This window comes from Excalfactoria chinensis, chromosome 4 (genome assembly GCF_039878825.1).
Source record: "Excalfactoria chinensis isolate bCotChi1 chromosome 4, bCotChi1.hap2, whole genome shotgun sequence".
Classification (NCBI taxonomy): domain Eukaryota; kingdom Metazoa; phylum Chordata; class Aves; order Galliformes; family Phasianidae; genus Excalfactoria; species Excalfactoria chinensis.
The window spans coordinates 81301711-81372665 of NC_092828.1; the positions used below are offsets into that span (position 1 = coordinate 81301711).

Below are 70955 nucleotides of genomic sequence, written 5' to 3' on the forward strand. Positions count from 1 at the left end.
GAAACCCACCATGAAGAAAAGGAGCAGGAGGGGGCATGCAGCCATCACCCAGCCCAGCAAGCTGTTCGCATCTGCTGTCAAGTACACAAAAACTCTCAACAGAAGACCCTTATGTCTGCAAGCAGCCACAAGGGATGGGAGCATCCTCCTGTGTCTTATGCAGAGGGTTTGCCCCACCACTGGCAGTGCTTCAGGTGCACCCAGCATTGGTGTGACAAAGGGACTGTCCCCAGCACAGTGTCTGTCCCCGCAGCCCCTCTCACTGAGTGCTGCATCCACCCATCCCTGCCCAGCTGACCCCAAGACTGATGACACCACAGAAGCTCAAACCAACAGTACCACCTCCACCTCTCAGCTGGTCTGATGCCCCATTCCCTTGCAGGCAGATAATTACCATCTCTCGGATGTGGTACTTTTAATGAGGCCAGGTGCTTGTTTCCCATCTAAGCAATTTGCTCAGCAGATCCTCCAGCGAAAGTGAAGTCCCAGCAAAGGGCCTCAGAGAGTGAATGTGGCTGTGATGGATGTATGGGACATCAGAGCAGGATTACCTCCTCAAGGGAGGAAGTGGAACAACAGATAAGGAAAGACTGGAGAGCACTGGGATGGGGGAAGGAAGAGACAAAGGGAAGAATGGGGAAAATGCAGGCCAGGAAAGAGAGCATCTAATGGATGCTGTTCCGTGGCTTCCCTGTGACCAAGCCCTGTAGCGCCAAAGCTAACACAGATCCAAATAACACACTGCAAATACAGGCTTCAGGACTGCAGGGATACCAGCAGCGAGCTCCAAACAGAGCAAGAACACAAACACAGGAACTCAAAGGAAAACAAAAACATCCTGCTTGGCACTGGGAGCCATGAGGAGGGGGTGAGGGAAGTGGAGAGCTGAATGCAGCACCAAGACCCAGCCTGATGCTTCACTCCTTGCAGCCATGTGCTGCAGCAGCTTCCAAGGAGGGAAGCAGCATTTTGGCCAAGCAAGCAGCCCCACACACAGCTCCCAATTCTTCCCTGCTCTGGACCTGCAGTGCTTGACAGTTCAGGAACACCACTCTGATACCCAGCCTGGATTGTGTGCACAGCTAATTGACAGCCATTTGATCTAGTGCTGATATCATGTAATGTAAATTGTTTATCTCCTTCCTTGGCAATCGCTCCTCTAAACTTGTTTATTAGGAGTCATTATATCCCCCCCTCTCAACCTCTTTTTGGCCAGGCTGAGCAAATTGTTCCCTATTCTTTTCTCAGGGCAAGGCAAATAAGGTCCACACACTTCCCTGCCCTCCTGTCTGGGTACCAACACCCACAGCTAACATCACCACAGCCCCAGCTGCAGGAACATGGCAGCCCCAGCACCATCCTCACCCTGGAGCAGCTCCTGCTGGGAGCACCCAGCCAGCTTTGCATAAGCAGGGCTTGGGAACAGCAGTTGTGCTCACAAGTGCCCACCTCCAGCAGCACAGCCTGACCAGGGCCGGGTCAGCAGCCACTCTGAGCATCACTCTGCCCTACTTCTTCTCTTCACACTTCCCCGATTTGCAACTGGGCAGCTAAGCCAAATGCAAATGTAACCAAAGAGGCCAGTTCTGCTCCCCCAGCTCCATGGAACAGGCATTTTCTCCATGACCATGCAGCAGCACTGGGGTCTGTGCTAGCAGAGCAGGCAGCAGTAGCTGGGGACACCCAAGCAGAGAATAGAACGCCATTAGAAAAGAACAAATGATCTAAACGTTAAGGGAGGAAAAACGTAATTTATTAAATGTAAATCTATTTTTGTTACATCTGTTCAGATCCTTTAAGGAGCTTTAGGACAGATGTTTCTATAGCCCATTTAATCTTGATGTTATTGTAATGAGCTGAGCCGCGGGGTCTCCGCTGCTTCTCTCCCTGGGCACACTGCTGCTCTGTGCTAAAGCCCCACCCCGGCCCTGGGAGCCATAGCACACCCAACACCATGGTTTTGGCCCCCTCACTGTTCTCTGGGTTCAGCCTCCAGCCACTCCCCCACTTTTCCCCCTCCGCCAAAATGGCCACATCCCCCCTCTGCGTTCCATCTCCATCCCCTGTTCGCTGGCAGAGTTATTACTCCAGCATTAGAGGCTTTGTTTTTAATTTCCTAAATTACAGCATAATTTAGGCTAATTATTGCTTTGTCCCTCTGATCTTATTAAACCTTTAATCCCCCGGTGATTCCCCACCCAGAACACAGAGCTTTTCTCACATCCATTCCTGCACAGGGCCAGCTCTCACCCCTCGCCCCAGGCAGCCTCACCTCCCCAGCATTACAGATGCCCTCACACCCTCTCTCTCACCGCACCCCCTCCTCCTCAGTGCTGCAGGAAGCAGGGTGGGACTCCATACAAACACACAGGAACCACAAGAAGGGCTCCCAGGGCACCCCACTGTCCCACCACACACACCACCTACATCAGCTTTCGGAAGCAGCACCCATAGGACAGTGCAAGAGAGACTGGGAATGCTCACACCCTGCACTGTTTTCCTTGCTTATGGATCCTCCAGCTGCCATTGGGTTACAGGGAAGGCGTAGCTCACTACACACCCCCAGCTCTGCCACCCACACCCAGCAGCACCCCACTATGATGAGCAACTCCCAGCATCCTGTACAGGAAGGAGCCTGGAGGTGAGGATGTTGGCTGTTTTTAACCCCCCTTCTTGTACCCCTCAGCACCTGGCAGCAGAAGCAGAGCTCAGCCAAGCACAGGTAAGGGCACTGTGCTCATCCAGACCAGGTGTTGGGCACTGAATGCTCCAGTTCATTTGCATGGGCAAAACAGGTGATAGCAGTGTACTCTTTGCAGCAACAAAGCTGAAGGGTTTTCTGACCACAGGCTGCAAAAATCTTCTTAATGAAGGCCCACAGCTCTCTGGGGCTTTAGGAAGAGCTCTGGCCCCTGGTCCCCCTCCTCCACTTGAAGTATTGTTTCTGCCTTCAGTCGCCTGCCAAGAATCTCTTCAGCTCTTGCAGCTGGATTTGATACAGGGTGGGGAGTGAAGTTTAATCACTGTAATAAAGAGAGTGGCAGAGGAGCTGTTCTGGGGGAGTCTTTCAAGGAGTGGGGTTTAAAGCATCCCCGAGAGTAGAGAGAGCGCCCAGATGTACTGCACAAAGTGGGAACAGAGGGAAGAAAGAGAAAATAAAAGAAGGAATAAAAAACAGAAGTGACAAACAAAACCTCTCCTGGGCCCTTTCTGTCTCTAATTTATCCCAGGCCCTGGATTAGATGTAGGTCATTAAAGTGGCTACAGGGAAGGGGTATGGGCAGCACTGCTAATGCCAATGAGGCAGCAGTAAATCACAGCCCTGCGCTGGGCAATGTGGAGGGGACACTGTGAGAGCCAGGGCTGTGCTGAGCTCTATGGAGAGCCGTGTCCCGCAGGCACCCATGGAAAAGGACAGCCAGGCCTGGAGCAATGGAGGTGGTTCGAGGGCTCTGGGACCTCTGCACACTCCGCCAGCCCTGCGGCTGCTTCCAATTTCCAGCTCCGGACCAGGGCACACCTGCAATTACCAGGCACAGCACTGCTGAGTATGGGGACACCAGAGCTCTTGGCCCCGCACAAAGGAGCCCTTACATCAGCTCAGCAGCCGACGTGCTCTGGAGAGGGGAACAATTATATTTTTATTCTCTCATTTCGGCACTTATTAACATTCCTTCACACGGCAGCCAAGGGCCGGGCCAGAACAGCTGGGAGCCGTGGTGAGGACAGGCATAGAGGCAGATGGCCCCAAGGCACACTGAGTCCCAGCATCTGCTGCACCACCGTCCTCTCCGAGCAAGCGCCAGCAGCCCCTGGGCAGAGCCAGGGGGGAGCTGGGGACCGGCCACGGCGCACTGCTATAAATAATAATAGCAAACCTGTTTGCCATGGGCTGACAAGGAAGTGGAAGTTAGAAACCATCAGCTGCAGACTGTGGAGCCCAGACACATCTTGCAGAGCAGTGAGGAGTAGAGAAGAGGCTGAAATGCCCAGTAATAGTAACTACACCAAACACGGAACGGCATAGGGCTAGGAGCTGTTGCTATCTGCCATGGGCTCCCCCAGGTCCCACCCTGCTTGCTGCCCTAGTCTCCTGTTGAGCATGGAGATTTGCTGGGAAAGGGCCAGGATGGGCAGCTCAGCTGCCTTTGGGGCTCAGCTGGGGTCCAGAATGCTGGTGGGAGGCCCAACAGCCCCACGGCACACTGGGGCTGCATCGTGAGCTGTGTGCCCAGAAGAATCCACTCAGCAATCAGCACAAGGGATGGGGAGCAGGAAAGAGGGGCTCAGTCCTATGGTAAAGGTGGGGCAGCCATGTGCTGGAGCACCCAGCCCTGGCAGCACACACCCATGGGGCATGGGCAGGAGAGAGCAGAGCAGCCTGCTCCAAGGCAGGTGGCCCCAGGAGCTCCTTGCCATGATCTGTGGGCTGCCAGCCAAGGGGATGCTGAGAGCTGTGGGTCCTTCTGCCCCATGCAGGAGGAAGACAACGTCACAGCAGCTGTGAGCATTTGGAGGCTGGGGCAGAGGAAAATAAGCAGGGGATCCATGCACACCACTCCCAGAGCCATTCTGCTGCACCCAAAGTAGGGCACCCAGTGCATCCCATTGCCATTCCAATCCTTCAGCAGCTGAGGATGTCCCACAGGCAGTGGCACAGAGATGTACTGCTGTCCCCAGTTACCATCTAGTGCCCACAGTGTAGCCACCCTTGAGAAGACACATGAGAGACACTCAGCTGCCCAGCAGCACCTTGTCCCCTGCCCTGATATTCCTTTTGATTGTCACTCAGCTCCTCCCTGCAGCACAAGGGGAGACTGCCTGGGTACAGCGGGCACAGACAGAGCTGGGACTGCTCTCCTGATCCTGGAATGGATCAGGAGCACCCTGACCATTGGTGCCCTGGCATCCCAGCCAAAGGGGCTGCTCCCTGCCCCCCACACCCACTCCTGGGCCCCTCATTACCCTCCTAGACACTGCCTGGGGTCGGGGGCCCAGCTGACGGCACTGACAATAGTGAGGAAGCTCTGACTGGTGCCGGCGCCGCAAATTCTGGGCAGCCCGGCTCACCACCCACGGCACAAAAGCAATTAAAAGTTGCACACTGAGGCCACTGTGAAGAATGAGGGCACGTCGCCATGTCGCCACTGCGGTGTTCACGCCTGTCACACCCGCAGAGCCGGTCCTGGAGTGCACAGCCAGGCTGGGGGACGCTGCTGGGGAGAGCCCCAGAGCTGCTGCAATGGGAAGTGGGGCGCGGCCACCAGCAAGGACCCTCCCGGAGCAGCCCTCCCCCCCCCCCCCCCATCCCGCGTTGCTGCCGCGTTCTTAGGGTAAACAGAACACCTCTGGCTGCTGCATCCAACCCCTCCCAGGGGTCACTGGGGCCGTGTCCCATGTCTGTGTTGCTTGCAGAGCTCTGGGACATGCCCCTATGGCCACGGAGCACAGGCAGAGCTGCCACCTCCACCTCTCACTCACCCAGGAGCACCCTCACGGAAAACCCCGCAGATACAGCCCAGCACTGTTTTGCCTTCACCCCACATGGCCACATGGGCCCAGGCGTGACCCATCCACGCGGGGGGGGGCGGGGGAGGGTGGTCCCTCTCCCCGCATCCCCCTGCCCGCCGCAACCCATTGTATAACATGGCCGGGCCGTCAGGACGCATCTCATCATCCCGCACGGCCGCAGGGAAGCGGCGGCAGCAGCTGCCAATGCGCATTAGGGAGTGCTGCCTGCGTTCACCGAGGTGGGGGCACACAGCATGGGGAGCTGCAGGGAAATGGGGAGGGTCAGAGCTCCAAAACACAGCAAACTGCCCCAGTAGGAGCAGCCTGGGGGAAGCAACAGCCCAAAGAGCCCCTCTGGCGAGAACCACGGCAGGAAGGTGGGAGAAAAGCTGATGGCTGTGATAACCGTGAAAATAACTGATTTTCCATCCAAGAACCAAATAATAATAATAATAATAATAATATAGAAAAGGAATCAATCTGAGTAGGCCCGGAGCAAAGGAGGAACGTTGCAGAAGGGAACGTCTTTGTCTCCAGAAGGATAAACAAACAAACACGCGCTCCGTGCAGCCAAGGAAAAGTTTATTTAGGGAAGAGAGTTATCTTTAAGAAAACGTTCCGTGCAACTTAACCTGATCTCCGCGCTTTGTCTCCAAAGGCAAAGCCAAAATATTGTATTTAAAACATGTCAAAGCCAGACATTTCTGGAGTTTTGAAAATCTGCTCTCTTGGCCACGGATCCAGAATGTATGAATAGTTCAGCCTGGTCCAAAGCTGCATATTTGTGCCGAACAAAACGTCCATCAGAAATGTTCCCCCAGCTCTTTGGGGAACCGGAAACGCACCCCGTGCAGCCACTCAACCATCTCCCATCCCTCGGGGTGCCGCAGGGCATCCTGCTGGTCACACTGCCTGCAATACATAGACCTCCATCTCCCATCACTCTGCAGCTTTTGCACCCTCTGTGCTGATGCGATGTCCCCACTCTCCCCCCCCTCCACCCCCCTACCTCCCCCCGTGCATGCAGCTACGGTGCAGAGTGGCACAGCCGGCGGCCTCCTCCCTGCCCGCGCCGGGGGAGCGGCGTGCATGGCTGCACTCCCTGAAAGGCCCTTTCTCTCCCATTCACACCGACCACGCTGGGATTTGCTGTGCACACAGCCAGCGTTGCACGCATGCCCCTAGGTTGCTGGGGCACGGCCGGAGCACCCCAGCGAGGCAGAGCTGGACTCGGTTCCACGGAGCATGGGGCTCTGCTCCCGGGGAGCCATCCCATTGCACTGAGGTGCAGGAGGGTCCTCAGCCCTCAGCCGCATCGTGGCTTCCGTGGTGCCTCCGCACAGCTCAGCAGCTCTGCCAAGGGCTCCCTTTTACTAAGAGCTAATTACCCCTCTATTAGTTTGGGGAAGGATAGCGCCGATGTTTGTAAAATCAGCATTCATTAACCCTTTCACCCCGGGCTGGGATTAATTTCCTGCTGACCCCGCTGGGCGATGCGCGCCCGACGGGAGCGCGGCCGCAGCGTAGACAGAGGGGCTTTGTTCGGCGCTGCTGCCTTGTTGACGCAGGATCACCTTACGCCGAGCGCTCCAGCCCCGCGGCCGCTTCCAAGAGCAGCACAGCCCAGCAGGCAGCGGGGGCTGCTGGGGGCCGGGCAGGGCGACGGGCGGCGGTGGGAGGCACCCAGTTCTGCGCGCGGCCATATCCGACCAGGACAGGCGCGCTGTTCCATTTACAGCGTGGCTCTGCTGTCCCTCCGTCGAGAGTTCCTCCTCAGGCCTGCTCGTTAAGCACATAATTAATGGCCGACACTTGACTGCGTGGAGCAGCAGGAAGCTGAAGTTCGCCACGCGGCACTCTTCCAGGCTGCCTTTGCACTTAGAGCCAAAGCAGGGATGGATGGAGCTAACCTGCACGCCACGCTGGGTGCTGCTGCCTGGAGCAAACTGAGCTGGCACCGGCCGAGGTCACATCACTCACATCGGGGCACGCAGGGAATGGCTCCGCTGTCCTACGGAGACGCGTGTGCCCCAGTTGTCCCCGCTCCCATCTCACCACAGGCTGCGGCCGTGAGGCACCTGCCCACAGCGCGGGGCGGGAGGGCCTCCCGGCTCCTTCCTCTCATTAATGCAAAGGAAAATAAACCCCGCAGCCAGCTGCCTTTGTGCCGCTGGCTGCGGCCGACGTGCCGCTTGCCTGTTCTTCTGCAGACTTTTCCTGCGTCCCTCCCACCGTCCCGCAGTGAGGCCAATTCCCCGTACACTGTCCCAGCCCCATCCCTCTGCCATCCTCTCGGTGCCGCTCTCTCCAGCATCCCCCAGCACGGGGCTTTGCTCTGCCCCGGGCCCGGCTCCCGTTGGCTGTGGCACAGTAGAGAGCAGAGCCGTCCCGAGCCGCTTCCTCTGCAGCCGCCGTCTCTCTTTTCCTTCTGGCTCAGCTGCGTTACAATGACCCCAGAGCCACAGCCAGAGCCAATTTCCAGCCAGAACCTGGCGCTGGGATCGCTCGGGGGGGATTACACCAGGCTGCAGGAATTGGGAGGGGGAAAGCCTGGCTGAAACCAAAGCCCCAGCCCTTCCCAAACCAAACAGACCAAGGTGACCCTGGGGACAGCGGCAGTGGCTCACAGCATCCTCAGAGGGCTTGGACAAGCGTTGGGTGCACAGTCCCTGCCACAACCCCCAGGGCACGTCCATCCCGCAGCTCACAGTGCCCTGGGGACAGGTCCTGGTGCACAACAAGTGACTGCACCACACAGAACACGCTGGCAGGACCCCCCTGCTCACAGCGCTGACATCTCCCATTTACCTCTCGTCCTCAGTCAGGACTAGAAAAAGGAAAAGCTCTCAGTTTCCTTCAGGCTCTGCTCCAGCAGCCAGGAGACCCCCTCAAAGTGTTTTGTTTCAGTAACATTAAAACCTTGCACATAATTAATTTACATTTGCTGCAGAGTAATACTTGCACTCGTTCCTTTTTTTGCACAAATGATGAACTACTGGATTTGCCCTCAGACTGCTGCTCTGCTGGGCCTCACTCTGCTGGAAGGAATCTCTCTCCCTCCTCCACTTCCCAGCTCCTTTTCTGAGCTCTAACCCTTGTTCCAGCCTGATGGTTTCCCCTCTCTGCTGCACCACTCCTGTTCCAGAGCTGGCACCTGAGCTCCTCACCCATGTGTACCACATGCCCACTTCCACAGCAGGACACACAGACACAGCAGGGAAGATGGATTTGGGGACACCAGCAGCACTGCCATGGGACTCCTCCTGCTTCATGTGGAACTTTGTGCAGAGCACAGTGCAGAACAGCCCAGCAGCAGTGCCCAGCCCTGGGACTCAGACTGTGGGAATCACCCTACTGCTGTCCTCGGGGGTCTGCAATGGGTCCATGCCAAGCAGTCCATGGGGCCCTGCAGTTACTGCTCCCATTGCAGAGCCTGCGGGACCTGCTGCATACCACGGCCCTAATGGATCCTCCAGGACCCTCCTGGTGTGAGCACAGAAGCCAGGTGCAGCCAGGCTGGTGTGCGGCATGAGGCTGCAGTGTGGGAAAAGCCATAGCCCCAAACAGGGGAACCTGTTAGTTATTTCAGATGAACTACAGGGAAAACAAGGATAAACTTCCCCATCCTTGCTGTGGCAGCTGGCCTGGCCAAGGTTTATTAAGAGCGATTGCAGCTCTGCAGCACCATTCACACGGGGTTTGCAGAGGAGATGATCTCTGAGCACACTGCTGTGTCCACACAGATCCTGGCTGACTGACCTGACCGCAGCAGGAAGTGCTGGTACAGGTGGCATTGCTCAGCTGCAGATGTGCCCACACTGCCTGGCCCCTGCCCATGGCTCAGGGTATGCAGGTGCTGCCAAGGCACATGGAGCTGCAATGTCCTGGCCCTTTGGAGCCAGGCTGAGCCATCAGAGCACAACCTTGGGGCAGCAAAAAAGCACACGGGAGACAGACAAAGTTTCCATAGGAAAAAAACCTTTTATTTAACAATATATCAGGTTCCATCACGGCTCCATGGCGCTCAGCTGCCACAGAGCAGGTTACCGATGGCGATGATATGCTAGGGGGAGCCGGGAGAAGGTGAGAGGGAGAGAAAGGAGGGACATGACAAGAAGAAACAAAAGCCCGCATTGTGTGTGTGTGGGGGGGGTTACACGGGGCAGTGACACCACCCCCATCCCTGCGTGTGCCCGCAGGGACCCCATGAAGGATGCTATGCAGGGGGTGCACATGGGCACAGCTCTGAAATGGCGGGAGCGGCGTGGGGTGCTGCTGTGCAGGGGTGCAGGCTTGGGGCTGCCCATTTGTTTCCCTCTGTAGATGCCATGTGGGTTTAAAGCACAGGCTCCTGGGGGCAGCTGGAATTCGGGGTGCCCAGGGCCATCACCTGCACTGGGGACAGTGCCACCCCCTTCACCAGGCAGCCCCCCGCCCATAGAAAGGGACAGTGTGAAAAAGAGGCCCTGCAACAGCAGCAGCTCTGCAGGGCTGGAACAGCAAAGCAGGACCTCAGGACACTGCATGGAGGTTTGGAGGTCGTTCATCTGTCTGCTTTTATGGGTTTGTTATATAGAGATGAATGGGATGCTCCTTTTGCTGATGTTGCACTTCCCAGCCCTCAGCCTGCGCCCAGCCCTCAGCCTGTGCTCAGCCCTGCACAGCATCGCACCCCCTCCGCTCAGCACCCTTCCCGCAGCGGGGCATGGGGAGCACTCTGCACAGCAGCACCCAGCACCCCCCCCCCCCCCCCCCCCCATAAAGGGCACTGTGGGACTCCCACACACCAGCACAGCCCCCACAGGGGCTCAGGGTGGACTGCAGTATGACAATGTTTTACACCCGTTCTCTTGGTTAAGTTTTTTCTTTCTGTTTTCTTTTTTTTTTTTTTTCTTTTTCTTTTTTTTTAGTTCTCGTTAGTTTTTTTGTTGTTGTTGTTTGTTTGTTTTTGTTCTTTTTTTTTTTTTTTTTTTCTACGAAAAAGCAACCAGAAAATAATTCGGAGTTTATACAAAACATCTTTACATTATTTCTTCCAAAAAAGACCTACTATTTACACGAACCAAACGAAACAAAAAGGAAACAACAGGAGGGGAAAGGGGGGGGGGGGGAGGGGAGGGAAAAAAAAACAACAACAAACCAAACCCAAAATACCAACAACCCAAAACCGAGCGCAGCACCCTCAGCGAGCAGCACAGAAGGGATGGCTGCTCTGTGCCAGGGCGCAGCACTGAGGGCTCAGCCAGACCCCAAACCTCCACTCCCCACTCCCTGCACACCTATTTTACAAGGTCTGCCCATCACCACTCGCACCCCAGTGCCACCATGGAGCTACAGAGGGGGGTGACGTGGCTACTCAGTGACCACTACAAGGATGTGGCCATTGGCTTTTGGCATGAGGCTCCTTGCCCAGCCCTCTATTCTGTATATCACCTCCCTCCCTGCTGCCACAGTCCCTGGGTACCTCCATATTGTTATTTTGGTGGGATTGGAGGGCTTTGTTTTCTTTATTTGTTTATTTTTAAGACACAATTTACCGTGATGGAGAGCGGAGCCTGCGCCCTGGGACAGCGCCAGCACAGCACAGCATCTGCATAGACACCCATAGGGGAAGGCAAAGGGCTGAGGGAGTCTAGAGGGTGTTCTGCAGGGGGTGAGGAGAAGGGATGCCCACACAGGGGAGGGGAGCGGAGCTGGGGTTGCCCACACTGCTCCATCCCTACCTCACATCAGCACAACCAAAGCAACACAAAGGAACACTTCGCTCAGGACCTCACTCCTGCCCCAGCCCCTCCCCAATGGCACCACAGGGCTGCCCCCTCCTGCCACTCCCGGCCCTCTCCTCATCAAGGCACTTTGGCAGAGCAGCTCTCTTGCTCTTTGGGCACTTTGCAGCCTTGTTTGGGGCCACAGGCATGTGCCCAGGGCAGGGTGAGAAGCGGGGCCGGGAACACATGGCAGGCAGCAGCCCCATCCTTGCCCCACACTCACTCCCTGAGCAAAAGTAGCTACTTCTGAAAGGAAAAAGGAACACAAGGGCTGAGACAGGCAGGGCACAGGGCTGCCATCGCCAGCCCCAGCATGCATCCAGGGTGGCAGAAATCTGGTAGCGTCCCACCAAGACAGCCCAAAACTCAGCCCTTCCACTTTGGGGCATGAGATGGGCTGGGCAGTGGCACAATGTGGTGTGATGGAGGGGCTGGGTGAGTACCCAGGGGTGCTGGGCTTGGGGAAACTACATCAACGGCTGTGGGATGGCTGCATGTGGAGCACTGAGCACTGTGGCACCGTGATACCTCTCCTGCAAACATGAGCCAGGGCACAATGGGGCTGGGGTGACAAGTAGGGTGGTGAAGCTCCCCAAGGGTGAGCAGCCTTGCCTGGATGGATGTAAGGATGGATGGATGGTGACCCAGACATCAGCCTGCTCCTGGCAACGTCCTGTACGATTGTTTTCCAGTTTTCCTTTCCAAGGAGAAGTGCTGCAGGGCTGCACCCTGGGGCGGCCACCTGCAGCCCCAGCTCTGGGATGGAAGCAGTGACAAGGGATGTGCCACCAGCCCTGCCCTCCCTCCACCCCCAGCTGCTCCATCTTTTGCTTCCAGCAGTCCCAGCCTGATGGGAACTTGCATGGAGACGATTTCAGCCCCGTGCTGCCTGAATCCCTGGGCAAGAGGATGCCCTGGGGATACCCAGGACTGCTGCTGCTCCATGGGCAGAAGGAGCGCTCGGACCCCCACACGCTGAATGCTTGAGACATCATTTATGTGATTTTTTTTTTTTTTCTTTTTTCTTTCTTTCTTTTTATAAAGAGAGACTAAAACAAAGAGTCAACAGCTACGAACACAAAGGTTTTAAAATGGCAGCGGCGGATCTGCCTGCGCCAGCAGGACGGCGTGCTGGAAGGAGGCTGTGACATGTGCCCAGGGCGGGGGGGGGGGATCCCGCCACGATTCACAAAAATAAAAATGTTACAAAAAAAAAAATTAAAATAATTATAATAATAATAATAGTAGTAGTAGTAGTAAATCGGGTTTGCCAGCTTCCTCCCTGCACAGTTCTCTGCATCTCGGGCACCTGGGCGAAGCATCCTCCTCCCTCCCAGGGCTCCTCGCTGCTCCTCGTGGCGTCTGGCACAGCTCCCAGGCCCCTGCACGGGCACTTGGCGTGGAGGCGATGAGGGGAAATCCCAAAGTGCAGAAGGGGAGGTGGGAGTCCATGGGTGCCAGCGGCGTGCAGGCGGGCGCGGGAAGGCAGAGTGCGCACTGCAGCTGCAGTCCGGAGCAGGAGAGGAGGATGCTGGCAGCTCACCCTCAAAGTCTCGGGATTACAAAAGCTGGGAACTACAAAACTAAATACAAAGGGAGAGAGGCAGCGCACGAGTGAGCGCGGCGCTGCCGGGCGCCAGACCCCTGTGCTCCCACGCCGTGCTGTGCCATGGCTTAGCACGATGCCTCCCGCTGCCAGCCCCACCGGGCGCTCCTGCGTGGCGTGCTCAGGCTGCTCCTCACACCTTGTAGTAAATGTTGGCTGGGCTCTGTGGGGGCATCTCCTGCACGATGTAGACGGGGTGCCCATAGTCCCCGCTCACCTTCTCGTAGTGAGGGCAGTAGTTGTTCTCTGTAGTCCGTAAGGGGATGATGATGTCACTGGGCTCTGAGCCGGCATTCCCGCTGCATTTGGGGCTGGCCAAGGTGCTGAGGGACAAGGCTGCGGCCCGCTGCTGCGTGTGCTTCCGGTGCCGCTTGCGGATCTTGATCAGGAGGACGACGAGGAAGATGATGATGAGGATGAAGATAACGCAGCCCGCGCCGATGGCAGCGAAAACGGCGACTTTGGAGCTCAAGAACCCGTCGCTGGGACCGTGGGTCTCCTTGCCGTTCTGGTTGACGGAACCTGTGAGGAAGGGAGATGGGCATCAGTGTGAGCAAGTGGGCTCCCTGCTCTCCCACCCCAGCCCCACGTGACACATCTCACCCCATCGGCTCCCACTGAGACCAGTGCATAGCTCAGCTCCAGGCTGTGACCAGGGCACACCCTGGGAGCTCTGCACACAGTAATGATCTCGGGGTCTGGTGCCCAGAGCCCTGCAATATCCGATGACTGACCCCCACCTCCTGCTGACCCTGGCCCCGGCAGCTCTGGGCCCCTGAGGGGCGGTTGCTTGGCTGCCTGCACTGCGGGAGAAGAAAAAAGCAACTTTTCCCGACTTCATCTGATTTCATTTTTCTCCCAGCAGGGTCAGGAACTCAGGAAACCACCTTCAAAGGGCTTTCACACTGGCTCGACTCAAAAACCCAAGGACCTCAACTCCTCCAAAACCTCTCAGATGTACATGGAGGAACAGATGGGCAGCAGAGGGAGGAGGAGGAGGAACGTGCTGAAACAGCACTTCTCTGCTGCACTGCTGCCAGCACAGCCCGGAGCTGGGAAAACAGCCCGGGAGCTCAGCTCAGCAGCACCTCACTGGACCACCGTGTGCAGAGCTGGGGTGTGAGATGCTGAGGGTATGAAGATGCTGGGGGATACAGGGATGCAGCAGGTGCGGGGATGCTCAGCATCCTGCAGCACAGGCATCATAGCTTCAGCCTGCACAACACATTCATGAAGATGTTACCTGGTTTGCCAGGCTCCTCCACTGTGGGGACTTTGTGGCGTGGGCTCTGTGTCACAATTTTCACGGTGTTGTCTGCCTCCTTGCTGGGCCGACTCGTCGTCAGCTGCTCCGGAATCACCGCGTTTGGATCTGAGGGTAGGAGAAAGAATGGATAAAGAAATCTCAAGTCAAGCATACCACAGATGGCCACCCCAACACAGCCGCTCTGCTGTGGCTTTAAATGTATGAGAGCTGGGGCAAGCCCAACGGTATGGAAACCTAGGAACAAGGATGCAGCCAGGGAGCATCACTGCAGTGGGCTCCTCCTGGAACAGGCACGAGGATGGAGGGTTTGGGGGAAGGCGCTTCCCATCCTTGTCCTACAGCCAATATCTTTTCATGTTTTCTGACCCCCTGAGTGTGGGCTGCAGTGCGCTCCTCACAGGGCAGCAGGACCACAAAGGAAAGGAGGCTGCCAAGTCTGCAGTGCTGCTTCTTTTGTTTGTTATAAATATTGGCCCCAAAGTGAAAACAAATTAATGAGAAGCAGGCAGCAGGAGCTCTGCATGCAGAGCAGGGCCATCACAGGCCTGTGGCATGGATGGAGCTGGAAGCAGCTCCAGGGAGGGAGGTTCTGGGGGCAGAGACCCTGAAGCCCATTGAGTTAATTCTGAAAGTTGTCCATGCTCTCAACAGCAACTGGCCTGGCTTCACTGTTCCCAAAATCCAGAAACAACTGTGTGCTGGGACTGGGGCCCTGGTTCAGCTTCCCAACCAAAAAGACAGGCTGCCATAACACAAAGCTGGGGGAAGCTGCATCAGGAAGCAAAGCCATCTGAGGACAACTTGCAGGTCTATAATGGTGGCTGGGCAGAAAGAGAAATGGGAAGGGTTTCAGCTCCTCTGTGGGTGTGGAGGGATGATGAGCACCCTGAGAATGGCAGCCTGCTGCAAGCTGCAACTTATTTGCACGGAAACAGAACCAATTCAACCTCACAGCCTTAGTAAGGAATAAAGTAGCTCCCCCGACTTGCCTCGCTCAGACTAAATGCAGCCAGAGGAAGCCCTTCTCCTTCACCAGGCACTTGGGTACCAACACACCAGCACTCACCCTGCCCCACTTTCATGACGATCTTCATGGAGCGTGTCTGGCAGACCCCTCCTTCCCGGTTCTCCAGGCCATGCAGTGTCCCATTAGAGGTGGCTGTAAGGACAAGAGGCGGGGGGTTACAGAGCTGTAAGGAATAGAGTGCTGACAAGCTGGCTTTATTTAGCTCTCCTGTCTGTGGTTAGTCCCCTTGGGCCAGCTTAGAACAACGCCAAGGAGCAGAGAAAAAGATGTGTACACCACTCCACACAACTCCCACCCTATACAACCATCTCAGGGTGGTTTCTCTAAAGCAGCATGAGCACTGCCCACGTATTTACCCATCAGAGCACTCTCTGCAGCTCCAGGTTCCTCTGATTGCAGCACAGTGCCCATCAGGTGCAGCACAGGAACGTGAAGGGTTATTCCTCACTCACGGCTGCCAGCAGCCAGCACTGGGCACGCCTCACCCAGAGATGCTCACAGCAGTGAGGATGTGATCCCTCCAGCTTCCCCCCGCTGCCACATCCACACAAGTGAGCCATTCTCAGTGCCTGCGCCCTCCTCCCCCTTTAATTCCTGGATAATTTCCTTTGCTCCTCGGTGTATAATGGGAACACATGCATATGCACAGTTTAAATTATACATATATAATTACACACTGTGCCTCAGTAAAGAATGTAAACTCAGAGCCCCAATGGGCTTGAGTGGCTTTAATTGCAGGGCAGAAGTCAGTTAAATTCACATTAACTTTTTTCTTTAGCCGACACAGATTTTTTTAAGCCTCCCTCCTGTGGGAACGCAGTGAGCTGCATCCCCTGGTACCCACAGCAGGATGGGGCACAGGAGGGGAAACCACCAAACCAGCCAGGTCAAACATCCACTGGGCAGCCTTACAATCACAGTCATTCAGGTTGGAAAAGACCTCTCAGGTCACCAAACTCCAACCCATCCCACCAAGCCCACTGACTGTGTCCTTTCGTGACACATCCCTACTGTCCTGAAACACCTTCGGCCATGGTAACAGCACCAGGATGAGGAATGGGTAACACTTTGCATCAGGGCCAGGGTAGGTCTGAAAGCTGTGGGAGCTCTGATGCTGTCTCCCTGTGGGGCTGGAGCACTCAGGAACACAGCTGAGCTTTCCAGGGCCCCCTTGCCAGGGCCAGGGCTGCAAGCCCTCTTCTCGGTCCAAAACCTTCCTTATAGGCCAACCTCAGTGAGTGTTTTGCTCATCAGAGCTTCTTGGGCAGCCAGCAGCCCATTGACAGAGCTGGACATCCACAAGTCAGAGTTTGACAATAACACCATCGGTATAAATCTCAATGTAAATGTATGGGGAAAGCAGAGAAATGTCTCCCAGTGCCTGCATGAGCTCTTCCCAATTGGAGCCAAGTTCAGGCCCAAGCTCCAACAGCCCATAAAAACAACTGAGGGAGCTCATTCCTGCAGAACAAACAGCAGCTCTGCACTCCGAGGCCAGAGGCACTGCTTTTGGGGTGAAATAAACCAAAATGTTCCACATACAGCTTCCTTGCCCAGCATCACACTGCACTGAAAGGGGACAAGGGCTGCTCCACACACATCTGGGGCTGCTCCACCTCTGACAGACCCCAATGCTGCATCTGGAAATGGGGCAACACCATCCCACAGCCAGGGGCTGGGCAGCACCTCCTGGGGACAGACCCATTTCCACCTGCTTCCAGCCCAGACTGCAGCCTGCCCACATATCTCATTGCCTGGAGCATCACAGCACCCTGCTCCACACAGCTCCTGTACAGCCAGGAGGGGTGGGGGAACAGCACTGCAACCACTTCCACAGATTCTACAAGATCTTATTTAGGAGGTGGTAACTAATGACAGCAAAATGACCAGAAGAAAGCATGGCTGCAGTGCTGGAGATCTTGCAAAGGTAGAGCACATGGCAGCAATGGGAGACATTGATTTCTCCAAAATAACTCCACAGACATGGCTTTCAGATACGACCGAAATATTAAATGTTCAAACAATATAAAAGAGTGCCAGATGGAGAATCACATGGATGGGCTGAAGAGGACACAGCTGAGCGCCCTTTCTCCCAAGCAGCATGCAAGACTTTGTTGAAGGAGTCTCTTCTTATCCTGATCATAATAATTATGAGGAGAAAAAGTAGCTTTGAAAGGGGAGCCACACACACAAAAAAAATGAAGCAGCTACTTGAGGGAACATGAAAGGGGCAGCAAAAAGGGCGAAATGCTCCCAAAAACCATGGTGTCATCTGCAGTGCAGCCTCTTGAAACAGGCTTGAAACGAGGACGTGCAGCCTCAGCTCCGGCTGTACCAAAATAGGCCACAGCCAAAGCACAGCCGGCGGTGCAGGCAGCACAGCCACATCCCAGTGACACAGCAGCACAGCTTCTGACAGGCTGTATGTGAGCAGTGAAGGGAGACTGAGGGGCTGCTGCAGGGCTGTGGGCACAGGATGCAGAGGTGAGAGCCTGTGCACCCCAAGCAGTCCCCGTGTAGGTTAGCAGGGCTGCTGGAGAAGTGCAAGGAAGGAAATAAGGATATTCCATGTGAAAAAGTCCTTTTGTCCAAGGCACCTAAAATCCAGCTGCAATAAAGAGAAGAGGGCAGCTTACAGGTGCACCACCAGGTGATGTGCACGCCTTGCTTCTCATTGCGGATATATCAGCAGCCATGGGAGTGGCTCAGGACCAACGTGCAACCTGAGAAGCACCTTCTCAGCGATGACATGAAAGCTCACAGGTGATGTTCAGGTATTGCTGATGAGAGCTGCTAAGACAGGTGTGGAGCTGTGGTGGCACTGTGCAGCGCAGATTTTAAATGGCATCACCTAACACAAAGCAACGCATGGGAGAGAAAGGCAAAACACATTTACTGCACAGCGGGTTCAGTGATAAGATTACTGTTTGGGTGGGATGCTGGAGACAGCCAGTAACAGCACACACAGAAGTGACGCACACACATGGCAGCAGGCAGGGTCAGACCCGCTGCCCCTCTGTGCACCATATCCCTGCATCCCCACAGCACCACGAGGCTGTTGTAGGATGGGAGCAGCCCCAAGGCCTCAGGTGACTTACAGGACAGACCCCTAAAGTGATGCAGCTGGGGAGATGCAGGGATGGGATGAGGCAGATCTCACACCCTGGCAGTGCAGGCAGTGACCGGGCCGGGTACAGCAGTGCCCAGTATAGAGCCACCTACCCACATCCCTGTGGATCCGAGGGGATTCTCCGTTCCCTGTAGGACCAGAAGAACAAAAGCAGCCTCCAGACAAATCACTTCTACTCGGGCTTAAAGACAGCAGCTCTCAGCCCGGAGAGCTATTAGATGCCTTTGCCTTAATGAAGCATTAAGCCTCAGGCTACTGAGCGATGAGGATTTAACATTGATACTATTAACCATGTAATTGCTTGTCAATTTAGAAGAGATGCTCAGCCTGTGTGGAGCACAGGCAGGAACTCAACAGGCTGACACCGCTCGCCCTAGTCCCCGGGCACAGAACCCACCCAGCACTCAGCACCAGCCCACAGCACACCCCAAAGGATGGGTACAGACCTGCTATGGGGATGGGAGGGAACTCCAGCAGCACACCCACTCTTGTCCTACTGCACTCCCAATGCATGCTCTCCACCTTCCTACCACTGCACTTAAGAGCTGCACCATCGCTTTGTTTCCTCCACTAAAAATATTTCAGACAAGAGCTCGGTTTTGGCAAGTTGGAACCTCTGGAAGTAATACCTGGCAGCAGATAAAGGCAAGGGTCTCTTAAACGGTCAGCCTTGGACAGAGTGAGACATTTGGTTTCTCTTCTGGATTCCCTCTAGCAGGACTCCGTTATGATTTGGGCCCCAAAGCACAATTAATGTGCTGAGACTGTAGCGAATCCAAGTCTCTTTCCTTTTATTATTCTTAATTACTCTTCCATCTGTGTACAACAGCCCCGCTGCAGACCCAGCCAAGTACCGCATGGATACGGCGCGGCCGCTGGCCCGAAGCCCTCCCCTCGCCCCCAGAAGTGTCAAAGATTCAGGTTTCCACACTATATCTCACAGCCTGCAGCAGAGCTCACGGCGGATTTCCCTTCCTTTCGGTGAGCCCCAAGCCCTGCACTCAGATTGCACACACCTCACGCACCTCTGGGTGCAGATCCTGCGCAGATCTGCAAACACACTCCAGGAAGGTTTACAACAGAAACAGCTCGTGCCACCCTCCCTGCCCTCCCATCTTTCTGGTTGTTTTCTGCACCCTCACAGACCACGCTGTGGGTGTTGCATTGGTGCATGTTCTGCAGTGGTGCTCAGCCCCATCCCAGAGCGTCTCGCTTCCTCCTTCCCACTGGGGCCAGCACATCACTGCAGGACCACAGGGACACTGCAGGAGCACAGGGACACTGCCAGCTCCCCCAGCAAGGAGACAGTGTGCTCAGTCAAATGTGCTGCCTTGCAAGCCCTGGGGCACCAGCACGCATTCCTGTTACAAACCCCATTGCTTTATCCTTCCCCATCCACGCTGGGGGGAGTTGAGCCCCGCACACAGCCCCCCTGCACCTTCCCCACACACCGGGGACGGAGCTGTCGGGCTGCCAGCAGGGCTGGGAGCCGCCTCCGATCCCAACAGCAGCTGCGTCGGGAAGGGGCCCCGCAGCCCCAGCAATGCGCACGCATTCAGGCAGGCCCCGGGCTGCTGCAGGAGGCACAGGGCTTGGGTTTCACACGGCCGGCCAGCAGCCAGTGAGCCCAGCTCTGCTCACAGCAGAGCCCACGCTAATGGCAGCACTGGGGTCTGCTTCCCCCCTGGCACCCCAAAGCTCGAGGACCTGCTGCAGCCCCCAGCACTGGCCTAACCCTGAGCTGAGTTCCACGAGCAGCACACCCTATTCATTCCCTGCCTCCTCCTCTTTGCTTCACGGAGTCCCACAGAGAGTGCTGAAAAACGTGGGTGTTTGTCACAGAATGCACCATCCCAGGAGCACACAAGCTGGGACTCTAAGAGCAGTGGGGTGCGAATCCTTCACACTTCCCAGCACTGTTTGCTGCCCACACTGCCACAACCCACACACCCATCACAGCTCCTCCAGCACCAACCCCAACAACAGCTGTGAAACACCAGCAAAGGCAGCTCTTATGGCTCCACCTGGCACAGGCACAGCCCCGTGCAGAGCAGTGCACTGCCAGCACAGCTCCACTGGCACCTCCACGCTGCGGGGACCCAGCTGGTGGCACACGGTGGTGACACACAGCTCCAGCTGTCCCCCAGAAGGGAAAGGATGGCACAAAGCATGCAGGGGGTCGTGCCACCCACCAGCAGCAAGTAGGCAGCCCTGGGGTGTACCTGGCTACGTAAATACAGGCTGGATGAATAAATAAACGCATGTTGAAAATTAAATATACATATATAAATACGTACTATATGTATAAATACATAAACAAACAAACTTAGCTGTAAGTAAATAAAGCACTGAACCAAGCAGGTGTCCTTCCTGCAGCAGGGGCAGTGGGGGCTTGTGGTGCCCCAGCCCTGTGCAGACAGACCCTGTGCTGCACCCATTGCTAGATGCCTGCAGAACGCACTCCTCCCAGACAGTGGTTTTTTTTGCTCCAGCACATGGCTAGCACACTGCTTGGTGAATATCACCAGGCTCAGATACACCTTGGAAAACATTAAGTGGTTGCACTGGGTCTGTCTAGGGAGAGAGAAGCTTTCTGCCAATCAGGGCCAAGCCAACACCAGGACCAATAAAACACTTTGTTAACTCCATCCCTTAGAGAGAGGCAGCTGTACCGCAAAGCACAACTCCAGCAAGGGCAAGTGACAATGCACACCGACAGTGTGCTCAGTGTGGCACGGGGAATTGTACAACAGAAGATTTGCTTTTCAGCATCCTGGCTGCATGGCCACCTGCCCACCTCCTGGAAGCAATGCTCTGCTGCTGCCCATGGGCAAGAACCGAAGTGCCACACAGAGAAAGATGCTTGAACACAAGTGATGACATCGAGGAAGTGATTTCCCAAAAAAGCAGCTTTTTGATGGAAAAATTATAATCAGCTCTAATTAGCACTGTAATTAAGAGTCACAGCCACGCGGCAGGTAACCTTGTCGGGTCCAAAAAGCACTGCTCAGTGCAGCAGCACGGCTCAGCTGCACACTCTCCTTGCATCCAACACACTGAGAGTCCACGTGGGATCAGGTCACAGAATGGAGCCTTTGTCCTACATCTATCCACCCCCTTCCAAAAAAAGGCAGCGTCAGGAGGAGAGAGACTATTGCAGAGGCTCAGGGGCAGCCCTGAGCAGCAAGCTGCACGTCACAGGAAAAAAAGTGCCATGTAATTCTCCACCTGATGCTCTGCCAGAGTCATTTGTGGGCCCCGCTGGGACCCTGGCAGGAGGAAAGCACTTATTGAGTTTTAACAGGGTGTAAATCTCCTTGGTTAGGTAGCAAAACATCTGTGACTCTGACCAAGCAATCTGTCGCAGGGCCCCGAAGGACAGACGGATGGAGATGCACGGCTGCAGCAGGCTCAGCAGGGCTGTGTCGGCGCTGCCTGGATGCAGAGCTGGAGGTGGCTCAGAGCAAAGCCAAAGTTACCAGGGAGCAGAGCGGCTGATTTATGTGTAGATGTGTTGGGCGCAGGATCTGCTGGGCTTGGCTGCGGCTGGAAGATGCAGAAGGTGGGAAGCAGCAGGGAGGGAGAGGGTTTGGTGTACGCTGCAGGACAGCCCAGAGGAAAGCACACTTTGCATTTACACCACGAATCTGCTGGCAGCAGAGAGGGTTACATGGGTGCAAACAGCCCCACAGCTGGGATGGGACACAGCTCCAACCATCCTCCTGCTCCCAGCCCTATACTGGGATGTGGGGCTGCTGCTTCCCCGAGCCATGGGAGATGGGTGCTTGCAGGGGATGCTCGGCACAAGGCTGGCCCCCAGCACACACCTGCTCAGTGGTCGCAGCGTTATGGAGGATGGGGGCACACAGCCATGTGCCAGCATGGCAAGCTGGGATCAAAGCACGGCATCAAAACCATCAGTTCTAGGGCAGAGAGACTTCAAACAGCAACACAAACTTATCCTCCCCAGCAAGGCAAGCTCCAGGGGGTGAACATGCAGTGGGGCAGCCCTCTGCCAGCACAGACAGGCCAGCCAAGAGGATTTCAAAACGCAGACCATTATAAATTAAAATTAAAAGAAGATGGAAAGGAGCTACATATCGCAATTCATTCATACCAGAACCCAGTTTGCTTGCAGGGCTGCACGTCCCATGGAGCAGGTGGTGCAGTGCTTCCCAGAGCCTGCAGCATAGGCTCGGCTCACAGAAGCACAGCAGAAGCAACATACGACACATTCCATGTGAGGACAGTTCAGAGGTAAGGGACGCTGGCAAGCCCACAGCAATGCAGAAAGTGCAGGCAGCTCCTACAGGGGCTGAGCTCCCCAAGAACAAGAAAGCATTTCTGGGCGGTCCTCTGTGTAACCAAGAGTTGGACTAGATGATCCTTATGGGTCCCCTTCCATCTCTGGATACTCTGTGATTCCATGAAAGCACTGTGGGTGCGCAGGCAACAAAAGGAGAAGCAGCTAGAGGGGCTCAGGGAGCAGCAGTGATTTAAAACAAAGCATGGCACATTGGCTGCCTGCACTTATCGGCTGCACACCCCCAGGCATGCCCACACGCTGGGAGCTTGTTTCAAACCATCCTCAAGCTGAAGGCTCCTGCAGCCTTTCAAGTGTCTCGGTAAAAACTCGCTCCCAAAGCAGCCATGCTTTGTTTTTCCCTGTGCTATGAAGGAAGCACTGCTGAGGACAGGGTCCCTCTTAGCAATGCTGCACTTCACCCCGAGGACCCCCCCATGCTGCTGGCAGGGAGCTGGGCACTCCAACAGGGCACAGCAGGCAGCAGCAGATCAAAGTGCTGGGCACTGCCCTCCCAGCCAGGCGCAGGGACGCGGGCCCTTTCTGATGGGGCTTTTCATCCCTATTAGCACTGTGAAAGGCTGAGCCATGAGATCAGCTGCCAGGGCCTGCGCGGGGACAGCACTGAGCCGAAAAGGTCAGGAGGGAGGAGAAGAAGAGAAAAGAGGCAGAGGCTTAAGGGACAGGGCTCAACAAAATCGCATTTACCGTGGTCACGGTCTTCAGACAAGCCTCCGAGACAAGGAACCGCGTGTTGTCTAAGGGCCATTATTTGGGTTTGACATGTCCAGCTCAGGGGCTTTGAAGTTCTGAGTCAGGCACGGCGAGAGCCTGCTCGTCCCCCACACCACTGCCACCTCCCGTGGGGATCCCAGCGGGGCAGACCTCCAGGACCCCCACACCTAGGTACAGCTCCAGGATCTCCATACTCCAGTTGGACAGCTCCAGGACCCCAAAACTGGGAGATAGCTCTGAGACCCCCAAACTGAGGGACAGCTCTGGGACCCCTAGATCCACCAGCCAAGGAGGAGGAGTCCGCAGCCACAGCTCAGTTCCCAGAGCACATCCCTGCAGCCATGTCGCAAGGGCAAGGAGGTTGCGCAGCTGCAGCCCATTTGGATGAAGCATGAGGAAGTTGGTTAATTGGGGTTTTATCAGCAGAAGTTCACAGCTCTCATCAAGGCATCAAACAGCACTTTTGCTTTCAACTCGATTTCACTCAGCGAGCTGTGGGACGGGAGATGAAGAGCACATGAAAGCGGCCACATTCAAATGGGACCAGCCGGAAAGCAGCAGAGCGTGTGGCTGGCGGGTACCCGACACAGCCCCCCCCAACCCCCAGCAGCACTGCAGCTGTGCACAGAGGGGACAAGGGACAAGGAAGTACAGCAATGTGACCCAAAAAAAAAAAAAAAAAAAAAAAAAAAAAAAAAAAAAAAAAAGTATATATATATAAAAAGAAAAAAGAATAAAAAGAAGAGAATAAGAAAAGGAGGATTCTGGCATTTGGCAGTACACAGGTGACCCTCTTCTCCACATTAAAATTCAATCTAGAACAGAAATAGAAAAGTGCTGAGGAAGAAAGGCCCAGGGATGAGACCCACATCGCAGAGGCAGCAATGGCTGACAACAATAGCTCTTGCCAGGTTGGGTCTAATTGCATCTAAAAACAGAAATGCAAGACAAGGGTTTTAAGGGAACAGCCGGTGTAATGTATCTGGTCTTACTGAATTCTGCTGCCAAAAAATGTTAGATTGGATTACAAACATTATTACATCAAAAATAGATTGAAGGGCTTAAAGACCAACAATCAACAGCAAACGCACTTGGTTTGTGAAGCACATCTCTTCTGTGGCCTCCCTTCTACTTCAGCACTTTCAGCTAATGACCCTGCAGAGGACGGGCATTCAGTAGCTGCCTTCCCATTGCTCCCCTGGAGGCAGGGGGGGCAGGTCAGGCACAAGTCTACCCACCGTGCTCAGAGAGGGACAAGAAGGAGTTGCACCCAAAAAACCAGAGAGATGCTTCTGGACTGGAGATGAGGACACGCACAGAAGTGGAACAGATCACAGGAAACAGGAGCAGATAAGGCTGAAATGAGGCATGGCCAGGACTGAGACCCTGCAACAGACATCTCTGGGACCCTGCAACACCTCTATGACAGCACAGCTCTGCAGTTCTCACCTCCTAATGCATTTGCTCCTGCAAGCCCACAAAGCATCTTCTGGTCTGTTTGTAAGCACTCAGAGCCATCCTTCTCCCCCAGTACAGCCATTTACAAGTGATTGCTTCCTCACCAGCATGTCCTAAACCCCCACACACATTGCAGCCTCCCTGCTGAACCCGGGAATGGCAGCAGCACCCACATCCACAGATAGGTCTGAAACCCAACCCAAGCCCTCCCCTGGCTGCCCAGCAGCCTGCCCAGGCTGGGATTTGTGCTTGGGAAAGGAAGCCCCAGTTGGGCAGGAAACGAGAATTTGCTTTTGCTGGATTCACCTCCCAATAGAGCAAAGCAGGAACTGCACTGCAGAGAACCTCTCAACTTCCCCACCACCAAGTGCCAACCAGACCCCAAAAGCAGGAGACCAAATGCACCAGAACCTACGGGCTGCCCTGAACCCACATCTGTCGAGGAGCAATAATGGAAGCAAAGCACCAAATACCCAAACTGTGCCCCATCCCTGCAGCCCTGCCGTGCCTTTGTGCACGGCCCCACCGCACAGCCAGGAGCTCCTGCATCTTTTTCTTTGTGAAAAGACTTAGGGAGAGGAACCACCTTCCCCTGTCCAGCCGCGGGAGAAAAGATGCTTTTAATGAAAGCCTCCGGCTGGCATTGAGGGGCTCGGCGCAAGGATTGAGAGGATGGGGAGAGGTTATGTTTGCTTTCAAAAGCCTTTTTTTCATTGCTAAAGCAGACTAAGCCGAGGGCTGAGTGTCCCTCGGTGATAAAAGTGGCCCTAAACGAAGCTTGGCATATCCAACGTGACATGGGGAAACGGGGGGGGCAGTTGCCCTGAATGGTGGGGATAGGACTGCAGTGCTCGCAGCGGGGCTGGGACAGCACTGTCCTGCAGGCAGCCGCTGCCAGGCCGTGTGCTGCATCCCCCGGCTTAGAGCCAGCAGGAGAAAAGGAAGAAAAATCCTTTTGTGTGTCCGAGCAGGCTGGAGGAATACAAAAAAAAAAAAAAAAAAAAAAAAAAAGAGAAAAAATAATAATAAAAAAAAAAAAAGAAAAAAAAAAAAGACAACACGTGGGTGGTCTGCTCGGGAGACTTCTGACTTTGTTTTTTTGGCTATTTTACTTCTTGGCAGAAGGAGTTCCTGGGGCTGCTGGGCAGAGGCTACGGGCAGATCACAGGAGCATCCCCAGCCCACCCAGGGGCCAAAGAGCAGAGCACAGCAGCCAGCCGGCCCCCGCGCCGCCGGGGCTCGCTTCAAAGCATGGAGCAGTCAAGAGAAATTAAAGTCAGAAACGGTCGGAGCCGCACGGGCAGGGGGCACCGGGGGGACACCACAGCACCAGCACTGCTCCTGGCGTGGGGACCGGGATATAGGAAGGGGGTTGGGGGCAGTGGGAGAGTGACAGCCTCCAGATTCCCCAGTGCTCGGATGGAAACCAGATTTCAGTGCAAACAAGAGAGAAAACTGCTGCATGTGGGACAAGGTTTGGTGTTCTGCTAGTGGAATAAAAATGCAGTTGCAGCCTTCTAACTCTGTAAGGAGAAAGGAAAACCTAGGCAGGAAATAATAATTAAAAAGAAAAAAAGACTGCTTGCACACCAGCGGCCAGATAACACAAACACAAGCAGCTGAGGAGGTGGCATGGGGGGGACAGGTGTGCTGGCAGCCCAGGTGCACAGGGTTTGCAACGAGGAAACCCACGCACTTGTTCTCCCTGGGGCTTCTATAGTCTCTGAGTTTGTTCTGGTGAATGCATTTGTCCTGGAAAGGTATTTCCAGCTGCCAGAGGGTGGTGGGCTCACTACTGCTACAAGAGAGCTGCCAGGGGTGCAGCTCGAGGTGTAATGCAAGACTCACAGCAACCCCACACATACAGCACAGCTGCTGCCCAAGCACTTCCTGGTGTTTGCCCCAAACACAAAACAGTGCTTTCTGTCCCATCCCATGGCCACCATGCTGCAGCCAGCCCTGGGTACACACAGTGAGCCAGGCAGGACCAGCAGGGGTGCATAAAGCAGGAGGAGCTCATTGCTGTACCAGGTCCTCACCCAGCTGCAGCACTATGGGCCTGGGAGCAGGTGAGCAGAAGGGCCGTTTTGGTGAGAAACAGCTGCAATCCCTTTTGCACCATCCTGTGCTCAAGCCAAGCATTATAGAGAGCTGAGCAAATGTATGCTAAGGATCCAAGGGTTAGCTGAAATCTGACCTGCAGGAGCCTATTTGGCTGTTTCCTCAGTCCCGGGCTTAATGAAATTAAGCTGCAGTGAAAATAAAGCAATTTCCAACACCAGATAGGGAAGCAGGGAGCTCTTAGGCTGGCAGCATCACCGCGGTACCTCCTGCCCCACAGCCCTGAGCTGGAGGATGCCTGTAGGGTCCTGGCCATCCACTCTGGCAGCAGAGAGCTCAGGCTAAAAATACCTTTCTGACCGACTCCAGTGCCCCAGCCTGCAGTCTCAGCTGACCCCTGTGTGCCAGGCTGCTTGTCAGTGAGCCCGCAGCATGTGACGGAGAGCACAGGGGACAACAGGGCCTCCGTGCCCTTTCCCGGCTGCTGTGCTGTGGGCTCGCACGCGATGTGAACAGCCAAGCAGAAAACCCAAGGCATGGGGCAGAGGGAGAGAGAGGAGGCAGACATCGCACAGCACCATGAGGGAGGGGGGGATGCAGCCCCAGCAACGAGCTCACGGCCACCACGGACGATGGGGATGTGCTGGTTGGTACCCACAGGTGCATCCCGTGCGCATCATCTGTGTGCTCAGAGGAAACTCAGCCTCCTTCCTTCTACAAAGCCATGTTACAGACGGAAACAACGACAACAGGCCAACGTGTAGGATTTTACAGCCACTTAGATCATAACAAGCTCCAGGAGCAGCTCCCCAGGCTGCTTTCCGTGGCAGGCAGCAAGGACGGCTGAGACACTCTGCACACCGTCAGCATTCCATGCCCTACAGGACGGCCCTGCAGCACTCCAGCCTCACAGCCCGGCTCCACAAACAAGCTCCAGCCACAAAACCTCTCCAGACACAGAAACCATTCTGGCTGCAGGCAGGTCTCACCCTGCTGGAGGGGCCGTCCCGGCTCCTGGTGTTGCCAGATAAGGGCCCAGGACCCCTTGGCTGGCACATTCCTCCCTTCTCCCATCCAGTGGGAAATATTTTCCATGCGTATCAGCACTGAGCAGCAGCCAAGTCCCAAAGCAGCGCCTGGTGACACTCCGCAGGCCCCCGCAGCCCACGGCGAGGAAGAGGAGGGCAACTCACATGTGATGAAGTAATCCTGCTGCCGCTTGAACTCCAGGCCCATGTAGTTGGGGCTGAACTCCTGAAACTTGATGGTGAAGCGGATCTCCTGCTCGGGCCGGTTGCACGTCACCAGCACATTGGGGTCCATGACAGTGCTGCAGGCATCTGCCTGGTCCTTTTTCACCAGGTACAGCTTGTAGTACTCGTAAGGCTTAGATGGCTCCTCCTTGGGGCAGATAATGTCCAGTTTGTCCCCAATCTCTGGGTAGATGACCAGCCCTTTCCCACTCATGAATCTGGAAGAAAAGGAGAGGGCGAGACATTAGCAACACTCACACCCAGGTGTTCCACTCCACGCACAGCCTACAATTTATTTTGGACATAAATTCTGCTGCTCTCTCTCCACAAAATGCTTTTTTTTGTTGTTTGACACCAACATGAAGCTCTCCTGTTCCCAGCAGCAAAGCCAGAACCTTCCCACCACTGCTGCCGTCCTGCAGAGCCGGGCTGGGCTCTGCCCATGTGGTGTGCCCCAAGGCAAGGCAGCCAGCTTCCTGCAGGGCCGGCTGTAATTAGGGAGCAGTGGGGAGGGATCCCTCCCCGCCCCGCTCATGGAGGAATTCCTGTCCTTACATGGCAGAGAGGGAAGCATCTCGCAGGGCAGCTCCTACCCACCCGGCCACTGCTGAGGCTCAGTGGCGTGCCCAGGAGCGTGGGAGGACCGGATGGAGAGGAGCAAGGAGGGAGGAAAGCTATTTGGGGCTGGAAGGCAGGGCATTGCAGAGGGAAGGAAGGCAATGTGCTGATAATTAACATTCAGATTTCGTTATTGCAGAGCAACACTCTGAAGTAGAGGATTAGGGCAACACGGAGGGAAGCAGCAGAGCATCTACTTTGATGTAGGCAACGTAATGCGTTCTGATGGAAGATAACATGGGAATGGATGTTCCTGCAAAGCTCTCTGCTGCAACTCCCCCGTGTAATCTGTGCAAACCAGAGCTCCCCTCCTCCCTGCAGCCCCTGCCCCATACCACAGCAGTGGGGCCAGGGCTGCCTCCTCCCAGCGTCAGCAGCGCGGGCTGAGGTTCCAGGCACCAAGGAAACAGCATCAAACATACAGGACCAACCTGCTCTGTGGCTCCTGTGCAAGTCTTAGCAAGAAGCCGCTGAAACCGGAGCCACAGCAGCCCAGGCTGCAGGCCTCTCACTACACGAGATTTACACGCTAGGGAAGGCAGGCGAAGCCCAAGCCCACACACACCCGATGCCCTCGGCAAGGGCTCCTGAGTCGGGTTTCAACTGCAGGATCGGGAGGGACAGAAGACACAGGCACTGCCTGCACCTCGCCATCAGCCCATGGGGCAGCTCCACGAGGCCACACGTGGGGACAGCAACTGTAACTGCCCTCCATCCACTCTGCCTCAGCCATGGAGCTGGATTTGGGTGTGCTGGCTGCATCATTCCATCTGCCCCTCACATCCCTCCAAGGACAGCAGAGCACAGTAGCCCGAGCAGTGAAAGCAGGTCACCGGGAATGGGGACAGTCTCGACCATCCCCTCTCGACCACCTGTGTAGAAACAGTTCTGACTCCTAGAAGCCACAACCTCTGGGACAAGGTTCTCCAGTAGCCCCAGAACAGAGCAGGAAGCTTCACCCCTCCGCAGCCAGGCTGCTGCAAGAAGGTGGAAGGCAGCCGGCACTCCAGGTGAGCCACCAAGTAGGTCAGCTGGACCCCAGCCAGAGCATTACACGCGATAAAGGCTTCCCCCACCCACTGCCTGTGCCCTGATGCAATCCCAGGAGATGTTCAGTCGGAGATGCAAAGAAGCCCCTGCCCCTCCCTCCCCTTGCTCACCAACCCCACCCTATGCGAGGCCACAGACATGCAACACAAGTAAACACTTGCATGCTCGCTCACAGGTTCCCACCCTGCGAGGCAGCTGGATCCCACATTCATTTCTCCGCAGTTGGGCTGAGTCAGACGTTTTCTGGCAAAGGGCTCCCGAGTGACTCAAATTCCCTCCTTCAGCCTCTGCCAGCTCCCTCCTGCCCAAAAGATGCCAAACAGGAAGCCGCAAACAAGTCAAGCAGATGTCTCGCTACTCCGGAGCCAGGGCAGAGGGCTTCCATCCACCTCCCAGCAGTGCCAGCACAGCCCATGTGCCATCCCTGCAGCTCCGGGTTGGGTCACGCCAATTTCTGAGCACAGCAGGATGGGAAAACGTGGGGAAGGAGGGAGACGATAAAGGAACGGCACTGAGAACATCTACACACGGCTCCCTGTCGGCATTCCCTAATCTCACAAAACTCAGAAACGTTTTGTTGTATTTGTTGTAAGGACAAAATCATAACCAATTTTCTTAACACAAACTCTCCGTCTCAACTTCAGAAGCGCACAGCTTCTGCCTGGGCATCAGCCCAGGAATATTTTCCAGACGTCCTACGCCAGCACCAAGAACCGTTCACCGGCACCGCACTCAGCACTCCGTCACTGCCATCCCCATGGCTCCAGGAGCTCTGCCCCTTCAAAATAGCTCCCACATTTCTTTGAACCCTTGATGACAGATCAAGACCTTTCCCCTCAAACTGGGAGGCTTTTTGCAAGCAGTGGCTTGTGGCAGCCATCTTCAGGAAGCCTGCAAACAGCTCCCATTGGGAGAGCAGCCAGGCCTCCAGAAACTCTCCTTTAATATGAAAAAGGTGAAGAGCACCATGCCTCAACAAGAACAGCCAAGAGAAAAGCACCAAGCACTTGGAGAAGTCACCCTTGGTCATCACCAGAGCAAGTTTTGCACATGAGAAATTTTCCTTTACAAGGGTCTCTGAAGGCAAAAAAAAAGGCTCAAACTCTTGGCACAAGGTGACTCATCCTTACAAGGACACATCTCCAAATTGATGTTAACTGGAAAGAATGAACAAATTACTTTTAAATTAAAAGGGAAACTCGTTGATCCCTAAGAGCACATACTGTAATTTTGGGGAGGATCAGCTGTATTCCTCATCCATACAGAGAATGATTTTCCTGCTTTAAGGTGGGGAGCGGAATCAAATTCAATTCAACCTTAAGGATGAAACTGTGACTGACATCTGCATAATAAAGCACTTGGGGATGCAGCTCGAGACATGCAGTGTATTAGACAACTTAAATTAGGATACGGCAGACTGGTGAAGCACTGAGGAGGATGGCTGTTGCTCAAAGCAATAACCTACTTATGTCCCAGCCCCAGACAGCTGCAGCCAGCAGTGGGGATGGCAGTGATGGGGTGGGAACACAGCAGCAGCACACAGCCTGCAGCACCTTCCCCAGCACCTCTGCCATCCAAAGCCTCCAGCCAGCCCTGCTCTTCTGAGCAAATCACAGCACGATGGTTTCAAGGGCAGCAGAACCAAGCAGCCTTATCACCTTCTGCCCCCCTCTGCTCTCCTACCACCCCGCAAGAAAGCTCTCACATCTCACACTGGTGCCAGCACAAGCATGTGAGGTGCCCATGCTACACACACTGCATTTGATGGGGTCAAGCACACATGGAAGAAAGCAAAGCCACTGCTGGGCTGGAGAAGAACAGGCTGCTGCACGCGCCGGGATGCTTCTTCCCCAAGGACCTCCCAAGTCTAAAGGCTGGAGCCGTTCAAGTCACTACGAAACCAGCGGCAAGCACTTAAAGCCGATGCAAATCGGGAAGCGTGCTCTGCTCAGCTCAGCTCAGCTGGGCCTCCTTTTTATCTGGAAATCTCAAGTGCTTCATGAGATTGAGCCTCGCAGCCGCAGGAGACAGCTGAAGGGCTTTGTCACCCCCGAGCGCAGCGCTGCTGCAGGCAGGCTGACGGCTGCACGGTTGGCTCGAGCTCAGCTTCATCCGTTCCTGCAACCCAGCGCCTCTCATGGAGCACACAGCTTCCTCACGTGCCCCCTCTTGGGACAAGGAGGACATTTCTGCTTTGATTCATGGAGTATTTGTAACCACCACCAGTTAACGGCTCACGGAAAGCATCTCTGCATCCTTTCTTTCAGAATCAGACAGTGGGAAACACTAACTACAGCTACTTGAGTCACTTGCACTCCCAGCGAGCTCACCACCTCAGGGTGATGCTGATGGCACTGGCACTGCCACCCACAGACCCAGCTGGACTCCCAGTGCTGCATCCCGAGTGTGCAGCCCCACGCACCGGCCGGCCCCGCAGCCCCACAAATTCCTGGCCCTGCAGGTTCCTTGGGAGCTATCAGGTGGCAGCGTCCAATTTCCTCATTGTTTCGGGAGGTGTTTTCTGATGGGAAAGGTGAAAAGGGTATTTGTGAGCCTTGTAAACCGATTCCTCCGAGTTGGGTAAACAAGGGGAGCTCTGTTGGCAGCCAGCCCCTGCAAGCCAGAGATGCCTGAGCTGAGAAACCCAACCAGGGGGCAGCCCCCCACCCAGCCGGGGGCTCGGAGGCTCTGGGGGAGCCCCCAACCCCAGTGTGGATGGAACCAAAGGGACAACCTCTGAACCCCCAGTGGGAGCTGACAGAGCAACACGGGTGCGACAAGTGGGACCAACGCAGTGACACAGGCTCTGTGCTCCCTACCTTGCTCAGTGTCTGGTGTCAGGCACGGCTACACTGACATCGCAAAGGGGATTTAATTGGAGAGGAAAAGGACCAGAGCGATAAGGGATAATCCCTCAAAATATGCCGCTGGGCTACTTGGGGGGATTTCTGTGGCCTTTGTTACACCAGGCTGCACCTGAGTTTACAGAACTCTGTACCCCAGAATGTTCCTCAAGCAAAGGAAGATGCATCCCACAGCACCTGCTGCCTCCTCCCTCTGGTTCCACGCCGAAGCATCCCAGCTCTGCCCACCTGTGTCAGCACAAAGGAAACTGGTAAACTGCATGAAAATATACATGTAATTTAAGGAAGGGGTTAACATGCTTTCAAACAACCTATCTCCCAGCCCAGGTACTTATTGTGGCATGAGAACTACAAAACCTCTGGGGCAGGCATCACATTTCCCTGTGTCTGAAGAACAAAACGTACCTCTTACTGTATTTCAGGCTTTGTAGAAAACAGAACAACACAGAACAACTACCCCCTCCCTGGATAAGATACTCCAAAACATGAATTCTGACATACATACAAGATGACATATGCTAAATGCTGTTTTCTTCAAAGAAATCCAAAAATAACCATCTTGCAAGGAGGACATGTACTCTTAGCAGCCAGGGCTGCAGGAGGGCCTGGCAGAGTGACATGCTGTGAGCAGAGAGCAGCAAACAGCCATTTAGATATGGCATTTACTGCTGTGCAGGAGCTACAGGTTCTGCTAGGCCTTCAGGAGCTGAGGACCACATCAGGAGAGCTCACCCTCCCAAGAGAGCAAATAGGCTTGCCTTAGAGGTTATTTGGGGGCTACACCTTCCCCACAGCTCCCATAGGTCCTCATGGCTCACGAATGTGCTCCAAGACAGGAAGCAGCTCTGTAAGCTGAATTTGTCCAGCAAAAGAGCTGGAGACTCCATGGAAAAACTCATGAAAAGCATTCAAGCAGGGTACAAAACACACGAGGGCTTCACTGGTGTCCAACCACAGCCAGAAGCAGAAGCCCTCCACTGCCTGACTTGTTCCCACTTGTTTTTCAGGAGCCCACCACCACATCACAGCTGAGAGGGCTCTCTGCCCACAAAGAGCCCTTCTGCCCATGCAGACAGCCTCCAGCAGGCCCACATCCATCCCAAAGAGGTGCAGGAGCAGCAGCACGGTGCTGGAGCACCAAGAAATCCAGGTTCCTATCCAGCTACCAGGCCATGTGCTGAAGCAGGAGGGTCCAGGTCCATACAAACTCATTTTTTTCAATCTACAGTGCTATCACAATCCAATTTCTCCTTTTTGACTCTTGCAAACATCTTGGAACAAAGATATCCCATGGAAGGACGCTCACTACAACTCGAGCAAAGCAGTTCCCTGCTCTCCTCCACCTCCCATCTGTGTCTATCACCTTCCCATTTGTCGAGTTCTTCGTCACTGCAAGGAAGCACGTGATTCCCCATCCTCACGCTTTCAGATCCCACTTCTTTCATGTGCTCTTCTATTCTTAGTCTCCACTAAGTGCAGCCTTCGATCTCCTTTTTCCTGCTAATCTCTGTATAATTATTTCCACCGCCCTTCTGCAGACCTCTTCTATTTCTGCAGTATCCGCTCTGTGCTGGGGCGATGAGAGGAGAGCACGGTGATTCAGGTAAGCCTTAAAGCAGTCTCACGGGGTGGTCACTCCTTTGGCCTTGGATCCAAGCATAACCACAGAAAGTCAGTGTTTTTTGTTGGTCCTTTACATCATCCAACCTCGGTCCCTCCTCCACGCTCTCCATCCATTCATCCTTCAGCCATGGAGCCCCAGGAGCAGCCTCCCGCCCTCAGCCCTCACACCAGCAAGTTCCTGGGCAACATTCCCCACAGCCCAAGTCTTAGCAAAGAAGCCAGAAGCCGTTTCTGCCCACCGGCTCATGTCCTCCACCAACGCCAACCGCAGGTGGTTCCCACCACAGCACGAGGCTAATCACCCCAGTCCATTCCCTGCAGGCATTTAACCGGCTCCATAGCAATGCACCCTGGTCTGTAATTCTCTGGGATCATTCCTAATACCCCTAATGATAAACACAACGCTGGCTCCCTGCCCACCCCCCCACCACATACAGCAGCTGAATTAACGACGGATCTGCCTTGTTAGCGGTGCTGGGAGTGACCCCTCCCGGTTCCCCCATTTCCTTCACCCTACTTGCGGCCCCTCGGCCTCATTCAACAGGGGGGAGGCAGGCATGGAGCATTTTAGTACTGCTATCAGCACCCACGATCCCAAAAGAAAGGGACTGTGCAAACAGAACCCCATTCTTATCTCCAGCACAAAGTGGGGTGCCTGCACAACCTGGGGATGGCCTGCAGCTCTGCATTCTCCTCTTGCAAACCAGCCCACAGAGCCCCCCACTCCCCACTCGACCCGTCCCCCTCCCGGACACACTTTAAGGCCCCCTTTTTTTTTTCTTTCCACATTTCAGGTTTAATGAGGCCCATTCAACCCTCCCAAAGACAAAAGGCCCTTCTCGTTTCTAAACGGATTTACAAGATGCATCAGTGAGGCAGAAATGGGTTGCCATGGCAACATGGCTCAGCCGCCCCCCCCACCCCCCCTCCACACACACACACGGCTGCCATTTTGTCCCCGTGCCGCACCCCAAACCCCCACTGCTTCCATGGGGGGAGCATGGGAAGAATGGGGGGAAATGAAATAAGCCATAAGGATGACGCAAGCTGAATGCACTGGGGAATGGAGATGTGCAGCCCCTGGGGACCCCCCCACACACACCTCTAGGATCTCTGCTCTGGGGGCCCCCCAGAACAGGAGCTCCTTAGACCAGGACACCCAGACCGTGGGGTCTGTGCTCCGTAGGATCCCCAGAACAGGATCCCATTGCTCCAGAGCCCCCCACAGGCACCTGTCAGGGCCACAGCAGCCATACCACACAGCCATGGAGACCTCCAGGCCCCCCCAAGAAGAAGCCTCTTCTGAGATGAACTTAAATCTACTTAAGTAAATGTTTCTCCAGCATACACAATCCCTTGCAAGTTTTGCACTGGTGACTGATTGGGGTTTATTATCAAACTGAAGTTAAAATGTAAGCAGAAGGCAAGTAAACACCACCTATGGGGGGGGGAGAAAAAAAAAAAGGCAACACCTCACGGTCCCAGCAGGAGGCTGCAATGGTGAAGCTGGGGAAGCTCTGCCCTCAGCTCCTACATGTGTGTCTGCAGGGCGATGGCGGCTGCAGTGGTGCCAGGAGACCACCTCACACCTCCCACAGGGCTTGAACACAGCAAGGCTCCTGCTCCCCACCTCATGCCCCAGCTCCCTCCTACGCCAAGCAGCGCAGATCCCATCACGCAGCGCCAATCCCTCAGCTGTGATCTGGAAACACCACATCCCAAGGAACGAGCAGCTCGGCAGCACCAGCCCATCCCTAAGCAAGGCTTTGCTCAGCCAGTGCCATTGGGAAACATGACAAGCACAAGCTGGCCAAACAAGCTGCTGGTCCACCTCAAGCACAGCCGGCACTGCTCACACCTCAGCAAGTGGATGAGAGAGCAGCCTCACAACAAACACTGATGGGAGCTTTGTTCAGGAGGTGCACAACGGCTGCTCTCCACACACAAACCCTCTCTCCCATGAGAAAAGAAATCCAACACAAAAAGCAGAAGTGGACCAAGCCTTCCCTAACCCCATCACCCAGTATGCTTCCATTGCAGGAGGTGCTTCTCCTCCAGAGCAGCCAACAAGGGACAGCACAGTCTCTCGGCCATCGGAGCTCTTTCATTGTCACGCACCAAACCATGTGGCAGAGGAAGTCCTGCTCAGGACCAACAAGCACAGCACACTGGGGAAATAGGGTGATTCCCACAGCCCCCAAGCAGGTCTTTCTGCCCATGCTCAGCTCCCTGCTTCCACTCTCACAGTCTGTAAGCACTCCAGGTTCCAGATCACACCACACCTGCCACTAGCAGCACCGACTGCAGACTCCAGCAGTCTTCATGCCAGGGATGCCACAGGTGCCGTGCCAGCAGGAAGAGGGTTTCTGATTGCCATAGGACAGCTCCATTCCCTGTGCTTGTCCTCAACTTTCTGTCTCACTGGAGCTAGGGGACCTCTGGGGTAACTTTGGGCTTTAATCATCCAGACACAGTCATTCCTTCAATGCAAGACCAGTGCTCATTTGGTGAACCTGCTGGATTTCCAGAGGAGAAGCAGAGCAGATCAGACACAGCCGGAGAAGTGCTGACCGCGTGCACATGGCACCGAGGAGTTGCAAAGCTGCCGTCATGCATTACAGCCACTTCCCAGCTCTGGCCTGCACAAAGGCATTTGTCTGAATCAGCTTATTTATAGCTGCACGCCTCTATGCCGTGCTGCCCGCGTGCGTTGCTGCCAGCAACGGCCCCAGTGAAGGGACAGCCAGCAAGCTGCACGTGGCCCCTGCGCTGCGGGAGAGCCAGAGGTGGGCATGCTGAGTCCCTGCATGGGCACAGGGGGGCTCCCAAGCTGGGTGACAGAATAAGAGCACCCAAAAGAAGGCAAATGCTTCTGTAATGAGATGAGCCCCATTACACAAGCAGAAGAGGCTGGTCAAAGCTAATGCAGCACACAGAACGCACATCTCCTGCCAGGTGAAAGCTCTTCTGCATGACAAGAGCACAACAGCAGAGTGCTCCCACTGCCTATCCGCCCTGGATGCACCCACCCTGACCAAGGAAGAGGAAGAGGAGGAAAGCACGAGGCCCTTACAGGAGCCAGGCACTGATGTGAGCACCCCATGTATGCAGGCACGGCACCCAAACCGTACAAATACTATTTATCCCAACACTGCGAGGAAAATTAAAAACAAGCCAGTAATTGAGGCCATTTGGAGGAGATTTAATTGGGGCCAGACCACTGGCGCAGGCTGCTGCTGCCACCTGCAGCGCTCTCTGCAAGCAGTGACAGCAGCTTCGGGGGGGGGGGGGGACGGGACCAGGGGCCCCAGTCCCTGTTCTCTGGGGACAGATGCTGTTGGGGCAGGACAAGGGATGCATCCTGGGTGCCACGTCTGCACTGTGCCCATAGGCATGCTGCACACTCCTTACTGTCCCGATCACGATACGCTGTTCCACCAGCAACAGAATCGAGCAGCTGGCCAAAACAACAGTCAATAATAAAAAATGAGAAAGTCTATTTCTTCCCCCGAGCGCTATCAGCCCTCACCTCCCCTTGCAGAAATAAAGACAAGCCGTGCTATCTAATTAATGCTGTCAGGCTGTGGCGCGGGGCGGTGACGGTGGCCACAAAGGCAGCGTGGGGAGCGCTGTGCCCGCAGCCCTGCGCCGCGCATCAATGGGGCCCCACGCTGCGCATGAGGTAAGATGCGATTCAAAGCAGGGTTTGTAAGAGGTTTTGTTTTTTAAAATGGGGGAGGGGAAGGGAATGGGGACTTGACAAGAGCTGACAGACAACTGAACAAAACCATAAGGGCCATGAATGGCAACACGGCTCTTTAATTGGCGTAGGAATGGAGAGAAAAGTGAGACAATGAGGCGCAGCCCTGGTTGCAGGGCCCCAGCCTGCTGAGGTGCAGGGGAGCGAGTATTCCCCTTCTGCTGCTGCTCGCAGCCCCCCAGTACAGGTTGGAACAATGTTATTAAGCTTGCTGGTCTTTGCTGATGGATACCTCTGCCCTGCAATTTGTTTAGACAACAGGAGACACGTCTTTGAACCAAGGAGATAAGGAAGTTCTGCTGAGGTTTTGCACCAAAGAAATGGAAGGTCCTGCTTGGAATTAGCCATGTAACGCACCTCTTGAAAAACTTCTGCATAAGTAACACAAGTGATATATATCAAACTAAAGATCATCTCTGTAAGTTACGCATGAGAGCAGGGTTACCTCCATGCATCCAGCTATCTATTAAAGAATGCCCGCTCTCTAACACTCCAACTTGAGTCAGAGTTTCATTACTGACCATCCTACAGTATCGCCCCAGCCCACTATGCCCAGAGCTGCATACTCCGGGCCCCACCAAGCACCAAACCTGAAGGTGCCAAGGGAAGAGGAAAGCACAGAGGGGTAGGCACAGGGAGACAAGCGGGACCACCAGGCCAGACAGCGCCTTCCAGCCCCCCAAGGAGCCCGAGCTCCTCTTGCAGGAGCCCAGCCAGGAACAACGTCCCGCAGCCAAGCCCTGCTCACCACCAGGAATTTTGAAAGCTAGAATTGCTCCGAAGCGGCACGGACCCAAAACCCAAAGCCTGGACACTACAGACACAAAATGATCCGACGGAAGAGGATCAGGTTCCCCGCTCGGTTCCATTTGTTTTTCTATTTTGCTTTGGTTTGGGGGAGGCCCAGGAACGACTGTGCCCGTGCTCTGGCTGCAGCCCCACTCCTTCTCCATTCATTTGGAGGCCGGGGAGAGCGGGAGAGACGGGTTAAAAGGGCACAAGGTCCGACCAGCAGGGTTCCCACTTCTTCCCTGACCCTTCAGCAATGAGATGGAGGAGATTTCACCTCCCAGTTCCAAAGCAAAGAATTACTTTGGCATGGCACACAACCGCGGCTGCGCGCCCACTTGGAAGGGAAGGCGGCGGCAGGCACTCACGTGCCCGAGGAACCCAAGAGCAGAGCGAGACCTCCCCACCAGGCCCCGCTTTGTGATGCAGATGCAGCTCCAGAGCAGAGCAGTGCAGCCCTCTGCCCTGTGCGGGGTTCAGGACTGCTCTCCCAGTCCGAGGTCTGACTCCAGCCCTGGCACCTTCTGGAACATCCTTCCCCCAACAAGCTTGGCCTAAAAAATTAAGAAATGAAAGCAAACAAGGGAAGGGATGAAGTTACAGGCTGCAGTTAGCAGCACGGCACGGGTAAGCAATCTCCACCCTGCTTGCAGCATGCTGTGCCCCAGCACCTGTGCAAATGCTGTGCCCAAAACCCAACTGGTCCCAGACATGGGAATCCAAAAAAAACACCAAAACAGAGCATGGCAACAGCACCAGGGTCCTGCAAGGGACTGCAGATATTGGGGACAGGCCACCACCAAGGGCTGCTGCATCCCCAGGGGCACAGGGGGAGAGGGGGGGGGGGCTCCCCAAGTGACTGAGCTCTTTGCACCCCACATGCCAACCCTGGGCCCTGCGGCTCAGCGTGCCTCAGCTAAGTGCTGCTGTAGCTTGAAAGATTCATCCTGACATCAGAAACCAGGCAAGAAGAGGAGAGAAACCCAGGAGCAGTTAGCACGGTGCGACTAGCCCAGCACTGACGGGTCCTGCCGGCTCCAGCAGCCCCATGGGCAGGACAGGGCCGGGGCTCCATCCCTGTGACTAACACTGCTGCTTTTGATCTGCTGACTCCCAGGGTGGCGAAACGGGTTTTGTAATTTGGGCTAAGTCTGGAAGCGCCATCTTCCCAGGCAGCTGCAAATCTCTCTTGTGTCATTACCAGGAACTGGCTGGACTACAGCCTGCGTTAGAACTTATTCAGGCTTTCTTAACCACTCCATTATAACGAAATGCACGCATACAATAACCATAACGACTGTCCGCTTCGGCCGTGTAATAACTGCCCCAGTAACCAGGTCACACAATATTCCTGCCCTCTGAGTCAGCCCTGTAATCTTCACGCTATACTTGGCTGTACAGGACTTTCAGCCCCACACCACAGGCTGTTTTGGATGGGTCTATGACAGAAAAGCTAAAGATGAGTCATAAGAGCTCAAAAGACTTTTTCTTTTTAGCCCCCCTTACCCCCCCACCCCTTTCTCCCTTGTCCTCATGCACACAAAATCTAAGAAATTCACCAAGGACTGGTAAGCTTGTTCCACAAGAAAGCATAAGCCTAGCCTCCACCTCGGGCTGCGTTCCTGAAAGTCACTTTGGCAGGGCAGAAAATGGCCCCTTTCTTCCTAAAGCCCCTCCTAAGACCATGGGAGGTCCTGTTGAGATGCAGAAGCCACAGTTTCCTGCACAGCTACAGGATAAAGCCCCAACCCAGGGGTTTCAGCAGGGAAGGGGCCAGGAGCCCCCAAGCTTCCCCATGTCCCAGCAAAGTGACAGCAGCACAGCCACAGCAGAGCCAGCACAACGCAGCCGTGTCGGGTTGAAGCCTCGCCCCTCGCTGAAAGAGATCTGGCTCGTACTTGCTTTTATTTTTAGGCTAGATACACGTACGGCTGAACTTTAATAAAATGTACAACCTCCTTTGGGGAATATGAGAAGCCAGAGAGGAACAAGAAAGCCCATTACTTTCTCCGGTGTCAGAGCAGCTGCCAGAGCTGAAGGTCTGCCCTTCTCCGGGGACGCTGCGCAGACCCAGCGGGTGGCACAGAGCTCTCTGCACCCAGGGCTGAGGCACACGCAGCACGCAAGCTGGCAGAAAGCAATGCACCAACAGCTCCACACTCGGCAGTTTAAACAGAGCCAAGCCCAGCTCTCCACCATGCAGAGGAGAGCAGCAGCAAGCCTAGAGATCTAGAGATGTGTTGGACTACATGATCTTTAAGGTCCTTGCCAACCCAAACCATTCCGTGAGTCTGTAAGCTGCTCCCTTTGCAGCAGCAGGGGTACCTGGACCTGCACTGCTGCAAGAATTCCTCCCCCACCAGCATCTCATCAAAAGAGACTTTTAACAACAAGCTAAAGAAAGCTCGCCCCAGCCCAGCAGCAACCCTTTCTTTAGGGAGGCCACCACCACAAAAACCAGCTCTCCAGACATGTCATTAGGAGCTCCATGGACTTCCTCCTACAATCCGTCACACTGCAGACTGGCCTGTCTGTCTTTAAGGCAAGATTTGTGATTGCAAAAGGGAAGTGAGTTTGCTGGTCTCAGGGTTAGTCCCAAGTGCTGACTTCTATGAAACCGCAGCACTTAGTGTGGCTGGCACCCACTGGGGCCAGCCTGTGTCACCCCCAGCCAAACCCAGCCTACGGAGGGCTTTAATCTTGCACTGCCCTTTTGCAGCAGGGTAGTGCAGGCACCCTGGGAGGGCCCACAAATCTCACACTGCTGGCTGGCCTTTCCTCTGCATCGCTAGGCAAATAGCAAAGGAGCTAAAAGACAGCAGCTCTCTCTGGCCGAGCTTTCTGCTATTTGCTTTAAGGTGATAGGGCAGGAACAGAGAAATTGCCTATCTCCTGGACAGCTATTCTTAAGGCCCCAGCCTGCCAGCGTTCCCCATCACTTCCCTGGGAACCGCCGGCCAGCACTGAAGTTACCTTGGAGATATTCCCCTGCCCAGGATGCCAGCCAGCCTGGGGAAGGGATGTGCTGGCACCTGGAAAGAACACAGATAGCAGCAGGGTAAGCAAAGCCAAGCAGAGCCCTTGAGAAAGCCCCACCAGGGTCCCAGCAGGCATAGAAACAATGAGAACACATGCCACCAGACTTCACAAATAGCCCAGGTGAGGTTCACGGGGATGGCAAGCAGGAGCAGCCACCGTGCCTGAGGTTGGCACCTCATGTTTAAAGCCTAGAAATTAACCAGCACTGGGGAGGAGGAAGAGGAGCAGGGCAGAAGCACCCCGTCCATCCCCACTCCCCAGGCCACCCTCATGCTGCTCCCACGCCAGCCGTTTCCAATTGCCGGCAGAACCCACGGATGGGGACCATTCACAATCCCCGCCCCAGAGACAAACAACCTCCAGCTTGCCACCCACACGCATGGAAGAAAGCTGACGAGATGCCGCAGGAGACCGAAGTTCCCCCAACCACTTCCTCCCCCCACAGTTTCGTTGCCAGATGCCATTCTCCAGGGCTGTACCCCAGCATCCCACTAGCTGGCTGCAGTCCTCTCCCCACCATGCACTGTGCCACCAGGATGGGGACATGTCCCCACAGTGCCACCGTGCTGCTGCGGCCATTCCCCCAGTGCCAAGCTGCAATGTCCCACACACAGTGCTCCCTTCCAGCACTGCTGAATGCAGAGCAGAGCTGCTCTGCCCTGCTGTACTGCGGGGTGTTACTGCAATGCACCCTGCTGCCTGCACAAGGGCAACTGGTGTTCAGGACACCCAGCAGGAAAGGGGATGTAGTGACTTTAAACCTGTAGTCCTTTAAGCCACATGGTCAGTGTGAGTGTTAGCGGAGCAGCCCCCAGCTCTGCCCTGCCAGACCCCACAAAAAGCCCCCTGTAGATCCCTCAAATTTCTGCCAAAAAGCCATCACAAGCATCCCCAATCAGAGCAGACCTGGTCCTGGGCAGCCCACCCACCCTACACTGAGGCTTCAGCTGCCACCAGCCCAACCTTGCCAGGCACACAACGCTGCTCAGTGCCGTAGCATCCCACCGCCACCTTGTTTCATCCTGCTACCCAAGTGTATTTTCATCCTGTTTTGCACTCGAGGGCTTTTATTATTATTATATATATTTTTTCCCCCAAAACTTATTAAGGAGAAAGTTCAACACGTCTGCAAGGACTGCGATGCACTAATTTAGAACTTACTGCGGCGTCGGCATTGCATTAAGCACTGCTGTCAACCGTGAGGACAGACTATGTCTATGTAAGAAATTACACCAGCAATTAGAGCTAAAGAGGCATGTAAAATTTCAAGTAAAAAAAAAAAAAAAAAGTAAAAAAAAAAAAAGTAATGTATTCAGAAATGATAAGTGACATTCTTATTAGGATTAATCTAATTTTAGTAGAGTCATTTATATCCTGCCTTTGGAGAAAAAAAAAGGAAAGAAAAATGAATTTCAATGTTAAAACCTGGATAAAAATTGGCATTTAGGAAACTACCTTCAGAAGTCGCCCCATGTGATTAAGGGCAATGATCATAAGAGCAAGTCAAAAAGAAGAAAAAGCTCTTCCATTACAGAAGATATTTGTTACATGGGCATGAAGCCCCCCGGCCCCGCCGTGCTGAATCCCAGCTGCAGGTCACAGCGGGAGGCGAATGGCCGTCAGAAACCTCAGCTTCCAGTGCAAGCATTACATGGGAGAAGTTTATAAGCACGCTTCAGTCTCGACTAAACCTGTTAACGTAGGTTTGTACTCGCGCCAATTAGTGGCAGCCCACACCTCTTCACAAAGAATAGCTCTGTTTGACAATCCTGACATCATTCTGCAAGGAAATTACATGTTTTGCTGATAGAGGCAACTGCGTGGAAGCGCCAACTGCGGCGCAGCACCAACCCAATCATACATCTCCCAAGCAGAACGCAGGCATGGGGCACTGAAGGGGCACTGATGGGGCACCAATGGGGCACAGCACCGTGGCCAATCCTGACTTCAGCATGGTTTGTATTGCCTGGAGATGAACAGAGCATCACTCCCTCCCTGGAGTGGAGGAAGACTGGTGTGGTTCAGAGGTGAGGGAGAGAAGCAGGAGCCAGGAGGTGCTCACAGCAATGCTTCTGGGTGCCAGAGCATGGGACAGACCCTGCACCCAGCGTGCATTCATGAGCAAGGGCAGCACTGGGCACTGCAGAGAGCAACACTGCCCTTGAGGTACAGCAGTGACCAAAGACAACAAAATTTGTGGGCCAGCTTGTCTTACCTCCCAAATTATGAAATCCCCCAGCATCTAATCCCAATTCATGAAGCACCATCGGGGCACTGAGGTCTCCCCTTGCATTGCACAGCAGTGCACCACCAGCAGCAGGCATCCTTGTGCCATTAAGAACCCACACATCAGCAGGGAGCACAACGAAGCACAGCGGTGTGCTCCCACCCCAGAGCTCTAACACAAATCACTCGTCTTTTAGCAAAAACTCACTGCTGGACTCAGGCACCATCCCTGTGCTGCTGGAACCAGCTGCCAAGGGCTGCCCTCGGTGGCACAGGTCCTGCCTGGCCCTGCGGCTCAGCCCGAGCAGCCCCAGCCTGCAACATGGAGCAGAGCAGAGTGCAGTTGCACAGCAAAGGGAGAAGGGAAGAAACCTCCCGGGCTGATTATTTTATTTTCTACTGACAGTTTCAGCCACGAAGGCCAATAAATCCTGATTACAGATTTTAAAAACGCTTCCTGCAGACACTTGGACCATCAAGGCAATTCCGGGCTCCCATAACTCCCGTTTTATGATGGTCATACATGTCAACTTCTCACGGAGCCCGGCATTTCAATAAAAATGACCGTAAACCTAGATTAGAGACTAAAGGACTGCCTCAGAAGCTTGTCAGAAGAAGAAACAAGTTCGCCTGCAGTTGGCCTGCAGTTCTGTTACCAACAGGTAGGTCATTTCTGATGGTTTTACACCAGCAGTACATTAACAGGCTGCCAACAGCTCCATTCACAATGATGCAGGCACACAGAGCTGGGTGCAGGCAGCAGGCACGGGAAGGAGCCCAGCCCATGGAAAGCTCCAAGCCCTTCTAAGACATATAATCATGGAATCACTGGGGTTGGAAAAGCCCTCTCAGATCCCTAACCCAACCCCAGCCCACCCCACCATGCCCATCTCTAAGTCCCTCAGTGCCACAGCCCCACAGTTCTGAAACACCTCCAGGGATGGTGACCCCAGCACTCCCTGTGCAGCTATGCTGTGCACTACTGCCCTTTTGGAGAAAAGACTGTTTCTAATATTCAAAGTGACCTTTCATTCAACTCGAGGCCATCAGCTCTCATACTATCACTGGCCCCTTTCCTCTGCACAGCTTTCCAGCCACTCTACCCCAAGCCTGTAGCAATGGACGGTGTTGTTGTAACCAAAGTGCAGAACCTAGCACTCAGTCTCATTGAAGCCATGGGACGGTGAAGCACCACAACAAGGGACAACACCACATGTGGCCAAAATTCACAGTGCTCAGCTCGATCAGCACAGCTGAGACATGATGCACATTCCCCTCCCTTCAAGCTAACTTTGACAGCACAAATGCAGCTGCCAGAGCTGCCCAACCTTCCTGTGTCTCTCCCCCATGCCCTTCCCTTCTCCCCGGGAGCAGCCCTGTCCTCGTTTCTCCTCCTCTTGCCTTTGCAAGGTTAGCTGTGCCACACAGGTGCATGTGGAGAGGTGACAGGATGGGACAGCCCATCACCAGCACTCCACCACCTCACCACAGTGAGCCAGGAGGAATGGAAGTGCCTCTCATGCAGCCAACAGCACGGGCTTTTATGGCATGAGGTTCATCGGATGAACTGGTGCTCCCATTTAATAAATAGAGCAAGAAAAGAATGACAAGAAAAAAAGCAGCACAAAGAATGTTGGATGACTCAGAGCAGACAACGCCACATCTCCACCAGCAGCGAGAGGTGCTGAGATGATGCCAAGGACAAGGGCTGGGTCCAGGCTGGATCAAAAGGATGGCACAGCTGGAACCAGCCCTGGGAGCAGGGAAGGGACACAGGATAGCTCACAGTATCCAGGATGCAGCCTTCCCCAGGGCAGCAACAGCTAGTTTCCCTTTGGAACAGGACTCACCAGCTGTCTGCTCCCTTTGACAAGCAGTGAGTGAGGATGCTGTGCCCAGCACTGAGCCGCTCTCTTACAAAACACTTCTCCAAACCAAATCTTAAATCATGCTCTGTTCCCAGAGGCAGCTGAGGATGAAAATGGCCACAGTCTGTCGCTGTGAGGTGTGACCATCCCCATCACATTGCTGCCCACCCGCTGGGCACGTGGGGCTGCCCCTCATTGGGACATGGGCAGTGACGGGGTCAGTGGGAACACTGGCTGATTGTAGGTGCTCCAGCTAATTGTAGGTGCACCCAACGAAGTGTCGCAGTGATCAAAAAGTGCCCTTTCCTGACCACATAATGAGCCCGGAGCTCTGCTCGCTGAAGGAGGCCAGTGCCCTTTCTGCTGGTGTCTCTCAAAGTCCATCAAAAAGTCCCATTTACATCAAAATGCACTTCCAGACATGCTTCAATTTTACTTTTCCCCTTTCATCTCCTTCCACCCTCCCACCCCACCTCGCGGCCCTATTGTCGGCGAGGCATTTGTGGCACCTCACACTGCAAGAAAGCTGCCAAAGTTAAAGAAACAGGACAGGAAGAATGAAGCTTTCAACTAAGCAAGAAGCCGGAATCGCTGCTGGTCGCGCTCCAGCATCCGCGCGGGGCAGGCAGGAGGCAGCCCGCTGCTTGGCGGCCGCCCCGGGGCACGGTGCTGGCCACGGCCCCATCCATGGGTCCCGGCTCTCTCTGTCTTTCTGGTCAGGCTCCGGTAACCACAGATGGTTTTAATGAATTTTAACAAAAGCCCTGGGCAATAGGTTTGGGATGAGTGGTCCCACACCCGGCAGGGGGCTGCCACAACCCGGTGCCACCAAAATCAATGAAGTGCCCAGGGTGACAGATTCAGGTTCTCCCTCTCCACCGCAGAATTTAATGGAGGAGATGGAGTGTTTTCTCTCAGCTCTGGGTTCCTCTGTGCTGTTTAGTAGGAGAAGCCATTGCCAATTGGGTTTAATGAACTACCTCCTTCCAGCCCAGCTCCCTGCAGGCTGCATGTCCCAAGGCAATTCCTCCAAGCAGCGGGGAAAGAAACTTTTGGGAGACCTGCATTAAAGAAGGCACTATTCCCAGGCTGACTGACAACCAAACCCGAGTACAACCCGCTTTAGGTTATGACAAGCACAAATGAGCTTTAATTCCGGTCTGCAACCATTAAAGCCCAGCTCCAGCAGTGCAGTGTAATCCAGCTGCCTCGCGCCCAGCTCCTGTCCACTTCCCTTAGCACGGAGCTTTTTCAGTCCTTCCTTCCTATTGTCAAGTGCCTATTTTTAACCCCGAGCATTATTCCTCCCTGCACAGCTTCAGAAGCTCTCCGGGGATGATCTGGAATTGCTGAGCTTGTACAAGGCAAAGTGACTCCACTCTCACCTTCAGAAGCACTACAGAAAGCACAGGAGTAGTAAATTTCTCTCCACTCACACTTTCCTTTCTCCTTCCCACAAAGATTTGTCCAGGGCTGAAAGCAGGGGGAATTGTCCATCAGCCTGCAACCCGAGCTGAGCCATTCTGCTCCCTTTTCTCCCCCAGCACCCTTACCAACAGGCTGCATTTATCCTCACTGCACTGAAAAAAAAAAAAATCAAAAACAATAAAAACCCACATGGATACGCAGCAAAGCAGGGCCAGAGCCACGGCCCTGAAGCTGAGTGCGAGAGCAGCAGCACCGCAGAGCTTCATCACACACAAGAAGCTCTCCCAGCACCCAGCCGAGCGCAATGGGGAACAGCCACATTCCTGCCCCTGTGATGTTCCTGGAGCTGCAAAGCAGTAATTAACCAGGAGGGCAGCGGCAGAGGAGTCAGAGAATCTCTACCTTGAGGAAAGTTTATCCAAACAACCCCCATTTGTTCGGCAGTGCTTCCTTCCCGGCCTAATTCATGAAGTGCTTCCAGCCCAGCTGAGCGCTGGAGATAAGCCCGCGTCCCACCGCACCGCACATTTGCGCTGCATTAGCCAGATGTTTACATTACTTGGCATTAAGAACCAATAAATAATCATTAATACCGTTGCTGGCGATGCTGCTCTCTGCACGAAAGCACGGAGGCCAAGAAACGCAGTGCAGACAGCACAGGAGCAGATGGGGTAGATGGGAAGAATGCATCTCCTGCAGCCCCCCCCAGCCCCACACAAGGCTCACACACCCAGCAGTGCTCACAGACATAGTGATACCCTGAGCTCAGCACCGGGAACACCCACAGCATCACAGAGAGCTCCTGGAAGCCATCAGCCCAGTGCTTCACTACTTGTCACTCCCTCTCCATCCTGGCGCAAGGAAACCATCCATTCTACCCCAAGAGCCCTTTATCTGTCATGAAGCAGGAAGGAGATGCTCCTGCTGCTCCCTGCAGAGCGGCTGCTTTGCAAACGCAAGGTGCAGAGACACGGGGGGAACTGGGAGGACATGTCCTCAGATGGGAGAACAGGAGTTCCTCTGTGCTGCTACAAAGCCACAATACATTCATGTTCCACGTGCCAGCCTGACATCCTATGAACCACCAACTGCTGTGTGTGCAGCATTGGACTCTGCAACAGAGCCTGTGCACCTCCACCCCAAACCGTGCCCAGAAAGGAGAACTGAAAAACAGGCAAAGTGCTCCTCCTGGACTGGCAACGTACAAACCCAGTGCACAGCAACACCATGAGAACCAGCACCATCCCAGTGCTGGAGGAACAGAGCAAGGAGCACGGCAGAGCTGGAGCAGCGCTCAGATGGACACCCAGCTTCCAGCCCTGCTCACACACCACAAAGGGAGGAGGTTCTGGAAAACTTTCGTGCCTCTCCTGGATGTTATGAAACTGAGGAAGGAGCGTGAAACTGCCTGCCGTGGGTGGGAGCACCCAGGGCTATATGAACAGCACTCCAGGATTCCAGCGCTGTATGGGAAAGCACGCTGCGCTCCCCACCCTGCACACGCCCTGGCAGGAGGGCTTTTATTAATTTTATTTACTTTTTTGTTTTTTTTTTTTTTCCTGAGAGAGATGGTATAAGCACAAACAGCCCCGGCAGCCCTGCGTAAGGGGGTAATTAGAAAAGCAGCTCCATCACTCACCAAGTCAGGGCAGAGATCAAAAGCACCATCCTGCATTAAAGCCCCCAGTACCCAGAGCTGCCCCTCTGTGAGTGACATGCACGGCACCGCCATGCCACACAGCCTCTATGGGGAGCAGCACAGGGTTGTCCCCACCACTTGGGACTGTCCCCTAGCACTCTGTGGGGGGTACCTTCTGCCCACACCACTACCTGGTGTCCTCACCAACCCCTGTGGGACCAAAGCCTCACAACACAGAGGAGCAGTGCTGGGGCTGCTCCCCTGCTTCATCCAAGGAGGAAAAGTCCCCAAGACCCAACACAAGTCACCACAGTCCCCCTGTGCCATCAGTGGGGTACACACACCCGGGACGCATCCCCACCAAGTTTACACCAAGTAAGAATAACAAAGGTTGAAAAACAAACACAGCTGAAGGGGAAATTCCAGCCGCCTTCAGCTCTTCGCACCTCTGCACGGCTTCCTGAAACCCTAACCCGAGTGGCCCAGCTCTGCCCAGCCAGTACAGCAATGGGGCACTGAGCTCCGCACCTCCATTCCTTATCCTGCTGCAAAGGACTTGGACTCAGTGACCCTTAGGGGTCCCTATTGATTGGGGACATCCTATATTGTATGAAACTGGAAGCAACGGGGTGCAGTGGTTCCAGCTGCAGAGGGGGACAACGAGTGCCACCGCGATGCATGGGGACGCTGGGGACAGCCATTAGGCTGGAGTCTGGGCAGCCCCAGTTCCTGCTGAGTGCAGCAGAAGGCGATGCACATCCCTGCCACCTGGAGACGGGTTTGGTTTGTTTTTTTTTCATAGATTTTTCTCTTAAAAAAAAAAAAAAAAAGCCTAAAAATAATTGGCTAATTGGCCCAGCCCCAGTTCCGTGCTCACAGTGAATTCCTGGCTCACTCTTGCATGAAGCGTTTATTAAATACATCAGAGCAGGAGATTAGGATAAATCACAACACCAGGCAAGCCAGAGAAACCGGGCGGTGCCAGGTGGAAATTTCCCATCGCGCCCAGAGGGAGGAAGCCCAGCATTCATCCCAGCCCCCGCAGCGCTCCCCAGCCCTGGGGCACAACTCAGCCGGGATGGGGGGGGGGGCCCAAAGCACAGCCCCCAGGGACACAGCCCCACATACTGCTGTCCCCATGAGGGACCACTCCCCCTCCCCACACAGGGGGTTGCTCCCTCCCCTCGATCCCCAGCACCAAAGCAGAGCCCTTTTAGGGGAAAGTGTAACGCAATACCTGGAAAATTTCTCCCACCCGCTCTCTGCTGCCAAATTTAAAACATATTTGCTGCTCCGTGCTGAAGAAATGTAACCTGCTGCTTAATTCCAGCACATCGATTCTTTGGGGGCAAGAGAAAAATCCATGCTCCTCTCCTTACAAGCTGCGGTACCAAACCTTGGTCCCTCCCGCATCCCCAGCAGGAGCATCCCCACAGAACAGGGGAGCACCCCCAGCAGCACCGCGGCCTCAAAGCAGGACAGGGACCCAAAGCTGCCCAAGGGAGCAGTGGGGGCTGCTGGCAGCACTGCAGGAAGGGGACCCCTCACCCCCGCTCCCCTCCACCCTGCAGAGCAGCCCCCAGCCCTGCTCCATATGCTCCAGAACTACAGGAATTTTCCATAGGGGCTCCATTTGTAAGCAATGCAGCACGAGTGGAAAAAGGCTGCGTAGAGCGGGGCGGTGGGGGCCAGGGGAGGGCATGCAATGCGTTTCACAGACTGAGCGATCCGACAGGGCCCATTAAAGGAAACAATTTGTAATACAATAATTATTATGTCGTTTCTCTGGACTCTTTCCTAAGCCTCTCTTTAAACAGTTTGGGGCTTGACGTGCCTGTATAAAACAGACATGATCTGTGGGGCTAAGGATGCTCAAGGACCACGCGCAGTGGGACGATGCTCTCCCACATCCCACAGCCCCAAACCTGGGGTCTGAGGATGCTATGCATCCTAGGATGAGGGGCCAGGACCCGCATTCCCCCCACTCCATTTTTGTGCTCCCGCGCCCTCGGCTGCACATCTGAGGAGCACAGCGGGAGCGAACAGCAGAGCGGGAGCGAGCAGCACAAATCCCCAGGATAATGAGCCCAGAGGAGGGAGACGGTGGGCTCTGTCTGAGGAGGGAGAGCTGCTTTTATTGGAGAGGCCTAAAAGGGCCATAAATCCTCCAATTCAAAGGCGAGCTCGAGCTCTTTCAAGTCGGAGGAAGGCCTGGGATGTGTCAGCCGGAGGACTAACCGCGCCGCGTCCCCTGCTGAAGTGGCCTCTTCAGCAAAGCTGTTCTGCAGCCCGGGATATTACACCCAGATCCTTTCCATATGCTGCCCGTACACCGCAGCCCCCCCTGCACGCAGGCCCCTCTACATACGGCTCCCTGGCACCTGGTCCAGCCCTGCACAGCGCAGGGGTCCGCACGTACCGCCCCTTCCCAGCATATAACCCTCTGGACTGCCCCTCAGAGCCAGGTGGGGAAGGGGCCCGGATCTGGGGGGGCCCTCTCAGGCCTCCCCCTCGCGTTGGGCTGTGTTACTACATGAGGACAGACAAAGGAGCTCCGGCTCCGTGCTCCAACATGCACCACTCTGTCTGTCCATTCGTCCAAAACCAGTGTGGCAGCAGTGGGAGGAAAGCATCGAGCCCTCAGCTGAGGAGCGTGCAACCATTGCTCAGCCTTAATGAGAGGGAATGCACGCAAACATTCCGTGATTGATGTGAGCGGGGTAAGGATATTTATAGCCAACGAGCAGCAAAAGAGCACTGTGGGCTTCTTGCAGCACCCACCCAATGCTGGTGCATGCTGAGAGCTGGGGATGGGACGCACAGAGCTGGAACAATATCCCCAGAGCAGTGCTGCCCTGGACAGCACATCACACAGCACCCTGCCCCTTTCCTAGCACCAGCACACCCAGGGAGGTGCACATCCAACCTCCGACCCTTCCTTGGGGCCACTGCTTACACCCAAACGTCACAACAGCAACAAGATCATCGAGTCTGGATCTCAGATCCAAGCAAAACAAGAACTCACTTAAATTTGGGGAAACAAGTGCCCAGATGGCATGGCCAGAGCAGCTCTGCCACGGCAGCACTGAGCAACGCCAAATTCCATGTGGGGCACCGGTGGGGAGAGCTCACACAGCAGCTGCTGTGGGCTCAAAAAAGGGAAAACCACCCCAAAGAGCTCCCTGGGGGCAGCCACAGTGCCTGCAGTGCCCCTCACCTGCACCACACGCAGACCCAGCCCAGCAGAGCAGTGTTAGCCAGTCTTATCCCACACAGTAGGACCCAGCCTCAGCAGGGTGGTGGAACTGGACACCTGCAACTGCTGGCATCGCACTGCCAACCCCCAGTACCACGCACAGCACTGCCCTGAGCCCAGTACCACTGTCCTGGCTCTGATGCCAGCCTGGAGGCAGTGCACACGTGGCAGGAAGAGCCTCCCCAGGAGATGCTCAGGTGCTGCCCACGTTTGGCAGAACAGAACTTTCCGGGATGCTGGAAAGGAGCGTTCCCTCCTCCAGCAAAGCAGTGAACGGGAAGGGAAATGGAAAAGAAAACTCAGCAGAAGGCAGCAGCACGGACCCTGCTCTCCCCAGCCGAGAGCACAACAAAGCCCCACAGCCAGCACCACATTCCTGCCCAGATGTGACGCCGCGATAGCGCCGGGCCCGCGGTCCTCCTGCGCTCCCGATACAAGCCATCATTAATTAGACACATAATGGATTTCAGCTTTGTTTCTCCCCACCCTGTTTCGGCTGCCAGACTCCAAGTAGCATGTGCTACTGATCGCTACAAGATGTTTTCCCACCGGGCTCAGCGCACTTTGGCTGCCGAGTGGCGGGGACAGGCACGGTGCGTGGCAGGAACCTGCATGGGGAAGGGAATGGCATCACAGGGGACACCTCCCTGAGTGCCCCGCAGAGGGCTGTGCAGCTCCAGCACAATCTGCATGCCCTGGGAGGAGCCCTGCCACAGTGCACAGTGCGCTGCTATGCACAAACACCCGTGGGTGCACACAGGTAGGAGAGCCCACCGCCAGCAGAAGCCCCAGAAAACCACCCCCCCAAACAGTGCTGTCCCAACTCAGCTCCAAGGAACCCAGCAGCCGTTTTGCTCTGGAAAAAACTGCACTTTTACAACCAATCAGCCACCCCATCACAGAGCTTTTTATTTTATTTTATTTTTCTTTTTTCCCCTCCTCTTCCCCCCCCCCCCCCCCTCTTTTAAAGGAAGCAGTTAAATCCATTTTATAGAATCCAGTGGTATTTACCCAGCTACTGCAAGAGCCGCAGCTCAGCGCTCACTGGCTGTTGTTTTCTTTTATGGAAGTTAATGAAGTCATTCCCAGGAGACACGCACAGCGCCCTGGGTCCCCCCAGCACAGTGCAGGAAGGGAGCAGACCTGCAGTCGAGCTCCCAAAGCACTCAGCCATCCCAACACCCCAACCACTAGGAGAGGCTCTGCGGGGAAACTCAGAGCTGGGCTTGGACTGCTGGGTCTCACCTCACCCAAAGTGGCCTCAAGAGGTCAGGCAAAGCCCCTAGATGTGGCCATGAGCTCAGGATGTAGCTGTGTGGATGAGGGCCCCATTGGCACAGCACCTCCCGAGCACCCTCAGTAAGCAGCACAGAAACAAAGCCACAATGCCGAGCCCCTAGCAGCACACATACAGAACTCCACAGGACACCAACGTGTCATTAAAGCCAGAACAAAAATACCACCAAGGATCAGACGTCGGTCGGCATCTGGTCAGTCTGTCTGTCCTTCCCTCCCCACCCCACTTCTTTCTCTCAGCTTTGTTTTTAGCAAGTCGCTCACGGCCCTGCAGGGCAGCAACAGGAGCACAACGGGGAGCATTTATAGAAGGGGGAGAGAGAGAGAGAGAGAGAAAAGCTGAGCAGGAACGAGAGATCCTTAAAAGCTGTGCGGATGATGTGTCCCATTTCCCCCCACCTCCTTATTAAAATGCTTTCTGGAAAGCCGAATTCCAGGCCGAAATGAATTTTCCAAACCATATTTTATTAGGAACGCTTCCTTTTAATGCTTGGCGCAGGAGCCCACCAGGGTCAATATTTCTCCTGAATTACAGCCCAGGGATTGAAGAGCAGATTTCACCAGAATTCCTCGTGCCATTCCAGGCTGTTTAACAATAGCAGCAAACCCCGAGCTCTGACTGCTAAGTAGCCAAAGGGCCGATTCAATCACTAGAACCACACTCCAGCCCCCCCCTCCCATAAACGCAGGGAACGGTTTGCAGGGAGCCCCTTCAGACACGACAGGATAAAATTAAAACCAGATCGTTTCGCCGAGACCCCTTAAAGGGGCTCTGCTCACATCCACGACAGGCACCGCGTGGAGCCCAAACTTGCCCCAAGCACAGTGTGGCCAAATGGCAGCCCTTCACCCAGCAGGGTCACTGCACGCCTGCGTTTTCCCTTCCTTTAAGGACACGGAATTATTCACGGTGAAATTACTGCAACAAGTCTGGAGCTCGGAGCTCACATTGGGAGCGTTCCCCCAGCTGAGGACTAAGCTGCTCCCAGCCCATGTAGGAAGGTGAGGAAATCGTCTTGGTATCAGTTGTGTTATCAGTGCCCCTGTCAGATGAAAACCACCCACATGCTGCACTGTGGGCTACCTGGGGATAACAGAGGGCAAGAGAATATTTCGATCAGTCACATCAACACTGCCAAGGCCAAGTGTCCAACTCACGGCACATTTTCCTTCTATCTGCTGGAAAGTTCCACTTCATCATGTTATTTCTGTAAGGTTTCTGCTTTCTTTACTCTAGAAATAAACATGAGAGCTCACTGTGCTGCATTCAGAACCAAGGGAGCCCTGGGATCAGAGTTGGGAGCCCAGTGCCTGTGTGGTTAGGTGACCCCGGGGATGCTGGTCCCAAGGAATTCAGGTTTGGGGTAGTTTGGGGCATTTCACTGTGCAAGGTTTCTCTGCCCTCTCTCAGAAACATGCCCATTAACTGGGCTGTCTCTGCCCAATTCCACATCAGCTGAGGAAGAGCACAAAGGCATTTAAAAAAGTCAGGAAAATGAAAAAGGAGCAAAATTGAAGTTGGAGGGGTGATGGAGCAACACAGTGTGAACCCACGCAGGCAGCCCACACCACTCTGGACACAACACCGCACCTCCTCCCGCACAGTCACCCCACGGCACGGGTGTGACAGCAGCAAGCCGTGCCCCAAAAGCCACACATACAGGGAGGGGACCCACCGGCCCCAAGCAGCCCAAGAACAGCAGGAGGGGATCCCCATCAGCAGCACGGGGCTGAGGACGCGCACCGCGAGGCACACAAACCCACAGACGGGCGGCGTGCAGCTCGCGGCTTTGCACGGGCAGCACCGCCCGGCACTCAGCCCCGCTCCGCCGTGGCCGCCCCACAACTTCCCGGACCCGCACGGTTCCCTCCAGGCGTGCTCCATCACGGCCGCTCAGCTGCACGGCACCGACCTTCACCGCAGCACGGCGGGCGCACGGCTCGGCCACGGCACAGCCCGACATCGGCCCCGGCTGCGGACGCTGCCAAAAGCCCCGCACAGAGCACGAAAGTCCCCCCGGCCCTGCTCAGCAAACACCCATCTCCAACGGAGCCCCTTTTTCAAATCAGGTGGTGGCAGTTTCTGGAACCAATTTGCTTTTTCCTCACCCTCCCACCCATCCATGCTGACAGAGCAGATCAGTTCCTCGGGGAAAAAGTTCCCCTTTTTGCTCCGAGCAAACAGACAAATCTTTAAAAGAAGGAGGAGGAAGGCGAAAAAAAAAAAAAAACAAGCACGAGAATTAACGTATTGGAGTTCCTACAGCCACCAGAGACCTCTTCCAACACGCTGAATTAGAATTCAAGACTTTGTTTGCACGACGCTCCCCACAGCCCCTTCCAGACACACCACAAACGTTTGGGTTGTGAAGCCAATGTCCGACTGGGAAGGGCTCCACGTGGGGTCAGAGCTCTCCAAACCTCGAGATCTTTGCTTCTGAGAAATACGGAAAAGGGGGGGGGAAAGGACCGAGATAAAAACCAGATTATTTCTTCCCTCAAAGCGGAGAAGGGGTAAGATAAACAAACAGTCCACGATTTACAAGATAAAGCCCAGCGAGAGAGCTACCAAAAACATCCCGATATAATCAGTCCCAAAACATCGACGGCTCATTAGTGACCGCGCCGAGAGCTTAAAGATCTTTTCAGGCTCCTTCGCTCCTTTCCATCGCGGGAGCGAAGGGAAAACCACGCGCATTGTTCGCGTCCTGAAGCCACGAGAGCAGCCGGGGGGGCGGTTGGGATTCGATTTTCCTGCGGTACCACATTACAGGGCGGACAGATTTCCCCCCCCCCCCGCACCCCCAGGACCGCCCGGAGGGAGCACAGGAGGGGGCACGGCACCGCCCGAGCCCCGCACTCGCACACCTGCTTTGGGGCAAAAAGCGCCGTTTTTGAGGCTTCGGAAGGCCGGAGCCACCCCCTCAACACACACACACACCGGCCCCTGGCTCAGTGCTGGACAACCCGGTGCCTCCCTACCACCAAACACCACAGATTCCTTCACACCGCTCCAGGGGGGAACTCAGTCCGCTCCCCCTCCCCAGATTCCTCCGCAGCCTATTAATAAAATGAAAAGAAAAAGAAAGAAAGAAAAAACCTAAAAGGCAGCCTAATACTGCGCTCGCCTGACCGAATCCAAGCCCGGAACGGAGACCACCTCCCCCCCTCAGTCCTCCTCCCCCCACCCCACCCTCGGCAGCCCGAGCGCTGCGGGGCGCTCCCGGTGCCTCCAGGCGGGACGCGACGCGCTCCCAACATTCCGGACCAGAAACAAAAAAAAGACAGAAAAAAGAAAAAGGAAAAAAAGCAAAGAAAAAAAGGCACCACCCGCCCGGGCGGCGGCGAAGCGGCTGGAAGCGAGCAGAATGCCGCCGGCGCAGCGCTCCAGGGCTCTATATTCCAAGCTTGGGGGGCTGGGGGGGGGGGTTCTGGGTTCTGTCCGTCCGTAGAACGCAGCCTCGAGCTCCGGGCGGCTCCAGCGTCCGGCGGCAGCTCCGCACGGCGCGGGCGCTCTTCGCGGCACCACCGACCGCTCCGCTTCCGAGACCACGGAGATTATTTTAAAGATATTTTTTCATCGCTCAGGGTTTATATATTATCTTTTTTTTTTTAATCCTGCCACCGAGGGAGGGCGAGGCGGGCCCCCCCGCACCCCCCGCGCCCCCGTTTTGCTGCACGTACTTGGGGTTGCCGGCGCTCCAAGAGACGGGCTCCAGGCTCTTGGCGAGCGGCGCGGCCAGGCGGCACAGGGCGAGCAGCACCCCCAGCAGCCACCGCCCGCCGCGGGGCCGCGCCATCGTCCCTCGGCGGCGGGACGGCACCGGGCGTCAGGCGCCCATGCCGCGGGGCTCTCCGCTCCTCAGCCCCGCATCGGTGCCGCGCAGCCCGCGGGCAGCGCCCCGCCGCCGCCCTCCTCCTTCTCTTCCCCTGCTGCTCCTCTCGCCTCGACGGCCACTCCTGCACGTCCCCTCCGCCGTCCCGGCTCGCACAGCGCCGCCGCCCGCCGTGCCGCCCCCTCTACTCCCCTTCGCAGGCAACGGCACGGACGACTCAAAGCGGAACGGCCAATCGCCGTTCGCCCCGACGGGGCCTTCGTGCCTCGGGCACGCCTCTCTCCGCCCCCACTGTCTGTTCTTAAAGGGCACGTACCGCCTCGCGGCTCCCCCCCGCACGGCACGAGCGGGCGGGGCCGGGGGCCGGGCCGGGGCCGGGCCGTCGAGGCGGTACGTGCCCTTTAAGAGCCGGCGGCGGCGCCCCGACAGCCCGACCCCGTCCCGCCCCTCAGCACCGCCCCCCGGCCCAGCCGCGATCCAATGGCGCCCCCTGGTGGCACTACGGCGGAGGCTGATTGGCCGAGTGCCGCGCCGAGATTTGCCGCGCGCTTCCCACGCCCCTCGGGACGGGCCCGGCCCAGCGCACGGCCGGTTGGGGGGGAGGGGAACAGGGGGAAGGGGTCGGGCGTTGTTGCGTTTGGAATGTGAAAGGGCTCCGACTGAGGCTTATTGCCCCTTAAGTGCGGGTAAATGGGCCACGCTAAAAGGGATTTGTCCCCCTTTTGTGGGGACAGAGAGGGGAGATTTGCAAGCCGGAGCATCCCCGGCTGATTGCTCTTTTTCTTTTTCCCCCTCTGAAACTTTCTAAGGTTTGGGACTGTTGATCAAAAGCTGCGTCACGAAGGAGTGAGGTCATTGCGTTCAACAGTGAGAAACCTGAAACGAATTGTCATTCAGAGCACCGACCAAGCACTCGGAGTCGACTGTGCGACTCCATCAGGGGCAGCTCGCGTTCTACTACCACGGCTTTTTCTTAAATACTCCGAAGTCAGATCCTTTTCTATTAAGGATATCCAAAATCCCCTTGTTTTGTGACAGCCTTAAATGCCCTCAGCCCCCTCGCCCTTTCATTCCGCCCATTTCTCTTCTCCAGCCGGCGCACCCCGCCATCCAAATTGAAATCGACGTTTATTGGCTTTCTGCGTTTTAAAAAGAAATTAAAATCGGGAATTAAATGTGTTGTTAAATTGAAGCTGTGCAGATGCTTTCCATCGGCCAGGCCATTCCCAGCTCCTTAAATCAGGTTACACCGCGCCTCTCGCAGCCGGTTAAAGACCTGGAGACAATTGTCGGTTTGATTTAAACTAAATGAATGAGTCTATCAATTGCTTCTCCGACGACACCTTAATTCAAAAGAGACAAAAAAGAAAATAGAAAAAAAAAAAATCGAGGAAGGAGGGAAAAAAAAATCGTTTTCATTTTAGGTGGGAGGATTTCGAGCCTACAGTAACGAGTTATATTGCAACAAAGGTAATTATTCTAAGCGAGCTGGCTGGGGAATTGAAAACTGCATTAGAGCGTCAGTGACTTCCCTCCTGCATCTCCCATCGCTGCTTCCCATCAGAGAACCACACTCCCGTGGCACGGAGCGGGCGCAGCCCCGTGTCGGTCGGATAGCCGCAGTGACCCCCGGCCCTCCTGGGGACACGTCGGGCACAGCCCGGTGCTGTCCCGGTGCTCGGAGCTGCGGCCAGAAGGAGCCCCCACACACACCCCCGGCCGGTGGCAGCCCTAAGGTGTTCCTGTCCAATAATCTCCGCAAATGACATCACGATTAGTTGCCATGGCGACGTCTGCTCACAGCACAACGGCTCAGGTGGGAGATGGGGAGCCGAGGAATTCTGAAGCAGGAGAATGGTGTTTTCACGCCTTCCCTGTGCCAAAAGGACCACGATGGGCAGAGAGGAAATGAAGCAAAACAGCTTTGGGTGCTGCCCGAGCACCCTGCTGGGCGCTGCCACTCACTGCCCATCAGCCACACGTGCAGCACAGCACAGCTCTGTGCCGCCTCCACACCTCCGTGCCCAACCCTGCTGGCACTGGAGCACACAAAGGCCTTTTGCCTTCAGCATTTCAGCTGTTTTCTTCCAAGGGAAATGAGGCCCAGGGTCTGTCTGCAAACAACCTGGCGTGTTGGGGCTGAATTGTTGAGGTCTCTCACACCCCAATCCAAACCAGTGGAGACCAGTTTGGTGCTAATCAACACTGGTGCATCCTTAGAATGAAGGGAAACGCAGCCATGTGAGCAGCGCGACCCGACTGTTGTGGAGACTCATTACAAGTCTAAGATAGGTAATGTCAACAACGAGCATCCAAAGGTCACCCGGTGCCTCTTTATCGTGAGCTGAAATGGTATGTACATACCTGACACACCAGTATAGCTGTGTGCTTGTGGGCTGTGTCAATATCCAGTCTCACTCTGTGTTTTTATTGTTTCTTCCCCTATTGGAATTTCTCAGTGGATGGGTGGACACAAAGAAAATCGAACGTTTCTGGTGTGGGAAAGGCAACCCAGCTGGCATAGAAGGAGCCATGAGGGTAGGACACACCTTCCCACCACCACCATCACCATGGAATCCAGGGAATTTGTGGCACCAAACAAGAGTGATGCCTCAGAATTAATTTCTAAGTAGTAAAAAGCAATAAACTGATTGAGGAAAGGCACCCAGCCTCAGCTGTTGATCTCTGGCATCCAGTGACACCAATGAAACCCTGGGCCATGTGCAGGCAGGGGCAGGAGGAAGGGTCTGCTATTTGGGGGCAGCAGAGGAAAGATTGCAAAGCAGTTGCAGGGCTGAGTGCTGGATGGGGAAAGGACACCCCGTCCTGCCCCAAAACCCCAGGCTCTGTGAGCTCTCCTCTCACCTAGACAAATAGCAGGGAGATGGGGAGACTGCCAGCAAGCTGTCACCTGGCCCATCCTTGCTTGTCACCCCCAGAAGCAATAGGAATTCAGTGCTCTTCCCATTTTCTGCCTTTGTCCTTCTCCAGTGCACTCGCTGGGTTAGTGGGGACATCCCCACTCCAGCAGCCAGCAGAGTCTCACCTCATCCACACCTCCCCACAGACACAGAGCACCCTGAGGCAAAGTGTGGGTCTGGAGGGCAGGGAACTGAGCCAAGATTTCCTCATGAGACTCTGCCTGTGTGCCTCACCCACCTTCAAGGGCACATCCAGGAAGAGCAAAAGGGACAGAGTGGGTACAGAGTGTGTGTACATGGGTTACGCATGCACAGAAAGTGTGTGCTTAAACACTGTGTGCAAGGAGGGTGTACGTGGGCTGTTTGCATGGAGAGCATGACGTGTGTGCAGTGTGCACAGTGGGACTGTGCCACACACGATCACATTGGATCCCCCAATGGCCAAAATTCTCCCCCTTTCCATGGGCCCAGGGTGCCGGCCCCAGCCCTGCTGCCTGCACACAGCACTCAGACAGGCACCGGAAGCACCTCTAAGATCCCATGCCAAGGGCAGAGATGTGCACAGGGGCAAATACAAACACATGTGCATTCTAGACCCAGCCCAGCTGTAAGGCATTCCTCTGTGGCACAGACACACACACAGCGAGCAGAGCAGGGTGTGGGGGCACAAAGTGGGGGTTTGGCCCACACCACTGATGCAGCAGTCAAGGGTGGCTCTTGCTGCTTTTGATGTCCCTCCAGAGACGGCTGCCTGGTGCATCCAATGTCACTGCTGTCACAAGCTGTGGGGCCCTCAGCACTGCAGGATGCTTCTGTTGCAGCTGAGAGTCCCCAGCCCAGCCCTGCAACAGCTCTCTGCCCCTTTCAATTCCCACTGCCCTTTCCTTAGCATCTACAATCACACCCTTATCGAGTGATGAAGGTCTGCATCACCAGATGTATTCCACAGCCGCTTCATATCGAAACTGCCTGGGACAGTTTATAGCGAGAGAGTAATGAGATGAAACGGAGCAAAAGAGAATTTAGGCTGAGCACAGGGAGAAAGTGCTTAGTGCTGAAATCTGCAGGATGGCTCCCTCAGGGAAACGGGCTGGAGTTATTTAAAACTCACCTAAATAAAAGCCAGGAGGGAATAAACTCCTCTTGTCCCACAGGCGTGGGCATGGCGGAACCTGGGACACGTTCCCCGAACTAATTTCTGTGGCTGAAAACATGCGAGAGCTCACACAGCTGAACTCGAGAGGCCTTGGGCTGAGCAGAGGGGAAAGCTGTGGGACTGCACGGCAGGGGGTGGGGAATCAGAACTCTGTGGCTGAGCCAGGAGCTCTCCATAAGAAAAGAGACGGATTGTTGGAATAGCGGCATGCCGGATGCACGGAGCTCTCCGACCAGCCGTGTAACTTTTAAAGAGCAAACAGCCGGGCTGAGCGATTGCCAGAAAGCCTACATTACCCTTGCAGGACCACAGGATAGGATTCAGAAATGAAGGTGATGTCAAGGATTTTCCCTCGCCACGATTTATACCGTCATTCTGGGGCTCAGACTCCTGGAAACTTGCACCTTCTGCAGATGTGCCGGCTGATTAAAATGACACAACGTAGTTGCAGGCTGGGTGATTTGATTTAAATTAAAAGCCTGTATTCCCACCGAAAATGTGCTGTGGCTGCTGGCAGCCTTCTCACTGCCACGTCCCACCTGTGCAGGCAGCAGGTGTGGGGCTGCAGGGAACCAGCCTGGCCCTTTGTGCACTCCCAGGTCCTCCAGCCATGGGAAAAGGCAATCCCCACCCACTGGGTACTGGGGGCAAGTTGGGGCTGCAGGCACCAGGCTGCTGGGATAAGGAGCAAGAGTGGAAGTCAGCAGCACAGACTGACTGGGTTCCAGAAGGCACATTTTTATAAGGCTGCATAATGGTCCAGGGAAGGAAGAATTAAAATCCTTAACCAGTTTTGAGGGATGCGATAATTAAGGTGTTGTAGGCTACCATTGACTGGAAAACGAAGGAAGAGAAAGAAGAGAAAGAAGAGAAGGAAGGAAGAGAAAGAAGAGAAAGAAGAGAAGGAAGGAAGGAAGGAAGGAAGGAAGGAAGGAAGGAAGGAAGGAAGGAAGGAAGGAAGGAAGGAAGGAAGGAAGGAAGGAAGGAAGGAAGGAAGGAAGGAAGGAAGGAAGGAAGGAAGGAAGGAAGGAAGGAAGGAAGGAAGAGAGGGAGGAAGAGAGGGAGGAAGAGAGGGAGGAAGTTGAAGGAAAGGATGAAAAGAATCACCGCAAGAAAAAGAAAACATGAGAAGCAAGAGAATAAGGTCAGGCTGGGGGCTGAGGGAAGGATGGCCTCAGAGCTAGAGCTCCATGTGCAGCCTCAGGTGCAGTGAAGTTGGGGAACCCAGTTCAGGAAAGCATTCAGCAGTGCTCCAGCTCATGCCATTTCCTGCTCCCATGAGGGACCTGAATGGAACTCAAGAGCAGGTTTAATGCTTAAGCATTTCAGTGGAGCAGCTTTCTTTCATTGGGACCCCTGGGACAGAAAGAATATTGGTTTAAATTAACGATGTCTCTGGAGTGGGTGAGAGACACTGAACTCAGAGCTTTCCTCTCTCTTCTGAGACAAGTTTTGGTGAAGGACAGCAGCTGCTGTTGGGACACTGACAGCGTCCTGTGAAGGGTAGGAGGAATATATCCCATTTCCACACGCTGGGAGCAAAGTAATTTCTTCAGCTGTTCTCTAGATGAGGGGAAAGCTGGCAGAGGAACAGAGCTTGCGGGCTCCGACCCTTCGTTATGTCTGTCTGGCAGCTCCCTAACACACAGAGCCAGCAGCAGTGGGGGAAAGGTGCTGAGGCCCAGATGATAATGAACCCTGAAGGGCTTGCTTGGGGAGGGGAAGGCAGGAGATGGTCCCAGGGGAGCTGGCACAGCCATGGGTTGCACAGAGAGGGGTTCAGTGTGCGACTGCTGTGTGAGCTCCGATCATCCACCTCTCATAGGGAAAACCAAGAGTGCATTTTCAGGTCACTGGTCCACCAAAAGAAGGAAAAGCCTCAAAAAGGAGCAGAAGCTGGAGGAATGGTATGTAAGCTGAGATTTTAAAACACATGGATCTGTTTTGTTTGGATGGGGAATAGCGAAGGGAAGTCACAATGGCATGCAAATATCCCGCAAGGTTTTAACACCAAAGGAAAGATGATTGAGGGTGGCAGGAGAACAGAAGGCAACCCAGGGCTGTATCCTGCCTGTGGGGAAAATGCCAGGGGCTTCATGGCTGTGCTTTGCAGCCAGGTGCACGCTGCAGGCGGAGGAACTTGCACTGCTCCCAGGTTGTTCATCATCTCATGTCCATATGGGTACACAGACCCCACCCAGCTGCTGCCCCCAGACCATGTGCTGGCATTGCAGTGGGTTCTGCTGACCCACTGGGAGATGTCAGCCACAAAGCCACATCACCCTGACAGTAGGGCTGAATTTTTCTCTCTGTTCCAGCCTGGGATGGAGCAGGGCAGGGTCCCGCAGTGCGCACCCACCTGCGCGTGCCCCAACCAACTCGCTGATCTCACGTGAATGAGCTCAGAGCTGGCTGGGCCCTGCCAGGATTTACATGGAAGGCTCCAGAGAGTCTATGTGTACTCAGAGCCCTCCTGCAGAGCCGCTGCTCTCCCCGCGGGGCTCAGCAGTGGGGCTCCCTTTCCTGTTCCCCACCCTGAGCTGCTCCAGCTGCTGGCAGCCATCCTGCACCGGGCGGCCCACGCTGTGCCCTGCCCCAGCAGCCCAGGCCCTGCGCCCCAGGCCAGTGAGCTAAGGCATGCTGCACCCTGCCACCTGCACTGTGCATCCCTATAACACTGCATCCCTACAACCTTCTGCATTCCTACAACCCTGTACCTTGCAACCTGCATCCTTATCACCCCGCAGCCCTGCAACCTGCACCCTATACCCTGACAGTGTGCAACTCTGCAACCTGCATCCCTGTAATCCTGTTACCTGCACTCAGCATGCCCACTCCCTACATCTTTGTAATGTACACTCTGCATCCCTGTAGCCCCATATCCCTGCAACTTGCATCCCTTCTCTACATCCCAGTAAACCTGCACCTCACGACCTACATCCTGCATTTCTTTATCTCTACACTCTGCACCTCGGTTCCTCTGTACCCCACGGCCCATCCTCACCTACTCCACTGGTCAGGAGGGAGCTCCAGCTTCACATGCAGATATCAAATCCTCCCATCTTGGCAAAACGTGGTGTTGCACGCATGCAAACACAGCATGCTTGGACTCATGCTCTGCATCCTGGTGAAGGGTGTGTGTGTTGCATGTATCTCCTTCTCAGCCCATCCGTGGTGTTGCTTTCCATGGATGCTGGGAAGTGCTGGCTCACGGTGCTCAGCAGGATGGGGCGAGAGGCGGGAAGTGGAAACCAGAGAAAAGCTGTTTTATCTCAGCAATTGCCAAAAGGGATCAACTGACATCATGAGGAGTTGCACAGCAGCATTTCTTTTGTGGGGCTGGTAATTTGTGACACCGAATATCACGGAAAATATCTTAATTAATGTTTATTTTGATGGCTGTGTAGGTTTGGGGTGACGTGTCCCTGAGTCTGGAATGGAGAGGGGGGGCAGGGGGGCAGGGAAAAAAAAGCACATATTTTTTTGACTTGCTGCCCAGAACCACAAAAATGCCTTTAAAGACTCCCTCCCTCGCCCCAACAGGCTCCTCGGGAGGGGAACGAGATCATGGAAAGAAGAGAGATAGAAAGATAGAAATCCAGAGGAGGGGGGAGAGGGGCAAAGACATGGGAAGGAGACAGACAAACGCACACGGAGCAATTTGCATGTTTTATGAGTCTTTGATTTCAGTGTATTTACAACCTCAGTGCTAACACCCCGGTGGGAAGTTCTGGAGGTGACTGTATTTACCCTCCGTTTCTCTTTACATCTTTATCAGGCGATCTGCCCGTCTCGCCCCCAGCCAGCCGTTACGAGCTGTGTCCCAGGGAGCAGCCCCTGCCCGGCTCCGGGAGCGCTTCCCACCGACGCGCCCATCGAGGCCCCCGCCCAGCAGTGCCCTCCCTGCATCCACTGCTCTGCCCCGCGTTGGGCCAGGAGGGTTCCTATGGGATGTAGGCATGAGGATAACCTCGGGAAGCAGCAGAGCTCCTGAGGTTTTGTTTTTGCTCCTTTCTGTTGCTGTTGTTTTTCCTCAGCTTCAAAGGCACATGGCAGCACTCCTGCAATCAGCTGCTCGCTGCTGGGAAGCGAGGGGTGGTTCAGCGCAGGGAAGGGGACTCTGAGGCTGATGCCTTCCATCCCTCTATGCCCCACTGCCTCCTAAACGACTGTGCTCTGCCCTGCTCAGCTGCCAGGTCTGTGACCTCCCAAATGCTGACATCGGCTCAACTCATTTTCTCCCATTTCTTTCCCATTTCCTCCCTTTTTGAGCCATTCCCATGAAAAGAATCGCATTCCCAACTTTGACCCAAACTGTCATGCCAGAGGCTCCGTTTTCTGTGGGAATATGAAGATCCATTGGACATCTCTCAGATAGCACCCGACACCCAGACAACACTGCTGTGCAAAGAGCAATCAGTTCACGCCAGGCTCAGAGCAGCATAGCTCCAAAAACCACGCTGTGACCCCAATTAGCACTCTGGAGAAGCAGATAATCAGCGCTTTTCCTAATGCCCTTTTCAGCACATTTGGTTGGTACGGATCTTATGATCTGCCTCCATCCATCGGCGTGCACCCATAATGCAGCCTTTCTCCTCCAAACCTCAGCACACTGAGCTGGGATCCAGGGAAGGTTCCCGAAGGATTTGCCTGCCTTTTGTTCTTGGATTTCCCCCACATCATCATGATTCCTCTCGGGTTTAGACACCCACATGCACACACAGAAACCTCCAGGAGGGCTGGGGGTGGCACTGCCTAGAAGCAGCTCCCTGGCCAGAGGGCTGTGCAGCAGCACTGCACAGTGTGAACCAGCAGCACCCGCTCCAATTGGCTGCACATCCCCCGCTATCATTTCCACTCCATAATTGGGCAAGCGATGCTCTTCATATCAGATCTCCAGCACAAGCACCAACGCGTACCTACAAGTCCAAAGGCTCTTGGGTGAATAATGAGGAATATTCAAGGAAAATCTCATGCTTTTTCTCATCTCATTTCTGCCAGGAAACTCATTTTTTGGGGCTACCTGCGGGAGGTGAAAGCAGCAGAGGCGCAGGCTCACAAGTACGGGCAGCTCCTGCATGAGTATTCCTGGTCTACCTTCAGGGCACCTGCCTGTACACTGAGAGGATTTGGGAGAGAAGAAGAAAACCCACAGCTCCAGAAAACAGCGCCAGGGGAGCAGCACAGCCACCATTCCTCACTGCAGCTCTGCTGTCATGGAGAGAGTGACGGCGCGAAGGAGACCTCTCTGCCAGCGCATTCAGCTCATTTATACTGCGCATTGGATTTTTTTCTTCCCCTGACATTATTTAAATCTTGTTCCTTAATAACTCTACAACTAAAAGCAATTAAGGAGTTCAGTGAGCAGCATCAATTTCAGCTGTTCTCCAAAGCATGTCCAGCTGAGATAAGCCCCCGCATGCAGGCGGCAGGGCAGGGGCGCCCTGTGCCAGGGCTCCATCCTTAGAGCTGTGCTCACCTGCCCGGACCCAACAGGGACACCTCTGCTCTGTGGCCATTTCCAGTGCTGCTGCTCCTGCTGCCCACCCACACCTGCAGTCCCCAAGGATCTCTCTGAACACCCCTGTGATTTGCAGAACCCTTGGCAAGACTGGGGGTTGTGGTGGCCCACACACCCCTTAACCAGAAGGTGCTTCTTCCCTCATAAATGATGTTTAAAACAAAATACAGGAAGGAAAACTCTACATATTTTTATATATATATATTTATATATAGGGTTATATATTTGGAAATGAAGCAGCAGATCAAAAGCAGCCGTCTCTGTGAGGCAGAAGATAATTACCAGCAATAATCTCCCTGCAGCCACTGGCAGGGAAGCAGTGCTGTGCGTGATAACGGATCGGAGTGATGCACGCCGGGGCTGAGTCAGAGATGTGAGGGCCTGGGCAGCGCACAGGGGCACCTTACATCCCAGGGAGTAACCCAAAAGGGCCAAACCTGCAGCTGGGGTGCAGCATCCAGGGGTCCCCTTGTCCATCCTCCCCTTCCCAGGGAAGGCTCAGCACCTCCTTAGCCATGCAGCCATGTGCCCCAGCCCTCTCAGCAAAGTGCAGCTGCAGGCAGCCGTTCTCCTGCACTGCTGCAGGATGTGGATGCAGGCACAGCCGTCCCAGCGGATAGAGAGTGTAGCCCAACCTGCTTTGCATTCTCTCTAACAAAAGGTTTTGCTTCTATCCCAGTCGTAATAAAAACCGAGGCAGGAGAGGTAACCTCTTCCCACAGCATTCTAATGAAGAAATCACCCACTGAGATGTGAGCATGCAGCCTGCAGTCCTGCTCACACTGCGCTGAACACCGCGCTGCTCACCGTGCAGGCACCGGCAGTGCCAAATGGTGACAGCAAAGCCCATGGCCACAGCGTGACATCCATGCAAAAGGAGGATGCCATGTGAGGGATGGGGTGGCATGGGATGTAGGCAGCAGTCCTGAGGATGAGGGGAGGGAATCTGCATAAATTAGCTGGAGGCAATTTGGTGCTCATCTTCTAATCACCCGCTGCACACGCTGCTCCGCAGAGCTAATAACAAAGCAGGGCGGTTTTAGCCCATAAGCGTGCTTAAACAAAATGGAGATACTGGGCTTTAAAGGTCAGCACATCCTTCATTAACAGGGAGCAGGTACTTGATCCGGATAAGCACGTGCAGCTTTCCAGTGAGGAGGAAGTACAAGGCAGGCAGGAGCAGCCCCATGGCAGTGTCAGCACCTGGGGCAGATCCTGCCCTCCTCTCGAGCACTCCTTCGGACAGCACATATCTGGGAAAGAAAAAGAAAAAGAGAAATAAAGAGTGTTTTTTGTTTTGCTTTGTGCTGAGCAGCCCCACCTGCAGCACCACACTTGGGCCACCTCCGCTCCATCTCCAATCCCCTATGCCATTCCCTACTCCCAGCCCGGTTCCCAGACTTCCCCCAGCCCTGGGGCTCCCGTGGCCCTGAGATGCGCTCCTGCTGGTGAGCCCAGACGGGTGAGGCTCACTTCTGTCAAAACATTTCAGAATGAGAGTCATAAAGCACATCCAGGCTTCAAAACAAGTTAAAACGGAGCCGCTGAGGTCCGGTCACCTCATAAAGCACAGATAAAGTCAGAAAGGCCTCGCTAGAGCAGGTTTGATCTTCCTCCCTTCCTGTATCTCTTCCATAAACATCTTTGGGAGTCACAGGAGAAGAATCTTATTGATGAAGTCTGAAAACTAACATCCTATGGGTGCTAGGGGAGCCCCATGCACTATCCCACACTCACTGCCTGTCCACAACGGGGATGACCCCACTGTGCTCTGCCTGCACCGCTGCCAGTCCCTCTCCCACGTCCTTCTGTTTATGCTAGGCCAGTTCCTGTCTCACTCATTCCAAAACAGGGGAAAATCAAAAGCCAAGAGGCCCGTGTGCTGCCTCACCTCGGTGGTGTGTTGGCCAAAGGCAAAGGGTAATGCGGGCATCAGGGTCTGTGCGATAGGGCAGGGGGAAATGGACTCAAACTAAAAGAGGGGAGATTTAGATTGCTTGTAAGGAGAACATTTTTCACACTAAGGGCAGTGAGGCACTGTAGCTGAGTACCCACAGAGATGGTGGGTCCCTCACTGATGGAGACATTCATGGTTAGGATGAAGGGGGCTCTGAGCACCTGATGGAGCTGTGGGTGGCCCTGCTCATTGCAGGAATCAGGTACCAGGTGAGATTTAAGTGTCCCTTCCAACTCAAACCCTTCTATGATTCTATCTTGAGCTCTTGCTCAGCCCCAGGTCTGACCCTGTGCCCACACTGAAGAGTTGCAGATGATGCCCTGATGGTGCCTAACTGGGCAATAAAATGTCAGTTCAACGTCACTGCCCATAACTGCAAAGTTATGGACATGAAAAGCATCACACTCACTGCCTGTGAGGAGCACTGCGCTCTGTATCAGCAATTACTGTTCTCTAAAGGGATCTTGGAGACATTGCAGAGAGCTTTGAAGGCATCCTTTCAGCAATTAGTGGGAGTCAAAGAAGGCAAGTGAGACGCAAAGGACTCTTAGACCCAGAGACAGAACAAAAGAGAAAACATCATGATTCCTTCATCTGGAGCTGAGGAGCTCCAGCAGCTCGCTCCAACTGACCCATGAAACAAGCAGAGAAGGCGGTGCAGAAAATCATTGCGAGCACTGATCAAAGGTTTGGGATAGTGTCTGTATGGAGTGAAAGTGGATTGGGAACTCTCCGCCTGGGAAAGGGGGGTGAAGAGGCAAAGAACTGCAAATTATAGAGGTTTGTAAAAGCATGAATGGAAAAAGTGGCAATGCAATCTTCAGATGACAGCTTTGAAGTCACTGAGTGGAAATGCTTTTCCCACAAAGAGACTCTATGGGAAATGGCTGGAGCCTTCTAGGCACCCATGTGGCAGTGCCATCTTGGGGTTCATTCCAGGGCTGATCATGAATTTGGGCACTGGGGTGTCCTCCCATATCCTTCATGAGATCCTTTCTTGCAAAACTCCACTTTTGTTTAGGAATTTTCCAGATCTTGCTAGGAAATCCTCAACCTAAAGCTTTTCTATGGTTGGTATAGAGAGCATAGCGGGGGTGGGTTGGTGGTTGATGACTGTAGAGATCTTTTCCAACCTCAGTGATGTCACTTTTCTATGGTTCTCATAAGGTCTTCCTTGTGCCTAGAACATTCCCAAGAATACTCAGAGGATTCAGAGGTCTTCCTCAATCAGGAACATGTCCAGGAAAGCCCCAGAGCTTCATTGATCTTCACCCAGCTAGAAACTTCCCAGGAATTTTCCATGCTTCCAAGCACTTTTAAGGTATTTCCTTATCTGGAGCCTTCCAAGGGGCATCCCAGTGCACTTCAATGAGCCAAGAAGTGTCCTCAAGAAATTCCTCAGTCTAGAATCATTCTATGGCATTTTCCACATGCTTTTCAGAAGTTTCTCAAGAGGAGTCTGGATAGGGAGCTAGGAAATATGGTTTAGGGGTTTTCTGTAGGTATGGTAAAGGGAGGACGGTTGGACTAGATGATCTTATAGGTCCTTTCCAACCTTGTGATTCTATGATTCTCCACCCAGGAAACCCTCAGCCTAGGACTTTCACCAGACTTCCCCACTGCTTTCTGGACATCCCTCAGATGAGGGTCACTGTAGATAATTTCCAGGTGATTTTAACATTGGAGTGTGAACTGGATTCTGAAGATTGGATTCAGGTGGTGAGGGCTCACTGCTCTCAGGCCCCCACCTTGAGTCCCCAGAGGACCTTCCTGAGCTGCCTAGAGCACGGTGTGAGGAGGCCAATCCATCACTGCTGTACCCCGGGATGTGAGCCTCTCTTCTGCTCCTTCCCTCATTCATCACCACCAATTAGCAGGGCACACATGGGCTGCAGGCATGAGGCGCAGCCAGCAGCAGAGCTATCACAGGGCACATGTGGCCAGATGTGAGGAGAGAAAGGAAAAGCAAAGTTGTGACAAAGGTAAGAT

General features: G+C 54.7%; 1 protein-coding gene across 1 annotated transcript; it reads right to left on the reverse strand.

Moving 5' to 3' along the window:
* Positions 1-12317: 12317 nt before the first annotated feature.
* On the reverse strand, positions 12318-57513 carry EFNB1 (ephrin B1). Its single transcript, XM_072335953.1, has 5 exons — positions 57260-57513; positions 28060-28337; positions 15219-15311; positions 14129-14257; positions 12318-13407 (listed from the first exon to the last, which is right to left on the reverse strand). Exons 1-5 carry the CDS (start codon positions 57373-57375, stop codon positions 13019-13021), a joined length of 1005 nt encoding a protein of 334 aa, XP_072192054.1. The 5' UTR covers positions 57376-57513; the 3' UTR covers positions 12318-13018.
* Between the last annotated feature and the right edge of the window lie 13442 nt (positions 57514-70955).

Coding starts and splice junctions, on each gene's coding strand:
- EFNB1 (XM_072335953.1), bottom strand. CDS start 57,375: ATGGCGCGGCCCCGCGGCGGGCGGTGGCTGCTGGGGGTGCTGCTCGCC. Junction 28,338..57,259: donor TGGAGCGCCGGCAACCCCAA/GTACGTGCAGCA, acceptor CTTTTCTTCCAG/ATTCATGAGTGGGAAAGGGC. Junction 14,258..15,218: donor CGTCATGAAAGTGGGGCAGG/GTGAGTGCTGGT, acceptor TCCTACCCTCAG/ATCCAAACGCGGTGATTCCG.